General features: G+C 34.1%; 21 protein-coding genes across 21 annotated transcripts; 10 read left to right on the forward strand and 11 right to left on the reverse strand.

Annotated features, from left to right (window-relative positions):
* Positions 1 to 1,040: 1,040 nt before the first annotated feature.
* On the forward strand, positions 1,041 to 2,395 carry PHYBLDRAFT_120073 (hypothetical protein; the record flags this gene model as incomplete). The annotated part of the gene is made up of 4 exons (XM_018428723.1): positions 1,041 to 1,317; positions 1,399 to 1,890; positions 2,001 to 2,122; positions 2,234 to 2,395. 4 exons carry the CDS (start codon positions 1,041 to 1,043, stop codon positions 2,393 to 2,395), a joined length of 1,053 nt encoding a protein of 350 aa, XP_018283575.1.
* A 358-nt stretch (positions 2,396 to 2,753) lies between these two features.
* PHYBLDRAFT_64606 (hypothetical protein) lies at positions 2,754 to 3,966 on the reverse strand (the record flags this gene model as incomplete). Its single annotated transcript, XM_018441322.1, has 4 exons — positions 2,754 to 2,854; positions 2,910 to 2,998; positions 3,429 to 3,579; positions 3,951 to 3,966. 4 exons carry the CDS (start codon positions 3,964 to 3,966, stop codon positions 2,754 to 2,756), a joined length of 357 nt encoding a protein of 118 aa, XP_018283576.1.
* Positions 3,967 to 4,793: 827 nt separating this feature from the next.
* Positions 4,794 to 5,851, reverse strand: PHYBLDRAFT_153440 (hypothetical protein; the record flags this gene model as incomplete). Its single annotated transcript, XM_018433149.1, has 2 exons — positions 4,794 to 5,056; positions 5,830 to 5,851. 2 exons carry the CDS (start codon positions 5,849 to 5,851, stop codon positions 4,794 to 4,796), a joined length of 285 nt encoding a protein of 94 aa, XP_018283577.1.
* Positions 5,852 to 6,283: 432 nt separating this feature from the next.
* PHYBLDRAFT_160827 (hypothetical protein) lies at positions 6,284 to 8,508 on the reverse strand. The gene is made up of 7 exons (XM_018434266.1): positions 8,341 to 8,508; positions 7,765 to 7,957; positions 7,502 to 7,675; positions 7,262 to 7,373; positions 6,933 to 7,169; positions 6,727 to 6,873; positions 6,284 to 6,668 (listed from the first exon to the last, which is right to left on the reverse strand). The coding sequence occupies exons 1-7, from the start codon at positions 8,459 to 8,461 to the stop codon at positions 6,309 to 6,311; spliced, it is 1,344 nt and encodes a 447-aa protein (XP_018283578.1). The 5' UTR covers positions 8,462 to 8,508; the 3' UTR covers positions 6,284 to 6,308.
* Positions 8,509 to 14,033: 5,525 nt separating this feature from the next.
* On the forward strand, positions 14,034 to 16,930 carry PHYBLDRAFT_153442 (hypothetical protein; the record flags this gene model as incomplete). The annotated part of the gene is made up of 11 exons (XM_018433150.1): positions 14,034 to 14,182; positions 14,251 to 14,353; positions 14,457 to 14,524; positions 14,674 to 14,774; positions 14,881 to 14,961; positions 15,027 to 15,120; positions 15,276 to 15,305; positions 15,415 to 16,086; positions 16,141 to 16,176; positions 16,425 to 16,627; positions 16,785 to 16,930. 11 exons carry the CDS (start codon positions 14,034 to 14,036, stop codon positions 16,928 to 16,930), a joined length of 1,683 nt encoding a protein of 560 aa, XP_018283579.1.
* A 1,394-nt stretch (positions 16,931 to 18,324) lies between these two features.
* PHYBLDRAFT_153443 (hypothetical protein) lies at positions 18,325 to 19,573 on the reverse strand (the record flags this gene model as incomplete). The annotated part of the gene is made up of 3 exons (XM_018433151.1): positions 18,325 to 18,844; positions 18,960 to 18,970; positions 19,112 to 19,573. The coding sequence occupies 3 exons, from the start codon at positions 19,571 to 19,573 to the stop codon at positions 18,325 to 18,327; spliced, it is 993 nt and encodes a 330-aa protein (XP_018283580.1).
* Positions 19,574 to 22,104: 2,531 nt separating this feature from the next.
* Positions 22,105 to 22,876, forward strand: PHYBLDRAFT_120088 (transcription factor CBF; the record flags this gene model as incomplete). The annotated part of the gene is made up of 4 exons (XM_018428726.1): positions 22,105 to 22,194; positions 22,393 to 22,407; positions 22,582 to 22,643; positions 22,708 to 22,876. 4 exons carry the CDS (start codon positions 22,105 to 22,107, stop codon positions 22,874 to 22,876), a joined length of 336 nt encoding a protein of 111 aa, XP_018283581.1.
* Positions 22,877 to 23,860: 984 nt separating this feature from the next.
* Positions 23,861 to 25,583, reverse strand: PHYBLDRAFT_184149 (hypothetical protein; the record flags this gene model as incomplete). Its single annotated transcript, XM_018438893.1, has 4 exons — positions 23,861 to 25,138; positions 25,265 to 25,344; positions 25,439 to 25,475; positions 25,579 to 25,583. 4 exons carry the CDS (start codon positions 25,581 to 25,583, stop codon positions 24,070 to 24,072), a joined length of 1,191 nt encoding a protein of 396 aa, XP_018283582.1. The 3' UTR covers positions 23,861 to 24,069.
* Positions 25,584 to 27,399: 1,816 nt separating this feature from the next.
* Positions 27,400 to 27,818, forward strand: PHYBLDRAFT_153446 (hypothetical protein; the record flags this gene model as incomplete). Its single annotated transcript, XM_018433152.1, has 2 exons — positions 27,400 to 27,594; positions 27,723 to 27,818. 2 exons carry the CDS (start codon positions 27,400 to 27,402, stop codon positions 27,816 to 27,818), a joined length of 291 nt encoding a protein of 96 aa, XP_018283583.1.
* Positions 27,819 to 29,908: 2,090 nt separating this feature from the next.
* Positions 29,909 to 30,734, forward strand: PHYBLDRAFT_176132 (hypothetical protein; the record flags this gene model as incomplete). Its single annotated transcript, XM_018437667.1, has 3 exons — positions 29,909 to 29,928; positions 30,204 to 30,445; positions 30,664 to 30,734. 3 exons carry the CDS (start codon positions 29,909 to 29,911, stop codon positions 30,732 to 30,734), a joined length of 333 nt encoding a protein of 110 aa, XP_018283584.1.
* Positions 30,735 to 31,432: 698 nt separating this feature from the next.
* On the reverse strand, positions 31,433 to 31,870 carry PHYBLDRAFT_153447 (hypothetical protein; the record flags this gene model as incomplete). The annotated part of the gene is made up of 1 exon (XM_018433153.1): positions 31,433 to 31,870. One exon carries the CDS (start codon positions 31,868 to 31,870, stop codon positions 31,433 to 31,435), a length of 438 nt encoding a protein of 145 aa, XP_018283585.1.
* A 506-nt stretch (positions 31,871 to 32,376) lies between these two features.
* On the reverse strand, positions 32,377 to 32,763 carry PHYBLDRAFT_103546 (hypothetical protein; the record flags this gene model as incomplete). Its single annotated transcript, XM_018427772.1, has 1 exon — positions 32,377 to 32,763. A coding segment is annotated over one exon (387 nt), but the record flags the coding sequence as incomplete, so codon positions are not given.
* An 897-nt stretch (positions 32,764 to 33,660) lies between these two features.
* On the forward strand, positions 33,661 to 34,638 carry PHYBLDRAFT_176134 (hypothetical protein; the record flags this gene model as incomplete). The annotated part of the gene is made up of 5 exons (XM_018437668.1): positions 33,661 to 33,677; positions 33,803 to 33,930; positions 33,989 to 34,156; positions 34,297 to 34,539; positions 34,565 to 34,638. 5 exons carry the CDS (start codon positions 33,661 to 33,663, stop codon positions 34,636 to 34,638), a joined length of 630 nt encoding a protein of 209 aa, XP_018283587.1.
* A 3,335-nt stretch (positions 34,639 to 37,973) lies between these two features.
* Positions 37,974 to 38,147, forward strand: PHYBLDRAFT_120085 (hypothetical protein; the record flags this gene model as incomplete). Its single annotated transcript, XM_018428725.1, has 1 exon — positions 37,974 to 38,147. A coding segment is annotated over one exon (174 nt), but the record flags the coding sequence as incomplete, so codon positions are not given.
* A 336-nt stretch (positions 38,148 to 38,483) lies between these two features.
* On the forward strand, positions 38,484 to 39,375 carry PHYBLDRAFT_64617 (hypothetical protein; the record flags this gene model as incomplete). Its single annotated transcript, XM_018441323.1, has 2 exons — positions 38,484 to 38,650; positions 38,784 to 39,375. The coding sequence occupies 2 exons, from the start codon at positions 38,484 to 38,486 to the stop codon at positions 39,373 to 39,375; spliced, it is 759 nt and encodes a 252-aa protein (XP_018283589.1).
* A 244-nt stretch (positions 39,376 to 39,619) lies between these two features.
* On the reverse strand, positions 39,620 to 40,072 carry PHYBLDRAFT_64618 (hypothetical protein; the record flags this gene model as incomplete). Its single annotated transcript, XM_018441324.1, has 2 exons — positions 39,620 to 39,790; positions 39,863 to 40,072. 2 exons carry the CDS (start codon positions 40,070 to 40,072, stop codon positions 39,620 to 39,622), a joined length of 381 nt encoding a protein of 126 aa, XP_018283590.1.
* A 204-nt stretch (positions 40,073 to 40,276) lies between these two features.
* PHYBLDRAFT_153453 (hypothetical protein) lies at positions 40,277 to 40,929 on the reverse strand (the record flags this gene model as incomplete). Its single annotated transcript, XM_018433154.1, has 2 exons — positions 40,277 to 40,447; positions 40,504 to 40,929. The coding sequence occupies 2 exons, from the start codon at positions 40,927 to 40,929 to the stop codon at positions 40,277 to 40,279; spliced, it is 597 nt and encodes a 198-aa protein (XP_018283591.1).
* Positions 40,930 to 43,073: 2,144 nt separating this feature from the next.
* Positions 43,074 to 43,999, reverse strand: PHYBLDRAFT_153454 (hypothetical protein; the record flags this gene model as incomplete). The annotated part of the gene is made up of 6 exons (XM_018433155.1): positions 43,074 to 43,146; positions 43,213 to 43,244; positions 43,311 to 43,403; positions 43,491 to 43,601; positions 43,719 to 43,780; positions 43,843 to 43,999. 6 exons carry the CDS (start codon positions 43,997 to 43,999, stop codon positions 43,074 to 43,076), a joined length of 528 nt encoding a protein of 175 aa, XP_018283592.1.
* A 276-nt stretch (positions 44,000 to 44,275) lies between these two features.
* On the forward strand, positions 44,276 to 46,266 carry PHYBLDRAFT_176138 (C2H2-type zinc finger transcription factor; the record flags this gene model as incomplete). The annotated part of the gene is made up of 8 exons (XM_018437669.1): positions 44,276 to 44,492; positions 44,555 to 44,794; positions 44,862 to 45,119; positions 45,286 to 45,349; positions 45,426 to 45,588; positions 45,673 to 45,828; positions 45,913 to 46,038; positions 46,207 to 46,266. 8 exons carry the CDS (start codon positions 44,276 to 44,278, stop codon positions 46,264 to 46,266), a joined length of 1,284 nt encoding a protein of 427 aa, XP_018283593.1.
* Positions 46,267 to 46,608: 342 nt separating this feature from the next.
* PHYBLDRAFT_176139 (hypothetical protein) lies at positions 46,609 to 48,775 on the forward strand (the record flags this gene model as incomplete). The annotated part of the gene is given in 2 exon segments (XM_018437670.1): positions 46,609 to 48,699; positions 48,719 to 48,775. 2 exon segments carry the CDS (start codon positions 46,609 to 46,611, stop codon positions 48,773 to 48,775), a joined length of 2,148 nt encoding a protein of 715 aa, XP_018283594.1.
* A 3,649-nt stretch (positions 48,776 to 52,424) lies between these two features.
* PHYBLDRAFT_64623 (hypothetical protein) lies at positions 52,425 to 54,733 on the reverse strand (the record flags this gene model as incomplete). Its single annotated transcript, XM_018441325.1, has 7 exons — positions 52,425 to 52,730; positions 52,794 to 53,081; positions 53,191 to 53,358; positions 53,421 to 53,708; positions 53,887 to 54,093; positions 54,167 to 54,247; positions 54,344 to 54,733. The coding sequence occupies 7 exons, from the start codon at positions 54,731 to 54,733 to the stop codon at positions 52,425 to 52,427; spliced, it is 1,728 nt and encodes a 575-aa protein (XP_018283595.1).
* Between the last annotated feature and the right edge of the window lie 2,856 nt (positions 54,734 to 57,589).

Genomic DNA, 57,589 nt, shown 5'->3' on the forward strand with positions numbered 1-57,589 from the left:
TCTGACTACTCTTGGCAAGGTTTGTTCTTTTTTTTCGTCCGTTTTTCTATTGATGACCTGAGGCTTTTATTAATGTGGCTTTGGAGTAAAAAGTAAAATAAAGTAAGAAGCAATGGAAAAAAAAATCCAATTTTGGACGTTTTGTGCCGACTTTTTTTTATACGAGTGTATATTCTGTGAGCACCTTAAAATGTGCGTGTGTGTGTGTATAAAAAAATTAAAGTAAAAATTAAAATAAAAAAAAATTAAAAAAATTAAAAGTAAAAAAAAAAAAAAAAGAGAGAAAAAGACAGCTTTGATCGTCTATTACTAAAATGGGTGCATTGAGTAAGTCAATTCGAATCTATTAGTGAGTCATTCCTACCAGTATTTATTGATTTACAACGAGCATTCAAATAAATTAAACAAATTAAATAATAATTGAAATTCATATACATGTATGCAGGTGCATGTATAGGAGAACCGAAAAAGTCTAACACATGCTCATGATTATTTAGAAGGAAAGAAAAAGGCCACCAATCCCAAGCTCAATGGAGTCAGTAAGTTAGTTTTCTCGGCCCTTTTATTTCATTATCATTCTTTTATTCTATTGGATTTACAAAAGCAAAGAAGAAGTAGAAGTAGAAGAAACAGAAGCATGGAATGACTAGATCTTGATCATATTAATCTAAATTCATTAATCTTTTTTTTTCTTGTCTTCTTATTTCTTCCTTAATAATGAAACAGAAATGAGAAAGGATCTTGGAGTACCTAATCTTCAGCAGTTCAAAGACAAGAAGTTACTTAAAGAACAAAACAAGAAAAAAGCTGTAAGTGAATAACAGCTATACAAATACGTTAATATTATCATAACTCTAATAAATGAATTATAATGTTGAATTCTGTATATATATATATATATATCTACACTAAACAAACAACAAATAAAGGCTCTTGAGAGAGAAAAGGCTAGATCTAAAGGCAAGCCATCTTCTGCACCTGCGAAAATGGACACAGATGCGGATATGGAAATGACGGTCGATCCACCTTCGTTGATGGATATGGTTCGCAATGCAGAGTCACGCAGCACTGCATTTGATGAACAGGAACCAATCCTGGAAGTAGACAAGACACAGCAGGATGCAGCAGCAACTGGACACAAAGACAATTCCAGAAAGGCCTATTACCGTGAATTCAGAAAGGTACTTGAGAATGCAGATGTGGTGCTGGAGATCCTTGATGCACGCGATCCCATCGGTACCCGTACACTTCAGGTTGAGCGTATGATTATGGATAGTGGAGTATCAAAGCGAGTGATTCTTGTATTGAACAAGATTGGTAAGTAAATATAAATATATATATATATATATATAAAAGACAGAAAAGAGGCTAACCAAGGTTTGTTATGATTGTGCAAAGATCTTGTACCAAAGGAGAATGTTGACAAGTGGCTAAAGTACCTTCGAAATGAATACCCAACAATTGCCTTCAAGGCATCTACACAGAACCAGCGTCGCAACCTGGGCCACTCGAGTGTCGCTACGGATGCGGCTACCGAGGATCTCTTAAAGTCTTCCGAGTGCTTGGGCGCAGATATGTTGGTCAGTCTGTTGAAGAACTACTGCCGAAGTGTGAATATGAAAACCTCGATTACGGTTGGAATCATTGGTTACCCCAATGTTGGTAAATCTTCTGTGATTAACTCGCTCAAGCGATCCAAGGTGTGTGGTGTTGGATCCACACCTGGCTTTACAAAAGTCGCACAGCAGATCACACTAGACAAGAATATCAAGCTGCTCGATTGTCCAGGTATTGTGTTTGCGCAGCAGGGACAGGATGGTAGAACAGATGCAGAGATTGCATTGCGTAACTGTATCAAGGTCGAATTGCTCGAAGATCCAATAACACCGGGTAAATATAAATATAAATATAAGCATAACTATAACTATAACTATAACTATAACTATAACTATATTATTCTTTTACTTATTATATACATATTTGTGTGTGTATTATCTTAGTTGAGGTTATTGTGGCAAGATGTCCTACTGAGCAACTGATGACCATGTACGATGTACCTTACTTTGAAAGTGCAAATGAATTCTTGATTTCACTAGCACAAAAATGGGGAAAACTTAGAAAGGTAATTAATTAACAAATGGTTTAATAATCATAGCTATAGCTATAGCTATAGCTATAGATATATATATATATATTGTGTGTGTCTGTACTAATATTTATTGTTATTTTGTAGGGTGGTATTCCAGATACTCACTTGGTTGCAAGAACTGTATTGAATGATTGGAATGGTGGTAAAATCAAATTCTGGACAGAACCACCAGCTGCCGACAAGAGTCACATTGGTGCTTCTGTTGTTACCTCTTGGGGTGAAGCGCTTGATATGAACTTTGCATAAGAAAGAAAGAGAAAAGTTGCACACATAAAACATGTATATGTATATTGAAAATTAAATCAAATTGAAATTAATAAATAGAAATAAAATAATAAGATACACCCACATACATACAATAAATAAATAAATAAATAGATTAAATCAATTCATTATACACTGCACGATTTTGAGAACATTTTTGTGCAACATTGACCGTGCACATCCAAGCATAGACTTATATACATATAATAGTGAAGGCAGCGTTATATTTCTGACCTTTAAATATCAAACTGCCGAAAGTACATATTTAAACTACGTTTTAACAGACATTTTACGCTTTTTTTTTCTTTTCTCTCAAAAATCAAAATTGCAGTTTCTTAACTTAATTTGCGCAATTTTTTCTCATGTTGAAGATCTCAACGTGTGAATTGCAAAAAAGTGCAATATCGGTCTTGATCATCACTTGAAAGGCTCTGTACAATACTCTTTGTAATCAGTTTAATAAATAAATAAATAAATAAAAAGCCGATTTTATTACAATATTTTATGCTACCATAATTCAAAGAATATATAGACATAGGACTGTTACCCAATACTTCAGAATCTAGTCGCATATTAATTATCAAGCTATCAATAATACATGTATATTCACAGTCAAAAGTCTCAAATAAGACAAAGAATCGAGATTATAATCATGGTAATGAGTACAATTACATATAGCTGTAACTTTAGCCCAAAGCCACAGGAATTATTATTAGTAATACAAATCATTGCAAGTTAATTTATAGAAATATAAGAATAAAAACAATATTGGGTCTTTCTTTTACTGTATATGCAATTGGCTTTAAGAAAGAAGAATGGTTAGGTAAAATAAGTTCGCAATACATCTCCTCTTGACTAAGCAATTGATCTTTCATAAATGTTTCAGTTTCTTTAACTGTGAGTTAAAAGCTATTATGTATTATGTTTGATGTGCCAATAATTGTAAGATCATTTACAGTCGTGCATTTATTTCTAAAGGATTAGTGGCTTCAAATCCTGAGAATTATTTACATACCAACTTTTCTTTCTTGGGGCACAAATCCGGACTGTAAGATGGTCAACAGCCAAAGCATTTGATTTCCCAATGTGTAGGAGCCCAGTATGACAGCTAACACCATATTCTTGGAGTCTAAAACATGGTGCTATGTCTATCACTTCTTTGGATCCTTTTATTTTCCAAGAACATGAGCGATTACCTTGTAAGAGAACGTTCTTCAAAGACAAAAAAAATAATAGACAACAAAAGAAAGAAAGAAAGAAAGATGTATTTTTAAAGAGAGAATTGACGCTATTTTATTTTGTCGGCATTTTTGATTTTTGAGAGAAAAGAAAAAAAAAAGCGTAAAATTAGTCTATTAAAACGTAGTTTAAATATGTACTTTCGGCAGTTTGATGTTTAAATGTCAGAAATATAACGCTGCCTTCATAGTAAATATAGATAAGCAGAGGTAGGATGGTCAAGATGATTATTATCACACACACACATGTTTATCTGTTGTACAGACCAAATAACACACCATTCTATACTTGCCTTTACCCCTCTCTTCTTCCATTCCTTGTAACTTTATATCTATATTGGTCTATATACAAGGTTATGCCTTGATACCCAGCACATTTTTATGTGTGTGTATATATGTCGATGTGTGCTTGTGTCTTTACACCACCACTGCTACCAACAATAATAGTAATGAATGAAATATATATTCCCATCGTAATTTAATAATAAAAAAAAACATTTTATTCGTTTTCTTCTCCTATTCAAATGTTACAATATGGTGTGCTTGTACACAGAAATTCAACTCAATTATGCTTCATTTTACATTCTATTGTTCAATCTGCTTTTGGGGGTTTCCCTTTTTTTTTTCTCTTCTTCTCTTTTTGTTGTTGTTGTTGGATCCATGAAGAATGATTTATAGATATAGTTTGTATTTTGTGTTTATTATATATAATGTACAATGTGAAATGAAATAGAATAATGAAAAGCAAAGTAAAAGTAAAGAAGAAGCAGAAGAAGGAGAAAGGAAATATATATAAAAATAAATGATACTTGTTTTAGGTGAAAATGTATACAATTTTTGTTTTTGAAAAAAAAGAGGTAAAAATATAATAAAAGATGGGAGAATGAGAGAAGATATAAAGCAAAAACGAAAACAGATTTACTACTATGGATGAACTGTGAACTATGAACAAGAAATAAGAATATGTATGTGTCCTGTCTGTCTGTCTGTTTGTCTCTTCTTATTCCTTTCTTTCTTATGGGTTGGTTGGTTTGGTTGATATTGAATATGAAAGAAAGAGGTCTGACTTTCTTTATCTATTATCTATCTATTGATATATAATATATAATATATAGTAGATAATATATAAAGCAATAGAGGGTTTATGCGGCAATGGGGGCATCAGGTAGGTCAGCTACAACGGCGTTCCTGCGTCGAAGTGCATAGACTGGCAAATCGATTCGATCGCCATCCAGCATAAGGGTGGCCTTGGCACTTGGGTTTCGCTGGAGCCACTCGGTAACGCATGCGGCAGAAAAGTATTGGGCTGCCTCGAGTACGGTGTCTCCGTCCTGAATGGAACACTGATAGGAGCAGGCAGTATTGGCAAAGGTGTAGTCAAAATCAGACATATTTGAATAGGAATCTTTATGTATAAAAAGCAAAGCAACAAATGAAAGAAGGAAAGAAGGAAAGAAGGAAAGAAGGAAAAAACAAAACAAAATGAAATAAAATAAAAATTGAATTAGTGGCTTTCGTATCACCAGTGTCAAACCAACCCATCTTTCTCTCTCTCTCTCTCTCTCTCTCTCTGTGCGCGTGTGCGTCTTTGTACAGTTCTTAATATATATTATATATTATATAGTTTGTAAAAAATAAAATAAAATAAAATAAAAATCCAGTCTCCCCTATTTTCTTATGTACATGTGTATTTTATTTGATGACCACGTTATCGTCAGCCATTAGAGTTTGATCCTATAGTAAGAAGGACAGAGCTTATATTATATTTATATGTACATTCATTCTATATGTAAAGGACTAGATAGGAACATACAGAAAGAAAATATATATTCATATGTTTAATTGGCTATTTGTCCCAGTCTATTGAATACCCCCTTCAAGTAACATATTTTCAAAATAAGATAAGAAAATGTAGTTTATAAAGTATTGACAAGAAAATCTTCAAAGAACGAATGGAGGGGGAGTCAATAATCTTTAATGATTATAAAAGAAGTCCTTTAAATTCATAGATAACAAGCCATGGGTTTTGTAGTATTTAGAGCTTCTTTTCTTTTTCTTTTTTTTTAAGAAAAAAAAAATTCAAAAAAAAGGGGGAGTCTCGACCAAGCTGTTTGACATGTCCCACCCTGTACAACCAAACCATCTGTCTGTCTTTATTTTATTATTACAACGTTTCACAGCCTGAGTTGGTCAACGACATTAAAGTTTTTCTTTTTTTTTTTAAAAAAAAAAAGAGAATCAGATATCTTCAAGCCCGCTCTTTTATATTTATTTTAGTCTTCATTTCCCTGTTAAATCTTGGGATTCATTATTAATATTTTAATATTAATTTTCTCTTGATTTTATACTATTTTATAATTTACATATTTATATATGTACAGATACTTTCTTTTTGTTTCAAAAATCACACATACACACACACTATTTAATATAAAATGTAGTAATATTATATATATGTTTCAAACGTTTCAATATCTTTATACAAAACATACAAAACACACGCATGTATATATATATATATATAGTAAGATAGGTACATATGTAGTGTGCAAGTATATTGTGTATAATAATGTAGTGTAGTGTAGTGTAGTGTAGTATAGTGTAATGTAGTTTAATGTAATGCTTTTGTGGTGTGGTGTGGTGTGGTGTGGTGTGGTTTATTTTTTGTTATAGTTTTCGAATTTGAAAGTTTTGGCAGCCTCTTCATTCTTCCACCGTCCTAATCTGTACACCGATTGAAGGAACCGTCTCTGCTGAGCAGTTGTGTCGAGTACAAAGAAGGTCGGCGCAAGAATCGATGATTCACACACACGCTCTTTAAACGACGGATGAGTTCTGTCCAGATGGTCGAGCAGCTCTTGTTTTTTGTAGATATTGCTGGTCAGGGTCAGGTACGCAGCTCGGAAACATCGAACGATTGTCATCGCATTGTACGACTTGGATCCAATATCATTACCTCTGTCTCGAGGATCCATAATGTTGAATACAGGATTACCAGTTCTACTAACACTTATATTCTACAGGCATAAAATATAAATAAATCAAAAACCGTCTTCTGGACTATGAATGTCTTGCCTTGTAATGATATGATCCTTGTCCTTCAACACAAACTCCAGTCAACCGCATATTGAATCCAAATCCATAGAGTTGGAAAAAGTCTAACAGGAGAGTTGCTAAATTGCGTTCTGGTACAATTGAACCAGATTGAATTTTTGGATGATTCTATATAAACACACACATTAAAACATAGATCATTTTATTTTTATATACCATGCCCTTACCTGTAGAAAACTCATAACCAAACAAACAATGGCATATCCTCCAAGTCCTCCAGTAAACACCTCATTCAGTGAGCGTGAGGCCAGGAATAGTTTGATCAACATCGTCAATGGGCGCAGAGCTGGTGCGGCTCTCATCATATCTCCAATGACCTCTGCACTGTGGATGCCTGTAGTGGAGTCCAATATGATATCTACTTTGAGTCCAGTCAAAGAATCTTCAAATTTAATAACTGGGACCTAGAATTTGAAATTAAATAAAATACAAAAGAATAATAATAGAAAGCACCGTAAAATAAAGATTGATTTATTGATCCAGTTGTTCTACTTACTGTTGCCTTTGAAATGATCTTAAGATCTTTACATAGACCTGCTACATCTAATGCCATTCCTAGTTTTCTGAGCATTATGTGCTTGGATGATATGACTACAAGATCAATATCACTTTATGGTAACATTGGTATCAAACAATTAATATAATGTAATTGAACCAAAAGGGTTTAGTAATCCAACCTGCTTTTATTCCTTCTCTTTTCTACATTTTATCAATCTGTACATTTAACTTCATTTACCTGTCAGGCAAAAAGAGGTTGGTAGCAAAGCTTCCAAACACTTCAACTTTTGCATCCTTTGATACCGTTTTCTCTATTACTTTTTGAATTCTATGAACCAAGAACCGGCGCATCTGGACCTCTACATCAGTAGGTTCAAGGTACTGCAAAAGGCAGTTCAATTCACGTTCATATCTAGATCAACAATCAGAAAGCCCAGGTCAATATACACAAAATAATAGTAATAATAAAAGGCCATTTGTGTAAGAAAACTCAAGACATACAATTGATGTGCAGTGATATTGGGCTGTAAGCAGGTATTTCGCATAGATTCCATCCATGGGTAGAGCGAGTCATCAATCTCCGGGTCATCTTGGCTCTGTTCCATATCTTCTCTCTTGCGTTTACTTCTTTCCAGAAAACGCTTTTCTTGTCTACTACGTGGATCACCAAGCTCTAATGAAATAAAATCCTCTTCTATATAATACCAAACACCAAAAAACCAAATATATATGTATATACATATATAATATTAATAAACGCGTGCCTATATATATGTAAATTTTTCTTTCTTTCTAAGAAAGAACCAATACATAAAAAAAAACTGTATTTCTTTCTGTTAAAGAATGATTGCTTGTTCTTCTTCTCGTTCTTTTCTTCGTTTAATTATCGTTATTATCATCATTACTCTAAAAAGAACTAGAAGAAGTACAAGTACAAGGAGAACGAGAAGAAGGATAAAAAAAAGAAGAATCTTCTCAAGACGGGGTTTTCATATATTTTGATTTTGTTTTATATATATATATGTGTGTGTGTGTAGATTATTAAAAATCACCAAGTGGATTTCTTTGTCGACTTGCCATTTGTTATTTCTGGACCATGTTCTGGTGATGTAAGGTCAATGGGATTGTCGGCAGACGATTGATTGGCTTCCGAGTCTGTTTTGTCTGATCGTGGTTTTTTGTTTCTTATTCTGGCCATTGTAGATTTGCAGTAGACAGATTATTATTACTATTATTACTATTATTATAGTCGTCGTCAAAGCTGTACTCGTAGTTGTATTCGTGGCTGTTGTTTGTTATATGATTATTATGGATATTATTATAATTATAATTATTATTATTTATATAATATATATATTATATATATGTGAGCAAATGAATGATTGAATGTGTGTGTGTGTCTGTGTGCTGATAAGTTAGTAAGTGTGGAAATAAAAGTTAAAACAAGCCACACAGACAAGCAAAAATTCGGTCTGATCAATCATTTCATCAGTTCAGTTCAAGCCACGTGAATAGCACTGACTCTAGAGATCATAGTACAGTATAGTATATCACCGATTTACTATTCATACTAATGGCTTCATGATAATTTATTTGTGCTTGTATGCGTATAATAAATAGATGCACATAAAAATAAACAAACTGCTTGAATATTCTTACTTTTATGTAGCTGTATAATTTATTATTTATTGATTTAAATGAATTGACAGTTTATACCTTTCTACTGATAATGATACTGATACTGATACTAAGACGATTGGATATGTATGTAGGCTTTCTAGTTTTAGTCCTAATAGTTACAAGGACATACATACATATAATACTTTATTCTATTTAAGCTGGCCAAAGCGTAAATCAGGCCAACGTTCTGATATTCGTATTTGTAGTTCCAGACATGTGAAATACGTACAGATCCCTTGGTTTCTGATGGGTTTATATTCTTTCTTTCTATCTATAAGAAATATAATGCTGTTTATCATGTTAAATATAATATATATAGCAATTCATTTTCTCCCTCTCCCTCTCCCTATCTTTCGGTGTCTCTTTTTTTTTGTGTTATTATAATCAACAAAGACAAGATAAATTGAAACATGCTAATGCCTAGTCTGCCTGTGAGAATATTATAATAGAAATGTTACTATAGTCACACGCATATATATATATATGTATATGTATGTGTGTGTGTGCTGGTAAAGGGATCCAATTATTATTTTTTAATTTATATGAAATGAAATGAAATGAAATGATATGTAGCAAATAACGTCAATAATACTTCTTTTCTCCACTATTAACCCTTTTATTTATTTATTGGAATTCACGATCATTTTATTAAATTCACACAGAATTCTCAAGCAAAGAATATAGTAACAATTAGAACTCTTCTTGTAGGTACGCACACACACCCACATGCATGCACACATATATACATGTATAATAATAGCAGAGTGAATACTAGTGCAAGTACAAGTACAAGTGCAAGTAAATAGGTAAAAGAGTGAATTAACTTTATTACAAGAAGAAACAAACTCCTTGAACTAAAGGTAAAAGAGAGTAAAGCATAGAGTATTAGACATAATCACAACAAACCTCCCTTTTGGATCTACTCACAAAAGATTTTTGTTGGCTATAGATTTACATTCAAAGAAATAGTGTGTATATACAACTTTCTTCTGCTATTCTGTGTTTAGTAAATCAAACAAAGATGATCATGTCAAATCGATCAAAAGAAAGGAGTTTATCTTTATTCTTATTCTTATTCTTCTTATGGTCTATATGTCATTAAGCGGGAAGCTTCCTATATATATATATAATTTCTTACTTACTTACTCACTCACTCACTCACGCGCATGTCTATAAATATAGATAGAAATACAAAAGGCAAGATCTGTTTTTTTTAAAAGAAAGAAAGACCAAGGAGGTTGTACTGATAGACGTCACTGCACATTGAAAAAAAAAAGGTATTTGAATATTTTTGAATACTTTGAGAAATATAATTTTTTTTCTTTCTTAATTGTATATTGTAGTTGACCCAAAAAAGCTACCATTTTTTTTGGTCAAATTTACAAAGAAATAAAGATACAATAAGAATAATAGTGTATATACATATATTGGCTGCTGTTATTTTCCAAAAAGACAATGAACAATAATAAGAAGAATAATTTGAAGAGGTATACTACTTTTATATACTTTTTGTCAAATACAGTGTCAGCAAATTGATTGTCAACAGACATACAACGAGTAAGAAAGACCTATACATACATGACATATGATATACAAAGAGAGATCAAAAAAGATGAGTAAAAGAGGAACAAGCCAAAAGTCTGTCCTCCTCCTCTTCCTCCTGTTCCCCTTCCCCTTTCTCTCCATCTTCACCTTAATCTTTACCTTTAATTCTTTGCTCTTTTATATTACTTTGTATTATAAATAAATAAATCAAAAGAAAAAAAAAATACCTCCTTCAACTCCTTCTCTCCTCCTCCTCCTCCTTTGACCTTTTTTCTTCTTCTTTCTTTTCTATTCTTTCTTTACCTCCTCCTACTTCCCCTTCACTTTTGAATAAACAAGCTTCCCTATCAACGCATGGCTTTCACACAAAATACTAATCTCCTTGAATACCTTTAAATTATATATATATATATATATTTGGTGGTGCATTCTTTCCATGACTCGAAAGAATACTTGGCAGACATAGTAACGCACAGGAGAATTGAAATACAATAAACCCACCCACCCACACACCAACCAACCAAGGCACACTAAACACACTCTTTCTGTCTTGTACAACAATTTAGCCAGAAGAATCCCTTTCTTGGCTTATAATAAATCTATCCAATTCCTCATCACATTCTTTAGTACAACAAATCAATATTTTATAATTATATAACTATTATGTGTATATATTTGAATTTTGTAAAAAAGACTAGCTATTATGATAGTAGACCAGGCTAATCCTTATATATATATATAATTCCTTTCAATTGCAAGTAAAAGATAGATAACATTAGTCTAGGCAAATCCTTTTATTTTTATCTTGATGTTTAAATATAAGTGTATAAAGGACGTTTAGTATGCCATACATATTAAGCTATCTATCGACAGTTATTCAACCAATAGATCAATACAAATGCAGCTAAAAACCAGTAGACAGACAGACAGACAGAATATATAATTAAATAAATAAAAAGGTTATCAAAGACTCCTTATGTAAGCCGTACTCCTGATTATTGTGATTACTATTATTCTCTGCCTTTTGGGTTTGTAAAGCTAAAATAGGTCAAAAAAAACAAAGAGCCAGTCAATCGTTTGGTCAATTTCATATGCTTGAATGTATGTAAATCTCTTTATCTCTCTGAGGATCCATGTATATATATAAGAATAAGAGTGCATGTAATATGCTATATAACCTTTAGAAAACAGCACCCAAAAATAAAATAAAGTACATGTCTATCTATCTATATATAACCATAGATACATACATATATATATATATATATGTATGTATGTATGTATGTATGTATGTATGTAGATAACTAGTATGAGAGGCCATATGTTTGTTGAAAATGCAAAATGCGAAATGCGAAATGCAAAATGTAAAATGCAAAATAGACAATCCACATCGTTTATTGTTTCCTATCCGTTGCTATCCTTTTCTGTCTTTTTTTTTTCCTGCCCGATCCTTCTAATCCTCAGAAATGATGCTAGACTTGAATTTTGTGTTGGATCGACGACGATGTCGACAATGCATATACAGACACACACATAAGAATATAGACTTATGGACCAGTCCTTTCCAAAAGGTTTACTTGTCTAATTTTTGGCTTGTCTGCCTGTCTACTTATCTAATGTACGCTTAATCTGGTATAGTCTCTATATTGTTTGTAATCATAATCTAGATAGTAATACTACCTACTAACGGCAATATGTAAATCCAGGGATATGAAATACTTGCAACATCAATAATAAGGCTTAATATTGAGTCTATATTTTTATATAGTTTTATATAAAGAGAAATGATTTTTCTAAATAAACGATGATAAACCTTGGTTTAAAGATATCGAAATAGAGAAATAGAGTAGTGAAATGGAATCAAATATCTGCAAAAAAAATTTCTTTCTTTCTTGTAGCATTCCAATGATAAGCTCGGCTCTGGACCTTGACCTTGCCTCCTTTATTTTCACTTTTATTTGTGTATGTGTATGTAATGTATATAGAGTGTTAGATTTTGTAAGAATAGTTGCAATGAATTGTGATTTGTAAAATAAAAAAAATAAAAGCAAGATTCAAACCATTAATGTATTGCGTGCTTGTGTGTTTTTATTTTTGTACTTAAAGATGATATTTGGCTGCACAGTCTAGAATGATACCCAAAATATAAACATAAAATCCCAAAAATCGTTACAATTGCCTTTTTGAATAACAAAACGTCTTGAAATGCTGTGGTGCAATGTGAAATATTGTTTGTATGTGTGCTGGATATCATTGACACATGGAAATGTTATTATTTTTCATATAAATATAAATACAAATCTGTGTGTATATATTTTATAATCTCTCCTGAGATCATAAAAGTATTAAGATCGATAGCTACCTTGGGAAACCAAAGCGCCACTCTATAATCCTTACCTGGTCATCAATCTCACAAGGCGGAGAGCTGGATCCTTGATATATATATGAAATACTAGCACCAACAATAATGCTAATGCTAATGCTAATGTTAATACTAATGCTACAAATAATGCTTCTTATATATATATATATATTTCAAATCCCAAAATAAAATAATAAAATAAAAAGACCCTACAAGAAGGATAAAATGGGCCCAGCACGAACATTAGAAATACATTAAATATACCTATGCTATACATAGTATAGTATAGTACAATACACTACACTACACTACACTACACACACAAAAGAAAGAAAGAAAGAAAGAAAAAAGGCTTATCTTGATCCCTCACCCCTATAAGAATCCCTTTTCTCCTTCTTATTTTATATATATATATATTGTTTTGTACATAGACAAATCAATCAATCAAGCAAGCAAGCAAGCAAAGAATAGAGAGAGAGAAAATGATGGCTATGAATGATCATTTAATAGCTCCTTTAGACTATCAGAATGATATTGTACACATAGATATATTTGCCACAGAAGCACATGAGTATTTGCCTATTATCAAGTCATTCGAGTACATAAACTATCCAAAATATATTGACCCGTTTTACTTTTATTTTGAGACGCTTTGGTTTGGTTCCTTGCTTGCTTACTTGCGTACTTGCTTACATGTATATATATATATGTATATATATAGATGATGTAAAAGGTGTATTGGTTTGTAGATTAGTGCGTAATAAACCACCATACCCCTGCTTTTCCTCTTTCTCTCTCTTTTGGCTTTTCTTTTCTTTTTTTTATATATAATTTTCCTTTTTTACTTTATATTTTTTTTTGGTACCTTAACCTTTTTCCTTCTTCTTCTTTTATCCTTGATCCCTCTTCTTCAAGTCAATCTCGATAGATACAGTACAGTACAGTACAATACTATATTATAATACAATACATAAAAAAAATATACATAAAAGGGATTAAAATCCATTGCATTCCCGGATTTTTTCCAATTGCACTTTCCTTCCTCTTGCTTTATTTTTTTTTTAACTCTAGAAAAGATATTAATATTAATAATAATAATAATAATTCTAGCAATATCTGTAATTATCATTACATATTATTGATATCATAAATAAATATACAAAATACACATATTCTTGTAACCATGGTAGAAGAAAGTAAAACGCACCAGAACCACTATCCATACTCTGTCGACTCAAGTGAGATCGATGACATTTCTGCCCACGCAGCTGGATCTACAGGCCAACCACCCATTGTATTGAGTGGAACTCGCTTTGTCATTGTCTTTGTCAGGTAACACACAACATATTTATAATGAATCATTAAATAACATCTGTCTATCTCTATGTGCCTCTCTTTAGTCTTTTACTTGGTCTTTTTATGGCAACCCTCGATCAGACAATTCTTACAACAGCCCTGCCACTCATTTCGTCTGAATTCAATGCCTCTGACCAACTCGGATGGGTAAGTTTTGTTTATTATCATTTTCAGTGGAATTGGATTTGGTTTCATCTCCCTCTTTTTTATTTTTATTTATTTATTTATTAATCAAATCTCAAATAATTAGGTTGGATCTGCCTATTTGTTGACCTCGAGTGGGTTCCAACCAATTTATGGAATTTTTGCTGACATTATGTAAATAATCCTTCTATATTTTATTTTATTTTATTTTTTTAAAAAAAAAGACAAAATTGAATTACATACTCGACCGTACTTTATTTCATTTCTCACCAGACTAACGATGCCCATTGTTTTTTTTTTTAAAATTATAATAATAATTATAGTGGTCACAAAACTGTCTATCTGATATCGCTATCAATCTTCTTGTTTGGAAGTATTCTCTGTGGTGCGTCCAAGACAATGTTCATGTTAATCATGTCAAGAGGTAATAATGATATTAAAAGCATTATATTCTTGTCGACACATTCATTACTCACCTGTTTTATTTTATGTTAATATCAAAAATAATCATAATAATCCTAATAATCTAGCTGTTCAAGGTGTTGGTGCAGCTGGTCTTATTACAATTCTCCTTATTATTATCTGCGACTTGGTTTCACCCCGAGAGAGACGTAAGTTTTCTCACAAACACAAACACAATTATCAAATTTATTTATTTATTTATTTATATATGTAGCAAAGTACATGGGTGGTCTTGGTGTAGCAATTGGTGTAGCAACATTGGCAGGTCCACTTTTGGGTGGTTACTTTGCCGATCGACGTATCTGGAGGTATGTGCACTATTATTAAAATCCTGTTGTCTAGCCTTAAAACAAATAACCATAGAGATAGATTGACAAATGGTATTAATTACAAATGAAAATAATAATCCTAACATTCAAATTTTGCTTTAACAAAATAAACAAATAAACAAACAAACAAACAGATGGGCATTTTACATGAATGGTTTTGTTGGGTAAGCACCTTTCTATCTATCTATCTATCTATCTATCTATCTATCTTTACACTAAATTTTGGAATTGAAACATAATGATTATTTATTAATATTAATATAAATCATTTAGTATTGTCGTTGTCGCTGCAATTGTTGTGTTCTTCAAGCTTCCAACCCATAGAGTAAGCGATGAACCAATGCGGGTCCAGATGAAGCGTGCAGACTATGCTCCTGTTTTCCTCATGATGCCAGGCACAATTTGTATCCTGGCTGCACTCCAGGTCGGAGGTGCAAACACATCCTGGTCGTCGACAAACTGTATTGTTCTTTTTACGGTCGGCTTTGCGCTGTTTGCGATCTTCATTGCTTGCGAGATCTGGGTCGTCCCTTATCCTTTTATCCCCCGTCGGTTTGTCATGTCCCGCACAAACATGGCAATCTGTCTGGCAAACTTTATGGGTGGTGCAACCGACTATGCGATCATGTTCTTTGTACCACTTTATTTCCAGCTGGTGCACGGTGATTCTGCAACCTCGTCTGCGCTTGAACTCTTGCCGTTCTTCATTTCAGCTGTCATTGCCAGTTTCATCACTGGAATCATCATCTCCATGACCGGCCGCTACAGACTCATCCTCTGGCTAGGCTGTGCCATGACAGTGGTTGGAACTGCCCTGTTGCAGACTACCACGGTTGACATGCCCCGTTCTCTACAGTACTTTTATCTCGGTATCCTTGGATTTGGAACTGGTCTCTGTAAACAGACCTTTATTGTTGCTGGTCAAGTAGCAGCGGATCCCAAAGAGTAAGTCTGTTGCTTTATTTTCTTGCCATGGTCTAATGATTGCTTCTTTCTTAGTCTTTCACTTGCAACATCTATCAGTCAATTCTTCCGGTAAGTTATTCAATATTCTCTACAATGGTCCATATACACTTTTTTTTTATCCCTTAAACACATACTTTATTATTGCCTTTCCAAAAGAAGAAGAAGATATTACTCCTTTATCTTTTACATATGAAAAGGGGTGGGGGTGATACATCTATATACAGATACATAGAAAGCTAAAAGACAAAAGGAGATTATAAAAGACATGTTTGTTTTATTTACTAAATCTCTCTATACATATCTTATCCATATATCAGTATCTTTGGTGGTGCTTGTGGTATCAGTGTTGCCGAAACAATCTTCAGTTTCCGTACAAAGGCAGGACTTGCCGATCTGTCCAAGAAGATGCACCAGAACTTCTCTATCCAGAACATTGCCCTTATCAAGTTTTTGCCTGCTGCAGCCAGACGACAAGTGCAGATTGTTTCAGTGGACGCAATTGACATGATCTATAGATTCAGTAAGTTATTCTTTTTTCTTTATAGTATTATATCTCTATAAAAAGGTCCTACATATCCCCCCCCCCCCACACACACACACACACAAATACATATCTTCTTTATATTATTCTCCTTTTACTCCTGTTCTTTTTTTTTACTTATTTATTTCTCGTGTAGCAATCGGTTGCTGTGCGGCTGGTCTGTTGGCCTCCTTCCTTGTCAAGCACTATGACATCTGGACTGATGAAAGCAAGGTTCAACCTACCGCAGCGAACGGAAATGGTACAACCCACAACAAAGCGTCGGATGGATCCAACGCATAGATAGACCTTGGTTTTCAGCATCGCATTTTTATTTTTATTTTTATTTTTATTTATTTCTTACTTATCTATCTATCTATTTATTTATTCTCACAATCTCTCAGTCTCCCTTTACCTACCTACCTACCTACCTATTTATATTTATATTTATATTTATATTTTTATATATCTTTCCTTAACCTCTTCCTACTCCTTCCTACCTCTTCACTTTTAACTTCTTTCCCTACTCCTTCCTTTCTCCCCTACTTCCTTAACCACTTAAAAAAAAAAGTACAAAAACAAAACAAACAACCCGAAAAAACAAAACAAACAAGTACAAAAAAAAAGAAGAACAAGATGATAATGATAGTAAAGAAAAGAAAAGAAAAGAAAAAAAAAAGAGTTTGTTCTACTATTATTCTCTATAACTGTATGTAATTTATTTTTTTGTATGTGTAAAGAAGTTCAACCTCTTTACATAAAAAGAAAATTATTATACTATTCAACCTAAAAAAAAACCCCTTTTTTTTGTTTCCTTTTCCTTTAGTCCATTTATCTATCATCATTTTCTTTCTTCCTTTTTGGTAAAAAAAATTCAACCCAAACCCTCAACTCAACTCAACGCTTTCCTTTTTCTTCTTCTTTATTAACATTCTCAAATAAATATATATAAGTGACCTCTTTTGTGTACTTCTTTACAAAAACCAAGAAAAAAAAAAGACCCGTCAAATATTAATAGTAACATATACGAATAAACTCATCTATTATGTATGTATAAATGTATCAAAACCAGTTTAATATGCCCTTTTTTTTCCTTTTTCCTTATTTTTATTAATATTAATATTAATATTAATTATTACTTGTTGAATTGAATTGAATTGAATTGAATTGAATTTTGAGATAAAGAAAGAAAATGTAGATGAATGAACATGGGTGGGGAGGAATTTTTTATATGTGTGTGTGTGTGTGTGTGTGTAGAATTATATATAATTAATATATATATATATATAAAAGTAAATGGAAATATAAGAATAAGAGTAGAATAAGAATAGAAGATGATAGGATAAAGTATAGTATAGTATAGTAGAGCAGAGTAGAGTAGAATGGATAAAATGGAAAGAAAAAAGAACGTTGAAGAAAGTGAGAGAGGGTGAAGGAGGTAAAGGAGGAAGAGAAGGAGGAAAGATGGGATCGAGTGTTGAATGAAGGTTCTTCTTTAAAAAAAATAAAATAAGAAAAAAAAAAGTTAATAAATCACAAATAACAATATTTGTGATTTATGTATGTATGTATAGCCAATAAGAATCCAAAGAAAAAAGAAACTACCTCTTTGTTTCTTCGTTTTTATGCATTTTATGCCTACACATTTTTTCCAATTGTTTTTTCTTCTTCTTCTTTTCTTTTCTTCTCTTTATACTTTAGTGACGAAGGGCATCAAGGATCTTGTCAGCTCCCATCTCAACCAACTTGGCTGCCACACGAGTTCCCAGACTTTCTGCCAAGGCAAACTTCTTTGCGTCGTCTGCGCCCTGCAGAGAGATGGTATCTTCGTACTCGACAACCTGCTGGCCATCCAGACTGGCTACCAATCCACGGAGACTCAGCGACATCTTGCTTTCATCCCCAAGCACGAGTGTTGTATTGACACCAATAGGCACACTGCAGCCACCTTCCAGAGCGCGCATCAGCGAACGCTCACTCAAGCACCGGATACGGGTCGGGGTGTGGTTGAGAACCTCGAGCAGTTGACGTGCCTCGGAGTCATTCTCACGGCACTCGATACCCAATGCTCCCTGAGATACGGCATGGAGTGAATCTGAAGGCTCGATGATTTGTGAAATACGGTCCTCTTTTCCAAGGCGCACCAGTCCAGCCACGGCCAGAATAATTGCACTATAATGGTGGTCATCTGCATCTAATTTAGCAAGACGTGTGTTCCTATAACAGCAAAACACAACAAGTAATTAATATTATGATGGGTATGATGAATATCCAATAAATAAAAGCCAATCTTTTTCTTCTTTTTTCTTCTTCTTTGCTTTCTTTTACTTACAAATTTCCTCGCTAATAAACATAAACATCAGGGACAAGGACAGGAAAAGAAGTCATGTCAAATTTACATGTGAGTATTAGATTCCCAACTGTTTTTTTTAAAAGAAAGTACTCTCCACTACCTTGTCCGCACACACACACACACACACTTACCACATCGTCAAATATAAGGTGAGGGTATCGACGTTTTAATTGGGCAACTCTACGGAGACTACTTGTGCCGACCACGGATCCCTTGGGCAGGGTGGCGAGTGTGAGTCCCTTGAAACGGGGTGCGAGTACAACAGCATCGTGGGGGTTTTCTCTCTCGAGAACGGCACCGAGATACATACCCTCCGGAAGCACGGTCGGTAAGTCTTTTAGACTGTGGACAACCAAATCAACCCGGCCGTCTTCCAAGGCAATCTCAAGTTCCTTTGTGAACAGAGCCTTTTCGCCAATCTTGCTCAGTGCTTTGTCGAGAATGCGGTCACCAGATGTAGACATGCTTTCGATCGCAAATGTATGTTGTGGGTAGGCACGCTGCAAAAGGTCACGGACCAGGTAGGTTTGTACCATGGCTAATTGAGACTTGCGGGTGCCGATAGTGTAGTTTTTGCCTTGTAGAGTTGTCATTTGAACCTTGTTTTAATTTTTTATTTATTTCTTTCTTTTTTTTTAAATAATAATAAAAAAGTAGAAGAAATTATGTAGAGTAGGGGGGGGGGTAAGGGGGAGAGAGGGTGGTTGAGTCGGGGTAAGAGGGCAGAGGTAAGGGTGAAGAGTGGAGGGGTGGTGGAGAAGGAAATAACAGGAAAAAGAAAAATAAAAAGACAGTCAAGTTTTGTACCTCCCCTTCATTCTCTTTCTATTTCTCCCCTTTTTCTTTTTTTCTCTCTCTCTGTTAATTGAAGTAGATTAACCCCGACTGTCACACTTGATGGTAAACCACGCCATTACCGAGAGAACCATAAATTACGCTTTTTTTTTCTTTTTCATATTTTGATTTCGATTTTGATTCTTTTTTTTTGATTTATGATTTTTATTCATATTATTTACGTTGTTGCTATCATCAAAGTCATCATAAAATAATATCAATATCAAGAGTGAGAGAGACGTTGAATTTTTTTTTATAGGAATCTTTATTTTATTTTTTATTTTTTCATCTAAAATTTTATATCATATTTCTTTCTTTTATTATTATTAATATTTTTTATTAAAATTTGAAACTAAATAAAAAAAATGTACATTTCTTGAGGACCTTTCTTGTACAAATATCTTTTTATCTTTATCTCTGTATGTATAGTGTATGGTGTACAGCGTATAGTATATGCTTTAGATGTGGGAACTGGTATCAATGTGATGATTCACAGTGTGTATATTTTCAAGGTAGGTTACATTAATTTTTTTTTTTAAAATAAAATAAAAAATAAATTGAAAAATAGTTTACCCATGTGTAAATTTTTTATTTATTTATTTATTTATCTTTCACTCTTCTTTTTGTTCTGATAATTTGAACACATTTCGGTTATAATCTTTTACATGGTCAGTCGAAGAAAAAATAAAGAAATTGATCAAATATTTAAGCAATTCTATTGGATTAGATTTTTTCCCTTTTTCTTTAAACAACTGGCAAACTAACCAACCAACCGATTGACCGACAATTCAAGCTTTTGATATTTTACGCCTTTATACTATTTGGTCATTATAAAAATAAAAAAAAAGTACGGGCTTTTTTTGTTGTAGATAATGTGGGAATGTATAACAACATCTGTCAATGTTCCATCACAACCATATCATAATATCTTTAAATAATTCTTGGTTGAATAAGCAAAACAAGCCAAACCAAGCTTATTCCTAGTACATATTCTACAAGTAGTATACAACCTAGTGAAAAAATACAAACGTTCAAGTATCCTCCCATTAAAGCACATCAAAAAATATATGTAAAAAGGATACTCATCATGGCACATACAAATGAATTCTCTTCTTGACCGCCAATCCAATTTAATTGCGCTTCAAACAAACAATCGGTATGGACAAAAACAAAAATAATAATAGCAGAGATATATTATAAGTTGGTTATCTTTATACTGGATGACATCGTTTTGATCCTCTATCGCGCGAACCAACACATGAAACTCCAACATAGAAGTCTGATCCACAAACTCGTTTGAGTAAAGAAGAAAAGAAAAAAGAACAAGGATAAAGACTTTGGTTTTATAATATATATATATATATATATAAGTGGGTGCTTATGTAGCTGCACTAACTCTTAAAGTAAATCTACAAAAACTATGATTGAAATCATCACAAAGGCATTAACTAGCAAACACAAAATCAAACATTGTCTAAAGAAGAAGACGCGTTGGATCTTTGGTCAAAGCAAAGCATTGTTTCATCTAGGTTTTTCTTGTAGAGTGAAATTAGTGAAGTCACATCTTGTTTGTTAGTGACAAAGCATCAGAGTCTAATTCATGGATATTGTCTCTGTTAGCCAATATTGCTGAATACGAGAAACTGGTTATCGGAAAGTGACAGAACACTACAATCATTCATATCAATCAACGAACCAATCAAAATCAATCAATCGATTAACAGAAAATAAAAAAATAAAAATGACTGTAATAATCTTCAAAATATCCCATCGAGCACTTTTATATCTTCAATTGCAAATGTAAACCATTGTGTTGTGTAAAGATTTACTCACTAATAGAAAAACAGACGTGAGTGCTGTCTATTTCCACCACTGTGACGTAGTAGTGAAATATTGTATAATGATTTCAAGTCATTTTTTTCTCTTTTTTTTTCTTGTCACTTTCTCTCTTTCTCTTACTCTTCTTCTTTGTTTAACTACTTGTTCTTTATCCGTCACTCGTGTTTTTACAACTTCAAAGAAGAAGAAACCAAATATATATATATATATATATATATAAAATAAATATAATACGTTTTTTTTTTGTTAAAATTTTCTTTACAAAACAATGACATCAAAGCATCCACAAGAAGACATTTCACAGAACCAACAGACTTCTGGATCGTCTATTATGCATCCCATGCCAACCCAGCAGTTCCAACCACAAACAACCACTACCGCACCAGTCGCGACCGCACCTGGAGGACAGCCTGTCTTTAACCTCAATGAATTCTGGCAAGAGCAGATGTTAATGGCAGAGAATTTCGATTCCGACTTTAAGAATCATCCACTTCCACTCGCACGTATTAAGAAAGTAATGAAGACTGACCAGGATGTAAAGGTATAAAGTCGATTCTATATATTTATATATATTATCTTTTGCGTGTATGGGTGTAGGAAATAATAATTTTGATAATATTATTATTAAACTGTATTTTAAACACACACTTTACACACACACATATATATATATATAACATTCAACGTATATGATTCATCTCTATATCTGTTGCTGTCGCTGTCGCTGTTGCTGTTTTAGATGATCAGTGCTGAAGTAAGCTTTATATTTTAATTTACACAGATTATGAACAATAATTAAATATTAGAACCACATTAAAAATAACGATAGACAATTATGCAAAAATTAATGTATACATTATGAACCTGATACATTCAAATAAACGTAAATTACAATTTCTTATATACATTTTTCTTTTTGTTCTGTTAGGCACCAATCCTATTTGCCAAAGGTTGCGAAATATTCATTGCTGAATTAACACGACGCGCATGGTAAGTAACCAAAATAAAACACTTGGATAAGAACAAATATGAACTATAAATATAATAATGATAGGGTTCATGCTGAGGAGAACAAGAGACGTACATTGCAACGTTCAGATATCGCAACTGCCATTTCAAAGACAGACATGTGTGATTTTTTGATTGATATCGTTCCTCGCGAAGAAGCAGCTAAGACAACAGACGCAGTAAGGGATTTTATAATCATTAATATTATTTATTAAATTATATTTGTGTTTGTACGTGCGTTTGTTTGCTTGTTTAAATAGCAACAGACTGCACCAGTTTACGATCAGGCTCAGTATGCTAATTATTATCAACCCGGGATGGCCCAATATGCCCAGACACAGGTAAAGCCTTAACAAATCAATGAATTGAATTGAATCGCTTAATTTTCGCTATATATGTATTCACATTTAATGTTGTTTTTCAAACTACAAGCAGCACTTGGATCCTAATGCTTACTACCCTCAATTATCTCAAGTGAGTGCAACATAGTCTATTTGTATATGGATCAGAATATTACAAGAAGCATTAAACTACAAGTCGAATCAATTTATTGCCATTTAACTAATCAACAACAAATATATATATATACATCTATCCATTTCCTCATAATCGCAACTGTACTAAATTAAATGATAATCGCAGTTGACACCTGAACAAGTCCACAAATATCAGATCCAATTACAGCAACTTGCCACCCACCATCCTTATGCCGCTGCTCCAGGAGGTGACCAATCCCAGATCCCACCACAAACTCAGCCTGGTGGTGGCCCAGGACCCTCTGCAGGCAGAAGAAGTTAGAAAAAAAATTTCCAAAAAAAAAAGAAATTCAAAATAAAATTTATATATACATAAGAAAAATATATATATACATTTAGTTATCCTTATTACTTATACTCCACCACACAATTACTTACTTACTCACATATACAAGACTTCGGTTTCTCTCTTTTTCTCTATCTTTTATCTATATATATATTATACATATTATATGTTTTCAATATAAACAATACTTGAAAGAATAAAGATACATTCTATTATCATTATTATCATTAAAGTATATACATCTTTACTAGAGTACTTCTTTAACCTCTACAAAGAATAGCAATTAAAAAATACACAAAGGTAATATCTCATGCTCTCCCTTCCTTCCCTATCCATTTTACTTCTTTTTTTTTCAGAGGTAATACAAAGTAAAGAAGTATATATGGATTTAAACCAAAATAATATTAATAATAAATGTGGTTGTTTTTTTTTTATATATAGAAAAAAAGAAAATAATTTTTACTGCTGCTATATTATCCTTATTCTTATCCTTATTATTACTGCTATTTCTTTTTGTTAAATTGTTGAATTGGTATTGATTTTTGTGCGTTTTCTTTTTCTTTTCTTTTTCTTTTTTCTTTCTTTTTTAGATGAGATCAGCAACATTCATGGGCATCTCTTCGATCTGTGTGTTGTAAAACTGTTCGATATCTCTCATCATACGGACGTCGTCATTTGAAACAAAGTTGATTGCGACACCCTTGCGACCGAAACGACCACCACGACCGATTCTGTGGATGTAGTTTTCGCGGTTTGAGGGCAGATCATAGTTGATGACCAGCGAAACCTGCTGGACATCAATACCACGGGCCAACAGATCGGTGGTGATCAGGACTCGCGAAGAACCGGACCGGAACTCCTTCATGATAAGATCGCGCTGGGATTGGTCCATTTCACCGTGCATGGCCGACACAGTGAATTCTCGGGCATGGAGCTTGTCGGTCAGCCAGTCGACCTTGCGGCGGGTATTGCAGAAGATTACAGCCTGGGTGATTGTAACGGTCTCGTAGAGATCGCAGAGGGTGTCGAGCTTCCATTCCTCCTTGTCGACCGCAACATAAAACTGCTTGATACCTTCCAGGGTCAGTTCGTCACGCTTGACAAGAATCCGGATAGGATCCCGCATGAACTTGGTCGTAACCTCCATGACATCCGAGGGCATGGTGGCCGACAGCAGAACGACCTGAGTGGTCTCGGGCAAGAGCTGGAAGACATCATAGATTTGGTCCTTGAAACCACGCGAGAGCATCTCGTCGGCCTCATCGAGAACAAACATCTTGATGTGCTCGGTCTTGAGTGCTCCACGGGTGTTAATCATGTCATAGACACGGCCGGGAGTGCCGACAACAATGTGGACACCGGACTGGAGCTTGGTGATATCGTCACGGACGTTGGTGCCACCAATACAGGCGTGGCACTCGATACCCATAAAGTCACCCAGCGCAAGCACAACCTTTTGGATCTGGAGAGCCAGTTCACGGGTCGGGGCAAGGATCAGAGCCTGGGTGTGCTTCAAGGACACATCGATTGACTGCAGAATGGAAATAGAAAAAGTGGCCGTCTTACCCGTGCCAGACTGGGCCTGGGCAATAACATCATGGCCCTTGATAACAGGCATAATTGCACGCTGCTGAATGGTCGAAGGCCGCTCAAAACTAATAATATGGGTAGAGGACAAGACCCAACGTTTTATGCATGCAATAAAACAAAAGAGTAATTATTAATAAAGGAAGTCATAAGATGTCTATATACTAAATCGTTTCAGTTGTCCTAAAGCTCACCCATAAGCATAGACACCACGGAGAAGCTCGGTTTTGAGGTTCATATTGTCAAAGTTGTCGACAATTTCATCCCAGTTGGACTAATATTAATATATGTATGTAAATATGCTTGATTGTTTGGCTTGTTTGTTGCATGTGGTGAGAGTAGACAATGACAGACTGATGCTTGCTTACCTCAATCTCGATGTCCTGTACTTCTTGTAATGGTTCACTAATGGTAATAAAGTGAATGTCATTTGGTTTTTTTTTCCTTTTTTTCTTTCTATATAGCAAATACTACTTATTTGTGTTTCTATGCTTGAATGAAGTATTACCTCATGATGGACTAAAGTCTTGGTGTTTTTATTTTATTTTAGAAAAAGAAAAAATAAAGGGTTTTTTTTTATATTTTTTATTATATTTTTATTTTAACTCGGTTGCCAGTTCTCTTCATTACCTAATAACCAAAATACGAAAGAAAAAAAAGGATTAAAAAGAGCTGATGTATATACTTCTATTATAAAACGAAACCTTACTTATTAATAATTATACCATCTTACCGCAGTAAAAGTCACGCAAGAACTTGTTATTAAGCAGTGGGTATCTAATCTACACATACACATACCAGTAGCAAAAAAAGTTATAGAACTTTCATATATCTTTGTCTGATTGATAGATATAATAGAACAAGAGGTTTATTATTTTCTGTGTTGCTGGGCTTGTAGATAGAGATCATAGCCAACAAAACTATAAAAACATATTAGCCACAGTTCATTCTATGTAGGTTATATACAAGTATTATTAATATCAAGATTAAAAAGAAGAAGAAAAAAGGGAGGTTAAAACTAAAACCAAGATATGTGGTGCATACAGTTGGTGTGGACATATTAAAAGTTCCAAAAAAAAAGGCTAAAACAAGTTGATCCTGAATTCAGTCAATCAAACTAATTTACGACTGTCCACACCCTTTTTTTTAAAGAAAAAATGATCAAAATTAGTGCAAAGTACATATTAGGTAAAGTCATGCTTATAATGCCGTCTCTGTCTTTAAGTGAGAATCTATTATAACAAGTTATTCTAGACCTTGCACCCTATAGAACATAGCTCTCATCAAAGATATACTCTTCTTCTCAACCCAAGTGACAATGGAAGAATACTAGCCAATTAGAGTCTATTAAGATCTTTGCCCCCTTTTCTTGCCTTTTTTTTTATAAAAAAAACCTTTAGTCTGTCCATACCAAGTGTAAGGGGAGGGGGGTTCAACCAAATTTTGTATAGACATCAAAATTTGGACATTGGCCAATGAGATTGCTATGTAATTAAGGACACCAACATGTAAAATATATTTTAAAATCCTGTTGAGTACCCTCTGAGAATCTGGTTTTACTCTTAATGGGATACTAGCCCTAAAATAAATCCTACATACTTTGTGTACTTTCAATATTTTCTTAGGCAAAGATATCTCATGTATAGAAATTAAGATATAGATATGTAAATATATAGACTTACGTGCGTATGCGTATATAATAAACTAGTCATTTAACATGCTACTTCAAAACGTTATACCCTAACAGAAAATACTGTAATTAATCAGAATGCGAAATGGTGTCCGTTAAGATCTGTTTTCATAATTGGGTGTATACGTAGACGTAGGGACTATGGAATTTGGAGGCCAGGGGTACTATACGTTCCATCCTTGGTCTTCATGATCACGGCAAACGGCAACTGGTTGCGTGATTCTCTGCTCTAACCAACCTTCCTATCCAACCTCAAAATTCCGTCACTGATTCTTTCTTCTCAACCATTCCCTGCCACTTCAATGTCTTCCTTTCACATGGAATAGAAAATTCCCTTTATATTCACCAACTCATCCCAAAGCTTATTCGCTCTGCTACCCACACACCCATAGCCGATATCCCAACCTACCTATCCTCACGCTTCAGAAAACTATTGACGCAAGTTTTGGAATTCAAATCCCACATAAAACATTCACAATATGGCAGAGACTGATACATCAAAATATTATAAGCTGCCAAAGACGTTTTGATAGAGAAGTTAAGGATATTGATAGTCCAAACTGCTTAATTTGGCTCAACTTAGATGATCAACATCTCTTTTGGGCTTGTATTACCAAACTTTCAGAATGTCATATCATCATGAACAGGTTCATAGCAAAAACATCCGCACTGCAACCTACACAGCTCATACTACATGGCCCTCTTACCTCAATGCGAATAAGAATCACATCTGCCAAAATACAAACTGCTCTCGACTGCACTATGAACGCAATTTGGTCAGCCTATTTCAGACTTGTGCTTCATGATACTCCCTTGAACGCCAACCGAACTGCCGTAATGGCTACTTAAGCTATTCAATGAGTTGAAGCGGAAGTGTCCCTCGCTCGTATATCTTAATTGCATCTATGTCAGACAATGCTGTCTTTACTTTCCACTAAATAATACAAAAAAAACTGTTTTAGCGATGGCTTGAATCCTCTTTCTACATTCCCCCAACCCTCCATCCCGTCATCCCTTTCAAGGACCCTCATTCCTTTTCGGGATCGCCATTCATATAATATTACAACTTAAAGTAGATAGAAATCGACGTAATACAAAAACAGAGCATACTCGTTTTAAAGAAATCGAAATACTCTTTATTTTATCTTTTTGATAGCCGTCCACTGTATACACGGGTCTAACAAAAAATAAGCTTTCGGTCAAACATTCGTGTCCATATAAACTTCTTAATGCTTTAAAAATTGAAACCGATAACCACAGTATCGTTTTCTTTTTTGAAACCTGTACAAGCACTAGCTTTGCCACACTATCCAAATTGGAACTGATAACCACACCAACAGCTTCTTCTTTGAGACCTGTACAAGCACTAGATTCGCCACACTATCAAAATTGAAACCGATAATCACGGTACCATTTTTTTTGAAACCTGTACCAGCACTAGCTTAGCCGCACTATCAAAATTGAAACCGATAACCACAGTAATGTTTTCTTTTTTGAAACCTGTACCAGCACTAGCATAGCCGCACTATCAAAATTGACACCAAAAACCATACTATTTCTTTACTCTATTACAACAGTAAAATAAATATTGAAATAGAAGTTATATAACAAAACTTCAACACTCAAAAGCAATACATTATTTTCTTTTACACTTAGAGTGTTATGCACTGCCATTCTCAGAATTGGCTTTCAACTTTCGCACATATACACTATTCATATCATCGCACTTCTGAAACCTTCTCATTCCATTCCATCGCATATAACTTTCAAAGCTTTTGACTTTTAGTATATTTTTGTGTGACTAATTCTAAATCAGGTGGACACCACCGAGCACAATGGCCCACTATAGAAATCTATTTTTTTTATCAGTGTACACCATGAATGTCAAAGCTCTGTCACACGGACCACATACACGGGCCACCTACAAATACTGCCTACAAATAATATCTTTCTTTAACCCACTACATACTCTTCACTATATGAAAAGAATATACGACTATTAAAGCTTTATACTTTTAAATAAAAATAAAATAAAATAAAAGCACAGTCTTGTTCTTATATATTAGATTTAGATTATAGTATTTCACTCGATATACTTTTAATAATAAATGGGGAAGTTGACGAAATGATGACAGAAGATGCGATTATATGCTCTTCAAGCCACGTTTTTTTTTTATAATATTTATAAATGATTAATTATAGTGGATACCCCTTTTTCTCACATCTTTCAAAGTTAGCCACACTATAAACTGCTTGGTCTGTTTTATTGGGAGAGGTATGTCATATTTAACTAGAAGGGAACAAGTAACAAATTATCCAAGGGCAGATGTTCACCATATCTTCTGTCATCATTTCGTCAACTTCGTCATTGTGTTTCATATCTAACACAATTGTCATTGACTTCACACCAACAGCAGATATGGTTATGTTTTTCAAAAGAGACAAAGATTGCTTCAGTCATTCTTGCTTCTTTGACGTGCTGCTTGTCTGGCGTAAAGTAGTACTTCTCAAATATGCTTTCTTATAAGCTTCAGTTTTCATGTCATTTTATCTAATGCATTGATTGTCAATTTAAAATAGCTCAAGTACTTGCAGCTGATCAAGTGAAGTGGGCCAAGCACTTCATTATGTCTATCTCTGCTTCTTTTATAATCATCTTCATCCAGTTAAACATTGCTATAGATTGGACTGATATTGACATATGAGTGTTGATGTGTCCAAGAAAGAGAGTATAGTCAAAAGGGATATACTCATGGATGTCTTGCATTTTGGATATGAAATGACAAAGAGTTAATACTAGACATACTTCTGTATTACCAATCATGTCCAACTTGTAAGTCTTTGTTTGTGCTTTCTTTGAGTTCTTCAATATCATTGGAACTCCAGTTAACTGCGATTCTTGGATCTAGAAAAACGTAATATCTTGATGCTACAGTCTAATTATATCACATTGCAGTAGCCACATTGTCTACATACATAGAAGCATAATAGTCTTGTATTATAGATCAACTAGATCAAATGTAATTCTGCTCCCCTACTATAATTATATAAGTTGAAGCATTGATATAATATACAAAGTTTTGTGATCAATATTAGAAAGCTTGACACCTTTATTTATTTTTGTCTTAAAGAAGTCTTGAACCAAATAATGCTTTGCAATTTAGAGCTGTAAGTAGTAAACAACTTTATATATAGAATCATTGGCTAAATGTATGCTATTGAGAGTTTGTGTGGATTGACGCTGTACTGACATCTAGTAGGTTACTAATCGAGCTGTATTATACTTGCAGAGATCTATGATAGACTGTTATTTCTGACAATATTCAGTCCAATCACGCTAGTTGCAACTATATGTACCCAGGGTAATGTTCTTATATTATTATATGTGAAGTTAATTAATTGTGTTGTAATACTCTCTTTATCTTGTTTCTTCCATATAATAGCCAGGCAGTTAAGGACTATGTCTTGAATATTTACATTGGAATAAATTTGGTAACCTGGCTTTGCAAAACTATTGGCTATCAGAATTATGTTGGCCATAGCAAGGTGTCTAATACTGCACTCTTTACCTTGTCTTTCTTGAGTTTCTTTAAAGCTTGTAATATCTGTTTTTACAGAGATGCAGAAACAGTTCAGTTGCTGGTCATCATTCACTACAAAAATAAATCAATTTTGCATATGGAAAGTATACCTAAGTTCTGAGAGACAGAATAGATAAAATTGTAGTTCAGCTTACTTTTGTAAGTAAAATATTTGAATAGTATTTTAAGCTACTCTATTGGCTACTGACAGCTGTGTAGCATTAGAATGCAATATCAAACTCAATAAAAATTAAAGTGTGCTTTCTTTGAAGTCTCTTTCTTTACTATTAAATAATATTGTAAACCTTTATTTTCATTTTAGAATGGCTCCTATTTGCAAACCAACTGTTAGAAAAGAGTGTCAATGCTCTATCTGTAAAAGCAAGACACTAGGACTCAGTTGTGTATCTGTTAAAGCATTTAAACGTTATCAAAAAAAAGATACAGTGGTCCCTCGATAATTTCACGCCCCTTTAATTTCACGCTTCGATAATTTCAAGGCTCTGAAGACCCAACTCGAAAAATAGGGCTTAACTTTCACGATTCTTGTTAATTTCACTTTCATGAAATTTTTTGGCCTTGAATCCTTAAAAAAAAAAATTAGCCAATCAGACGAGAGCAATATAGTTACAGCTTGGTTTAAATTTTTTTAATTTTAGCTTTTTACGATTTTGTAATTGACATCAATGTCAAGTCGATAAGTTTTCATGCCAAACACTGGGTTATCAAGTTGTCATCTAGCTTACTTTTTTTAGAATTTTTTTTTCATTTTTTTTTCAGAAATAAAATAAAACTATATGTGCTATATTTTGATTAAGTTTCATTTATTAATTGTTTAGTAAAAATTATTTACTTGAAAAATATAAATATAATTCTAATTTGTTTTGTTATAAAAGTTTTTATTATAGATTTTATTATTTCTATCTGTCATTACTATTTATTGTTATTTGCAATTGTTACTATTTACAAACATATTACGAAATCAAGCTTTGACTGTACTTGGCTGCTAACTTTTTTTTTCTATTTTTAAATGAAGAAAAATATATTTCTTATAGAAAATTGTTTTTATTTTATTTGAAAAAGAATAAATTTTAAAAAGACTTGAAGAAGCTGGTGACTTTAGTTTGCTTTGAGTTCGCAGTTTTCCGGAACTTGTTTCGAAGGCCTTCAACCTTACTGACCAAGTCTCTGTCAATATCTTTGTCTTCCAAGATATCCAAAAGCGTGCAAACACACTCAAACTTTTCCGAAGCAGAATAAGTTCTCTTAAAAGAAACTGCTGATTCCACTTCAGCAGTTTCTTCATTGCTGTTGTTGGCTGCATTTTCGTCGGCGTCATATTCTTCCATCACAAGATCTGCGATCTCATTTTCATTGACCACTCTATGAGTGCATTGTCTCTCATAGAGTGAATCAGACTCATTTGTTGGGCAATCTTCCAGCGACAGAAGACCTGATTCAGCAATCTTGTCCAGGGTTTCTTTTAAACCCTCAACGAGAACCTTTTCAGCCAGACTTTGCTGAATCATAGCCTGGTTTACATCTATAAATTATATTTAGAATATTAAGAAAGTGGAATTGAAAGATTATACTACTATTATAACCAATAAATTGTTTTACTACTACCTTCACTATCTTTGTCTTCAATAAAGCGAAAGATTGTTGCATTCCAGCAGTTCTCAATAGTCTTTGCCGAGACAGATTCTCAAGCCTCTCTTATCCATTTCATGGCCCACAATTGATCAATTTCAAAGATTTTATCAATTGGCCCAATTTTATCTTGTTGGCCATTTTGAATCATGCCAATATACTGATATGTCTTGGCATACTGTTTATGCTTGAAATAAGTCTTAAAAGCCCAAATGATACTACCATCCAATGGCTGAAGGTGGGAAGTGGTGTTTGGTGGCAAAAAAAGAAGCTTAACGTTTGTAGGTGTATAATCAACTATATGACCAGAGAAATTGTTGAGAATCAAAAGAACTTTGCGCTTTTGAGCTTTCATGGCATAATCAAAGCGACGGAGGAAAACATGAAATATCGATCTTGTCATCAAAGCATTGCTATTGTAATGATACATGGAGAATCCATGATCACTTGCTTCTTGCTTCTTGTTGTTCTTGTTGAAGCAGTTTGGTCTTCTTGCATGCCCAATCATCAGTACATCGGACCACTTGTCCATTCTGTCCGCATTACATAAGAGACTTACAGTCAGGCGCTTCTTGTTATCTTTCCAACCAGAAAATTTCTGGTGAGAAATTGTTGTTCTTGGTGGGACAGCATAAAAGAGTGCTGTTTCATCAAAGTTATATATGTCATGAGCACTATATCCCTCTATCTTCTCTTTGATGGCAGCCTTGTCAATCTGAAGCAATTCTATATCAGTAGAACCAGCCTCACCATGAATTCGATTCATTTTAATGCAATGACGCTTTCCAAACTTCTCTATCCAGCCTTGAGAAGCACTAAAGTCTTTAACGCCTATTCTTTCAGCGAAAATAGTAGCTTTAGTTTTAATCAATTCCCAAGTGATGGGAATCTGATTATTTTCAGTAATGTTGATCCAAAGAAGCACTGCTTCTTCAATTTGCTATAGTTGTGTGACAATATAATAAGGTTAATTTTATTTTTTATATGGAGCAAAAATGCATAATGTTGAGATATATTACATACAGGCCATTTTCCCTTTCTAACACGCTTTCTGTTTTTTACGTCGGCTTGCATTATCAAGCCCTGGTCTCCTCTCTTCAAAATCTTCGAGATTGTAGAAGCATCAGGAGCTTTTTGAAGGCCAAAGGTTTCCTTTGCCCATTCAGCCAATTGGGGGTTACTCATAGATGGCTTTTTCTTTTTAATATCACAAATCTCAAGATGATTTGCAATATTAAGTGAAACGTTTTTTTTGCTCATTTTTATTGTTTAGTTCTGGATTTGATAGATTTCATTAAAGTATCAAAAAAAACTGAAAATGATATTAGATGAGCATTATATAATAAGTTAAAAGCATACCAAAAAGCTGTTATTATTTGATTGAATAAGAATTTGAAACAATAATTGGTTACAAGACAGGGGGGGTAGAAAACAGTAATGCAGCCAGGGGTTATATTTAACTAGAATGAATTTAAACAGAGGATTGAAGCATATCGAATCATTACTTGATATATTTTTTTTCTATTAAAGAATAATGTAAACTCCGCCCATAGTTGGCGGAAAATATATACTCCGAACTCGTTAATTTCACTCTTCGATAATTTCAAGGCACTTGGCCTTCCCTAGGCCTTGAAATTATCGAGGAACTACTGTAATCCTGATATTACACATGTTTAAATGCGTATGGTTAACACATTTGCTTTACTTTATTTTATTTTACTTTTATTTTATATCATTCCCTTTTTTATTATTTTATATAATAATAATAATAATAATAATAATTATATTAATAATAATAATAACAATAATAGTAATAAATGTGTAACTCATGAAGACATATGCGATACAATTAGTAGTGCTGTTTCTGAGCCTGTAAATCAAGAGGAAGATAGTTTCAAATTTGAACAGCAAGATGTTGAAATGAATTCTGAGCTTAGAAGTAAGAAAACTTACTTTATTACATTGGTTTATTTGGGTCTAGCATTCTGCTTTTGTAGACCTGAGTGACACAAATGACATTTTGGATATATGGACAAGAAACCAACCTTTCTCTGAAACCAATTGCGTGTTTGGCCCTGAAGATAATGCTCAGTATACAAGTGGCACTTACAAAGAAGAAGGAGAATATAAAGATGAATCCAATGTTGAGGTGGAAAATGATGAAGGTGGGTACATAGCTTTAGATAATATTATATCCTAAAAAATAGAGAGTTAATTAATGTTCTTTAAGAAAATCAACTTAAAGATTCTTCATTGGAATCAATCTCGGAATTGAATTTGATTCACTGATTCATTGTTATTTCAGTTGCTCTTTTTGTCTCGCTATACGTCGTGGATGAAGGAGCTGTAATCCTGATTGCCATAATCAACAAGATTCTCCAGTTTTTATTTAACACATTCCACCTTCCCGTGAGTGTTGCTGGCCTCAAACGTTTGGCCAGATTTGAAGCATTGACAAGTGGTGTCAGGAAGTATGTTGCATATAGCAAATGTCATTCCATATATGATAATGAAGCCGCCCATTTGTGTTGTCCATCCTCCAATTTTGGTAAAACCTCCTTGTGTGACATCAGCTTGTTTAAGTCTGGCCCTGAATCAAAAGCACACAAAACGACATATGTATTACACTCTGTCAAGAAAGCCCTAAAAACAATTTTTCAATGCCCAGATTTTGAAAACAAAATCAACTCATGAAACAGTAGCCCGAAAATAGATAACACTTTGTTTGGCATATACACTGACCTTGAATAAGTTTACGTATATTACCAAAAAGGAAATTTTGAGAAAAAGCACCCATTGTTGTTTTTATTTATTTTTTCATTCTTTTTCTCAATCAAATCTTCTCATATCTCCTAAAATCATTAAACAATCTTGTAAAAAGAGTTCCGAACTTTCAGATTACATGAAAGGCAAGATTGTAGGTGCTTATGACTTTGGAATTCCCATGGTTAAGATTGCACACAAGTATGAGCTACCCTACATGACAGTGACAACAACCATTGAGAGAGTGAAGAAAACGGGTACTGCCCTTACCAAAAAACGTGAAGGGATACCTGTTCTCTTGAATGATTGTGATTTGAGAGCTCTGGGAAATATTGCGCGCAATGACCCAACTGCAACATTAGACATGATTACAGCTGAAATTCAGGAATCTTCAGGTGTACCCATCAAGAGGGATGCTGTTTGTAATTCCTTAAAAAAGATTGGTTTACGCTCTTGTGTTGCTGCAAAGAAGCCTTTGCTAAAGGAAAGGCACATAAAAAACAGGTTAAAGTTTGCAAGAGATACTTGTCGTCGCAATCAACAGTGGAATTGGGTAATCTGGAGTGATGAGTCCAGATTCATGGTTTATCCAAGGGCAGAAAATGTGCGTTTTTGGTGCACTCCAGCACAGAAATATAGAAGAGGCTATGTACGTCCAAGAGTACAAGGCGGAGGAGGCTCAGTGATGGTCTGGGGGTGCATTTGGGCTGGTGGAGTGAGAAAACTTGTAATTGTCGATGGCGCGCTAAATCAGACGAAATACATAAGACTCTTACGACTTCATTTTATGCCCTGGTTTTGATACCTTAAGCAAAAGAAAGATAGTGAGTTCATTTTCCAAGAAGATAATGCGCTCTGCCATAAAGGTATTTTGGCAAAAGAATACAAAGAAGAGGTGAATCTGCCAGTGATGACATGGCCAGCAAACAGCCCTGATCTGAGCCCAATAGAAAACATTTGGGCATACTTGGAACGCCAGCTGAGAGCTAGAAGGGCAAAGCCAACGAATTCATACTCGTTGACCAGAGCTCTTCAAGAAGAATGGAAAAAAATACCGAAGAAAGTAGTGAAAGCACATTGCATGTCAATGCCAAATCGAATCAAAGAACTTAGAAAAAATAATAGATTCCATACCTACTATTAAACTTTCTAATAAATTACATATACCTATTCACATAGCTAATATATATTATTCATAATTATTTCAGAGCTCTAGCTATACGTCAAGATAATAAAAAGATGTACAGAAGTTGTATATTTTCATTGAAAAAAATCGGGATTTTAAAAAATACTTAAATTAAATATGGGTCAGTGTACAATGATGCGATGTGAAATGTGATAGTAGACATATATAGTATAGCTTTTGTTGATACCAAGCAATCACTCATGCTCATGCTGAAAATTGACTGGTTTCAGCCGTTCGATGTTGTTATCTACTCCTGTGGGGCCATATACACCTGGCTTAGGGTGAAATTGACTTACTTTCAACTGCACTAAAATCAAAGAAGTACATCTCTGTTTTTCAAGGTTAAATAAGTTCTCAAAGACACAATCCTTAAAAACAAAAAATAAATGGAGAATTTTGTAATATATGTTGCTCATTTATATTAAAAGTTGATGGAGGTTTAATAGTTAATAGCTCCTCCATGCTTCTTCCTAACTAATATCATACAATATTTAATGCTTAGGCAAAACTTCACACAAGTACTTGCTGTGATTTCTGCCCACTCCTCCAACAAAGCAACCTCCAGTTATTTTAGCGTAGTAGGGTGGGGTCTTCTATCTCTAACTTTGTTAACAAGGTAGCTCTACATATTCTCAATTAGATTGAGATCTGGACTTTTTGCAGGCCATGATAAGATAGCCACAACTTTTCTTTTTTTCTACTGTTCTGCCAACTTGCTCTTATGTGGCTTGGTATTATCTTCTTGGAGAAGGTAGGTAGTAGTGTCCTTGTCTGAAAGGGCAGCAAGAAATGGAAGATAGTTGTCCCTCAGTGTCTGGACATATATTTATTTTGTCGTGTAGTCATCTAATGTAACTAGTGCGCTAACACCTCCTGCCCAAATACATTCCCAAACTGATACTGAACCACCCAACCCTTGCACTGCTGGTACCAGACAGTCATTGTCGTACTTCTCATGTGGTTGGCGCCAAACATATTGCTGTCCACCTTTCTGAAAAAGTGTGAATCTGAACTCATCACTCCAGATTACTGATGTCTATTCATCATACCAATTTTTTTGCTCCCTAACCCATTGCAAGCGTGCCTTCTTATGTGCTTCATATAGGTAAGGCTTGGCTACAGCAACACAAGAGCAAAGGTTCATATTGTGCAAATATTTGCGTACTGTTGCTTGACTGATTGAGATGTCATGCATCTCTTTAACACTGCGCGTGATAGTAGCTAATGTGTTGTGTCTATTTTTTTTTGTGGTAAACTTCAAATAACGAATTGCCCGTGATGATAGCTTCTTAGAGGCTCCCAGATGCTCCTTCTTAGCACATGTATTCTTTGTCTTGTATTTTTTAATTATACAATAAACAGTTGATTGGGGTATGCCTTCTGCATCTGAAATTTCATAGGGGCTACGTTCTTTTTTATATCTTCTAATAATCATTTCTTTTTTGAAATCTGTTGTCTTATAATATGAGTTAGTAGTTTTCGCTTTATTGTTCTTTGGCATTGTGATTTGTTTTATTAGAGATTACAGAATTATAATAAAATGAAAATAGAGGATAATCTTTTTGCATAGAAAGAAGCCATGACGGAGTTGGAAGTAAGTCAATTTCACCCTAAGCCGGGTGTATCTTGCAATCAACAATCTTCCACACCGTGAGCAGTTCAAGAAGAAGAACTTGCTTCTTGGTGGGTTAATGCCAGGGTCTAAAGAAGCGAGCATGTCTGATATAAACAACTATCTGAAACTACTTGTGAATGAGTTGATAGAGCTATACAAAGATATTAAGATTAAAACTCACTAATGTCCAAATGGTACTTCTATCTGAGCAGCCCTTCTCATAGTTGCATGTGATATACCTGGCGCAAGGAGAGAATGTGAGTTCACATCCTATACAAGTACAAATGCATGCCACAAGTGTATGTGTCCATTTTTGAGGTTGGCTGGAACTAGTTCCATTGATTATTCTGGATTCAATTTCTCAAAGTGTCTCCTTCGCACTAAGAATGTCAATTGTAAGAATGCAGAGATCTAGAGAAATGCAACCAAGCCAACTGAAAGACAGCATCTTGAAGTTGCACATGACGTTCACTGGTCTGAACTTTATAATCTTTGGTACTTTGACATTATCCACTGCGCGATCATCAATCCCATACATAATCTTTTCTTAGGTACTTCCAAAAGAATGCTGGAGAGAATGGTTGCAGATTGATTAATTGACAATAAAAAACTCGTTGCCATGCAAAAGGCTGTTGAGAAGGTAGTGCTGTCACCCAATTACATGTCACTTGGGACAAAAATTGCCAAGAGATTTCCCTATATAAAGACTGATGAGTAGAAGTTTTGTTGCCTTGCATACTCTTCTGTGATTCTGAGGGATGTATTGCTATTGCCAGAGTTTAAAAACTAAATAGAGTTTGTTAACGCATGCAGATACTTCACCAAGCCTAGTATTTCTGAAGAAGATATTGAGAAAGACCAAAAATACTTAAAAGAATTCTATAAAGGGTGTGAGACATTACATGATCTGGACCTTCTCTCTCCCAACATGCATCTGCATCTGCATCTGCACTTACGTCAGACAATGATTGCCTTTGGGCCCGTCTATAGCTATTGGCTTTTTAGCTTTAAAAGATATAATAGTGCTCTGAAAAATATCAAGACCAATCGAAGAAACGGGTTTGAAACAACATTTATGAGACAGTTCATTGAAGAGTCATGAAAAGGAGATTTTGTTTGTCAACTTCTGAAACCTATGCATACACTTGCGTGTTTTGAAATTTTTCATAAGTTCATCAATAACAACAACAACAATAACACCAACACCAACACCAACACCAATACCTAGCACTAGCATCAACACTAACACCAATAACAACAACAATAATAACACTACCTATCTCTCTCACTCTTTCTCAATTTCCAAATGTCTTGAAACTTCACAGAATCTTTCAATGACAATTTGTGGAAATAAGCCTCTGCCATCATCCGTCTTGCCATTTAAAACAAGACCATTATCATTTATGTTAAAACATGAATATGATTGTCTTCTAGAATACTATCAAGTTGCATACAAGAATCCTCAGATCTCAGGTTACAAAGATGTAATTGATGACTCACCTTTCGTCAATGACTGGATCGAAATGGTGAGGTCTATTGATCTTCTTGGGCAAAACTACAAAGGGTGTATTAGCACAAATGACCGTGGATCATACATACAAGCATACTTCACTGAACGAGCTGGATCAGAACATGCATATGTTGGAGAGATTCAGTACTTTTTTGTTCACAAATTTAGGCCAACTGTTTCTTTTCTAACACACAGAGATCCACATAGTAGTCAGAATGTATTTGCATTTGTTAAATGGTTCAAACCCACTTCTGAGAAAACAAGAGAATCAGAAGGAGTTGAGTTGTTACACAATGAACTCTACAAGTAAGATTTTCAAAGCATCCTGCCTGTACATCGGATTCTCATGACAGTTGCAATAGTAGATTACAAAACTACAAAAAACGTCAACAAAAAACTCGCGATTCCTTTACCAAAAAAAATTTACTATTAATTCTCATACACACACTTACTTATATATTTATCCTCTATTATTATTATTATTTCCTTTAATCAATTCAATTTCAATTATTACTATTTGGCCCTACAACAGAACATAGTAAAAAAGAAAATGTTTATTCATTGCTGATTGCCCAACGAGGCAATGACTGGGACAGGGTGGCAGAAACAGAGCAAGGCAACAATGTTGCTGGATATCTGTTCATTCTTGGCTTTGTTCCCACGTCCGCATTTGACACGTGATAGATACGATCAATGTCATCAACCATTGTCAACAATCTGTTGAACTGTATTTATTTTTATTAGTTCTTTATTTTTCTTGTTATAAAACTTATTTATTTATTCTAAATATTATTTACCTCTTCACTTCTCCAAGTGGAGCGAGCCACATGCAAACACCATCGTGAAAGATTGTCCACAATCTCAATATCCGACTCACCATCAGACATGGCATCCTTCTGAAAGAGTTTGAGATAGACCTTCTCAACAGGGTTTCCAGTCTTATATCCTATTGCAGCATCAATAGCTACCCAGTTGTCCATGTATGTTGACTTGTGTCGGATAGACATCTGGTTATATAGCTTGTAGCTTGAGAAAATAGTAATATACGAATTAAATTTTTATATTGTATATACAAACCTAAGGAGTACAACTGTTTGCTCTCCCCTTGTTGTTTTTCTTGGCCTTCTTCTCAGGAGACTCATAAAAAGAACGATGACTGTGTTTGTATCTGCTTTTGATTTTATCACTTATCACCCATAAGTGAGTATCAGCTAGGCAAGTCTTGCGCTAATGTAGCTCTTCAAGTAGTTGATAACAGCTATGTTATTGTGGTAGTTAATCTTCTCATTCAAGTTCCACTTCTTCTTACTCTCGTTCTCAGCAACAAGAGCAGGGTCGTCAGACTCAAACTTCCAGTCCCACAACCTTTCCACAAAGATTTTCTAAATGCAGGTTGTTTAATAAATTGTTGATACTAACATATATTAATATTAATTACCAAGATAATGACAGAAACCTCGGCATCACTGAGGGAGATCTGAGGGACATAGGATGACATCGGAGATAGTGCTAGACTAGCCATATGAGTTTGATCATTGGCATAGACAGTTGCAAAGTCTGCAAATGCCGTATATGTCTTTCCAGACGTGTCAACAACAACGCCCATCCTGTTTTTAAAGGCTGTCATATTGCTATTGACAGCAGCAATGTCATCCTTGACACCGTTGATACTGTTGTTTACTTTGTTAAACATTTCAACAATTTCCACGTATTGCTGATCTTGAATAGTTGAGGATGAGAAACTGGGGGCAATTTCTCGAGGTGCCACATGGCCAGCCAAAACATGGTTTGCAGAGGTAGATATACTTGCAGATGCTTTTCCTTTTCCTTTACGGTCTGTTTTTCTGCTGCTATTGGAAGGCATTTTTTCTTTATTGTATTTTTATTAAAGTTTTATATATTAATAAATTATTAAAATAAAATAAATGTATGGGTTGAAAAATATTTATTTCTGTTTAATCAAAGATATACATACAAAATAAGTTGATATAAAGTAGATTTATGAAATAGCTGAGAAAAGAAAGAGTTTATATATTATTTTCCATAAAATTCTTTATAACCTTGAACAACTTCTTTAATATTTAACATAGAACTTAGTGTTATAATATAATTTTGGACTATTCACTTTATTACTATTGTATTTTACTAGAGTCAATTCTCATCTAAACTGCCTTCTGTTTGAAAGCCCACTTTTTTTCTTCTTTTTCTTTATTTTTTTCTTATTTCTTTTTTTCCTGTTTCTTTTCCGCTTTATTTACTTTTATTCTGGTTGATGTATTTGAGTTCACACCCTGGTAAGCAATTTGTTTTTATTATTCTATTGTTATATTTATTCTTAATGTTTTTTCTTTTATTATTATTGTGATTGCTGATAGTATTACAAGTCTTTGCCGTGTTGATTAATGGACAAGAACAAAAAGCACTATGAATGAAATTGGTGTGGCAATACTACTAATTTGCATGAAATTTGGTGGCTGGCCACACTACGCTAAAGCAGGAAAAATTGGTGGTAAATGAGCTATGCTTGCTACTAATTATAGTGGTATTGTCACACCGTTTTTGTGTGTGGTTCTGCCACTAATTTTTAGAAATTTTGGTGGCTGGCCACACTACGCTTAATTGAAAAAATTAGTGGTAAATGAGCTATGCTTGTCACTAATTATAGTGGTATTGCCACACTATCTTTGTGTGTAGTTCTGCCACTAATTTGTAGAAATTTTGGTGGCTGGCCACACTACGCTTAATTGAAAAAATTGGTGGTAAATGAGCTATGTTTGCCACTAATTATAGTGGTATTGCCACTAATTAACTGAATAGTAAGGCAACATGCTTGATTGGCTTAGTTTCAGACAGATTGGTAGTAAAAGTATGGTAGTAAATCCATATATAAAAAAATTGGTAGTAAAAGCTTGGTAGTAAATTCATATATGGAAAAATTGGTGATAAAAGTATGGTAGTAAATCCATATATCGAAAAATTGGTGGTAAATTTGGTGGATTTTATTTTTATTCATATGCTTGCTGCGCAGTAGGATATACAATAGAAATATACAATAGAAATATACAATAGGCTATACAATATACTATATAATATACTATACAATGTACTATACAATGTACTATACAATGGACTATACAATATAATATATGGTATACTATGTCTTTTACATGGCATATAATGATACATATTTATATACAAGCTTAATAATAATACTAGCAATATACTTTGCACATATACTAGCTCATATATTAGTTATATGAGTAATACATACCTTTAGTTATACCAGCTATGAATGACTGAACTCTTCTTTATGATTTATAATTGTTGATGCTTTTCTATTGAGCGAACGTTCAAACAATCCCATTCCTGAGTTGTGTAAAGCTAAAGTAAAGAATATTATAAATATACATACTTAAAAGTTTTTTTTTGTAATTACCTCATGTATACTCATTAACAGCTTTAAGTAATTGTGATTAAAGACGAAGTCTAAAAAATAAGTTAATATACAAAGTAAATGCACATAGCCCAGTAAGCTTACCTTTATAATTTGTTTGCATTCAAAGATTGTCTGGTAGCTACCATGCTGCAGCACAAGCCCGAAGTAATTGAAAGCACCTACTCATTAATAGCTAGCCAGATGGTTTAGTATGCCCTATAAAATATCAGTTTAACAAGACAGTAACTTACACTGATTGTCTTTTGAAAAAGGAAGTCAAGAGCGTATTATATAGTATCTGCTTGAATAAAACTATAAAAAAATATGTTTTTTTAGTTGCATTAGTCTTTTTTTTTTTTAAAAAAATCAATGCACAATTGTAGTACTTTTATATCAAAAGTGTCTTGAAGTTTGAGTGGTGCATGTTGTTTGAATGTGATTACATGAAAAGCAAAGGAAGAAAGTAGACAAAATGAGTCGATTTGTCATTGATTAAAAAAAAGGAGATTGTAAAGAGAATTATTTTTTATTGTTGTGGAAGATGGTGATAATAGGGAGTCAAAAAATGTTTTTTAAATACGACGGCTCCGCATGTTTCTTCTTGGTGGTAAGGATGCCACACTACTTTCTGCCCCACCAAGGCTACTTTTAAAAATATAGTTTAGTCAGTGTATTAAGTCTTATGTTTGAGCAATCTATATATAACTCAACTCTTCTTCTTGAACTTCTCCACTCAACTTCGCCTGCATATTTTTTTAATAAAAAAGTATTAATGAAATATCTTGCATGACACTAAACTTAATACGTACAATTTGGCGCTTGTCTGTTTGGGGTCCAGCATTCATCACTTCTTGAAGGAAAAGAGCAGCAGCCCATTGACCTCTGTATTCGTGTAGAGCGAACTAGTAGTTTGAGAAGATTAACTCCTCGAGTCTCAAAGAGTAGTACAATTTTTGCTGACTACTCAATTTTCCCCAGTTCATCCTTACAATGCCATCTTCACACATGATACGTTGGCATTGCCTTGTATACATGTGGAACTGGAGTCTAATGAGCTTCTGCTCTTCTGCAGATACATTAACATCCGTTCCCTGTTGCTTCTTTCACAGAAAATTTATCAGTGCATTGATCCTAGAAGTTGCACTTGGTGTCTTGTTGGTTCTTGTTAGTATAAAACCAAGACGGGCGTCAGTCATTGTAGCAGGAATATGTCTTACTTCTCTATCATCTGGATGATTTACTAAGTAAGACATTCTGGCTTGTGTGGCACTTTGTTTACCTTTTAATAAAGTGATTTTATAAGTAAATATTATACAAAATAAAATATTATGCTTGCATTACCTGCATGAAAGCTGTGTGATATGTCTTCTCTTACAAGCTGTTGCTGGCTGGTAACAGTTGCAACAATTTTGGCAACAGAAGCCTGAATATCAGAGAGTTCTTCACAAACTACAGATCTCACTGTGCTCAGATTGATGTTTTCAGAGATGTTGTTCATGTTGTAAATGTTTGCAAGAATAAAATAAAGTAAAAAAATAGGGGAAAGAAAGGCAATTACTTATAGAAATAAGAACAAAAGAGCAAAATATTGTGCACCTAAAAAAACTCATGTAATCATAAGATCAATAACATTGTTTCTGACTAGCAATAGCTTTTCTTCTCAAATTGGAAAAAAAAGTATAAAAAGAGCAGTATATGATTTATTTAAAGTTTTAGATAATAATATTTATTATATACAAACCTCTCACATCACAAACACATACTTTTTATCAAAATGAACCTATCAAACAAAAGAGCAAGAAGTTCTAATAACATTTCTTCATACATTTGTGACGTGTGTAACTTGGATTGCTATACAAGTAAACAGCTCTGGAACCACAAACGAATCCATAAAAAAAATACTAGTTCTGCCTTTTCTGCTGGTTCTTCTACTTATATTTCCTTGGATGATGAGGACTTGTTATCTCTCATAGATGACAATATAACAGAAGGTACAAATTTAGATTACTCCACCAGTAAAATCAACCCTTTAAATACTAATTGTGTTTGACAGACATACCCTTTGACCCATTCCAACCAAGAACGTATAAAGCATCACGTAATTTTGAAGCTGGTGATGAAGGACATGTATACGGTGATAATATCTTTACCGAGAATATCTTCACTACTTCACAATTATTAAGTATTGAGCTGTATGATATTGTAACTTCATTCAATGTATCTACTGAGTACAATTATCAGCTTTTCAATCTGATGAACATGGTATTCCAAGACTATGATAAACTCTCAAAAGGTACAGTATATTCAACCAAATTATCTTGAAGTATATCAAAAAGCTAATCATTGTATTAAACTCATAGAATATTCCTCAGAAATTATCCAGGCTGAACCTGTCAATACCCTGCTCAAGAAAAAAACAGCAATAAAGGCTCACATATATGACATATGCAAGAATGTCTGTAAGCTGTATAACAATACTCAATGCAAAGAAGAATGCCCCCACTGTGGCAGTAAAAGCTTTCTTGAGCCCACAGGTGATGCCCCCGCACCTTTGGTCTCAGTGAAGACAATGAAGATGATGTCACTTGGCGATCAACTGGCTCGACTCCTTGGCAATAGTAATACAAAGAAGAAACTCCATTACAGAGCAAACAGGCAGCTTATATCCAATGAGTTGTCTGATTACTTTGACAGAAAGATTATAAGGCCCTAAAGGCCCAGCACTTTTTCCAGTCCTCTGACAATATTGCTCTTGCCTTGTTCTTGGATGGTTTTGTAAACCAGAAAAATCAAAGCAGCAATTGACCATTGTACATGTGATGATTTTGAATTCTGATCCATTAATAAGGTAATAGAACTAGCTTCTATCATTTAATTTTATTATTATTATTATTATTTTCATAAAAGAAGCTCATTTTTTTTAGATATATCAACAAATATCTTATCCAACTTGCCATTATACTCGGAAAGCCTGTAGATCTTGATTCTTTCTTGTTACCCATAATAGATGAAGTCATTAGCTTAGGCAAATATGGGCTGATTATAAAAAAGTTTGACGGTGAAAGGATTGTGGAAAAAGTTCACATGGTGATGACCTCTGGAGACATTCCTCAAATAAGTGAAAAAAGAAAAAGAAAATAAAAAATAAAACTTACAAAATTAGCAAAATAGGTTACAAAGTATTGCCATCATAAAGGCCACAATTCCAGATATGGTTGTCATGTATGTGAAGTATTAGGTCAAGTCTCCTTAAGAGGTAGAGGCATGTACTTTAAAAACTACAGTGCTCCTCTAAGGCCAAAGATCGACTTTGTTAATGTCAACACTGTAAGTACATCACTACCCAAAAAAGAGAGAAATATTAATAAAAATAAAAATAATATACTAATAAATACTTTTTTATATATACAGAATACTAACATTCAAGAACCCAACATCTTTGCACGGCTATCTACCTTTACTGGGTCTTCCTTCTATGGTCTGCATGAGATGCACTTAATTGGACATGATATAGGAAAGCTTGTCCACAAGCTAATAGTACTTGTGGTGATCCAGACACTCGGATGTTGGATTTATCACATATAAGAACATATTCATATTGGGATAGCGTAGTAGCTATCATCTTGTCAGTATAAAATATATATAATCAATTAAGTAATCAGCCTTATAATTATTACAGTTAGTACTGTAGATAATATATTAAAGATTGTTAAGATAATTATATCATACTGCCGGGTAAACTGTGTCAGATCGATATGGAGCTAATTTAGTAGGAAGTCCTAAAGCTCTAGTATAAAAGAGAAAAGAATAGCTAAGAGCTAAAGAAGTATGATTTATGACTTGATGTCATAATTGTAACACCGACACTAGTTAAGCAGTAAATACACTCTAATAACCAAATATAGTAAAGGAAGAAAGCCTTAAGAAACTAAGACGTAATGACAAGAGCAGATTGTGTTTTCTTATAAAAAGGGACACTTTTCATTTATGAATAAAGATAACTGATATACAGTCTGAAAGTATTTCTATACGTCTCTATTATCAAATATTTTATTTTTCTATCGTTTCGTACCTAAAATACCACATTTTTTACTTTGAATTCTCGAAATGTCTCAACAATCTGCTGTCAACTCTACTATTGTTTCTGGTGAAGAAACCGCCCGTGTCAACTCTGGTGTCATTCCTTCTCCTTCTGCTACTGGTACTGCCAACCACGATGGTGATACCGTGATGACTCCCTTGGGTTCTGAGGATGGCGCCTTTGATTCTGAAGAAGGTTCTTCTGGTTCCGATGCTGGCCGTTCTGGTTATGAGGGTGCCAATTCTCCTCGCATCTATTTGGGTAACTCTGGAGTCAGAGTTAACAACAACCTTGTGGCCACCGTGGAGATGTTGCTGGCTTCTGCTGAGGAGGATCTCAATGCTAAGAAGGGCAACTACTACGCTGCTCTAGGCCACTACTTGGGTGTTTCCAAGAGGGATCCCACCTCTACTGCTGCCAAGTCTGCTTCCAAGGGTTCCAAGGAAGCACAAGAACTGTTTGCTGAGGCTGAGCAAATCCTCAAGGATCTCAAGGCTTCCACTGCTCCTGCGTCTAAGCCTCATGACAAGAGATGCACTCTGGTTCCCAGTAACCTACCTTTTCTCCAGCTTTGTTCTGAGGGTCCTCTGGTGAAGGCCAACCATGATGTGTTCGATTCGGTGTATGACTTCTGCCAGGAGTTTACCACAGTCCTGGAAGCACACTCTCTGTTCTTGGATTCCTGCTGGGAACGTCTGTTGCCCACTTGTTTGAACAAAAAAGAACGTTCTTGGTTTGAGGACAAGCTCAAAGGCAAGGCCTACAACTGGAAGAAGGCCGAAAGTATTCTTCTGGATCACTATGACACGCCGTTCCATAAGTTCCTGAACATGGATCGTGTCTGGTGCATGAAACAAGGCAAACGAGAATCCACTCGTTCTTTTGGTGCCAAGTTCCAAAAGTTCCGCCACCAGGCCTCGTTGGACGATGGTGTTCAATTGGTTCTCTGCTTCTGGTGGAATCTGCGCCCGGAAGTCCGGGAAGCTTGTCTCATTTCTTTGTCAGCCAACTATGGCACCAAGATGCCCTCAAAGATTGAGGACATCATCTCGTTGGTGAGTGTGTCAACAAGTGACTCCACTGCTTTGTTACATAATCCTGCCAATGGTACTGCCGCGTCCTCCTGGAGTTCGTTTGCTGCTCACAATGGTGCGTCCTCTCTCTCTGCTGGTTCCCACAAGGGAAAGAAAAGGTCTTTCTCTCGCGAGCGTGGTTCTCAGTCTCCCAAGAAGTCATGGGACTTCAAGAAGGTGATGAAGGATAGCATCTGTTTCTCGTGCAAGGCTCCCTGGGTTAAAGGACACTCCTGTCCGGAACGGGAGAAGTACTTGACAAAGGTGTCAAGGATGGCAGTCTGCTCCTCTGCTGGTAGACCAGCAAGAGCTTCCACTGTGGTTGAGGGGAGTCCCTCGTTGTCTTCGTCAGAGTACCAAGACAACACTAGTGCTCTGGCCAAGATGGCATTAGATTGTAAGTACAATCTTAAAGACATGGTTATTAAAAGAGATTTTAAGAATATGAGCACTAATATTACCTTTCCTATTTTGGCAAATAATTCTATTAGAACCATCTCCTTGTTGGACTGTGAGGCCATGTTCAGTTCGGTGGACAAGAATTTTTGCTTGAAGAATGGAATAGCCATTAGTTATATCAATCACATTAATAAAGATTTGTTGAACAAAAACAATGTTCATAAGTATTTTATTTGTTTGGCTGATAGCAATACCCAGATTAAAAGGATCAGTACTTGTGTGATCAGTGTAACTTGCAATAGTAAGACTATTCAACGCGAGTTTGAAGTGATGAATTTAACTAATAGTCATGAGTATGATTTCAGTATTGGTGCTGATTATATGTCTTCTCTTGGTATTGGTATTTATGGTTTACCTTTATCATATGATGATGCTGATTCAAGTGAGGAACGTAGAGAAGCCGATAGACGCTTCAATAATAAGAGTGATCTTCTTGAATCCATTGAGAGAGAAAATGAACAAAAGGAAAATAATCCGGCTGTAGGTCCCAAACAGTTTGAGGATGCTATGGATTATATTCGACCGTTCATTAAAGACAATCAAGATATTCCTAAGGGTTCGTTTTGTACTATACCTGAAAGTGTTGTATGTTTGGACACTCCAGAAAATACTACAGCGTTCAGAAGCCCTTATCCCATTCCTTACAAAATGCAAGGTGTAGTGAATGAACAGGTGAAAGAATGGCTGGACAATGGTATAATTGAAAGAGCATCTGCAAACACACAATGGAATACGCCTTTGACTGTTGTCAAGAAGACGAATGGTAAAGGAGAAATTACTGGATATTGCGTTTGTCATGATCCCAGATTAATTAATTGCCTGTTGAAGTCAATTGATCGTATGCCTTTGCCATTGATCAGTGAATTGTTTGAAGATTTAAAGGGTGCGAATATTTATTCCACTCTGGATTTGAAATCTGCGTTTAATTCTTTGAGGTTGAACCCAAAGAACACACACAAACTTAGTTTCACATGGCATGGCGTACAGTACAAACCTATTCGTACAGTGTTTAGTATAAAGCATGTCAGTTCACAATTTCAAAGAACTATGAGTATAGCTTTGGAAGGACTATCTTTTGTACGGTTTTTTTATGGATGACATTGTTTGTGCAAACAAAACGTTCAAGGAACACAAGGAACACTTGAAGCAAGTGATTGAGAGATTAACAAGGGTCAATTTGAAGTTGAATCCGAAAAAATGTCATTTCTTTCAGAAAGAAATTTATTTGCTTGGTTTTCATATTTCACCTGAAGGAATTACAATGGACCACAGAAAACTTGTTAATATTCTTGAATTTTCTCAACCAAAGACGGGTAAAGATATCCAAAGTTATTGTGGGTTGATCAACTATTTTAGAATATTGATTCCGAATGTATCTTCTATTATGTCGCCACTAGATTCATTGAGAAATGAAAAGTCGATTACCCATTTATGGACAGATAAGCATCAAACTGCATTTAATAACTTAAAAAAAGCACTTTTGAGTGATCTGGTGTTGTCATACCCAGATATGAACTCTCCTTTTAGTATCAGCTGTGATGCATCTCTTACTGGTATTGGTGCAGTGTTGTATCAAGTCAAGGATGGCAAGAAAAAAAATATTTCTTTCGTGGCTAAGAGCTTATCCCAAAGTAAAAGAAAGTATTCTGCGACCAAAAGAGAATTAATAGCATTAGTATTTGCACTCAAGCGTTTTCACAAGTATGTCTATGGTTCTCACTTTACCTTGTACACGGATCACAAGGCATTGACATATCTTCACACCCAACGTGTTGCGAATCTGATGATGATCGCATGGATGGACACGATTTTACAGTATGACTTTAAGATCGTTCATTTGCCTGGTGTTTCGATTGTGCTTCCTGATGCATTTTCACGTTTGTCTGAAGAGACTGAAACATTATCAAATGAACTGGGTGGGGATAGTGTGGTTAGAGCCATCATGAGAAATAGTGCTGTCACTATGAAACCACTACCAGACATCTTGAGTGGTGAGTACTTTACTCCTCCCACATAAAATGAAAGGAATAAGTTATTAGTTGAAGAACATTTGAAAGGTCATTTTGGTGTAGAAGCTATACTACATGCCTTAAAGAGAAAACGTACCTATTGGACCAGCTTGAAGAGTCAAGCAAATGATCTTATACAATCGTGTATACAGTGTCAATGTCATAATATCACAAGAAAAGATTATAATCCTTTAAGACCTGTGACTGCAACACTTCCTGGTGACAGTTGGGGAATAGATCTGGCTGGGCCATTTACAACGTCGACTAGAAGAAATGAGTACTTGTTAGTGATGATATACATCGCAAGCAAGTTTTATGTATTGCGTGCCATACCTGATAAAAGGGCAGCTACGATTGCGTTACAAGTACTGGACGTCATTAGTACATGGGGTCTGATGAGAAAGTTGCAGAGTGATTGTGGACGGGAGTTTGTGAACTCGCTGATGACATGTATAAAAGAGAATGTTGGTTTTGAACATGCGTTGATTTCGCAGTACTATTCTAGAGCTAATGGTACAAGTGAAAGAGCTGTCCAGTCAGCAGTGAGTACCATTAAAAAACAAATAGTTGGTAATGTCGCTGATTGGGATCAGAAGGTGCCATCTGCACAGTTGTTTTTGAATAGCAAGTATAATGCTAGGACTAAGAGTACGCCATTCTCGTTAATGTTTGGAAGGAATCCAAATGGTTTTGTTGATTTTAGTAAAGAAAAGGATAGTGCAACTGCTGAACAGATTCAGAAAGAGTTGCAAGAAAAAATTAAAAGAATGAATGAGATAGTCTACCCTGCCATATTTGAACACGTAAAGCATGTCACAGAAAAGCAAAAGGAACGCTTTGATGGAAGTCACAAAATGATAGATCTGGTTCCAGGAACCACAGTAATGATTTTGGTGACAGAAAAACAGAATAAATTAGATCCGAAGTATAAGAGATTCTACACTGTTATTAGAAAGACTGCTGCCAATACTTATGTATTGAAAAATGAAAAGGGATTTTTAGAACCAAGGAATTATCCTCCTTCTTTATTGAAAAAAGTATCTGACAAGGTATTAGAGCAAAAGAATGACTTTTTTGAAGTCAAAGCAATTATTGGGCACATGAAAGATGACAAGAACAATTATTTGTATAGATGCAAATGGTTGAATTATGATGAGTCTCACGATACCTGGGAGCCAGAGGATCATTTTACCGATCCTAAGTTCATAAAGGAATACTGGCAAAGAATTGGTGAAGCACCAGAAGGTATCAAAGTCATCAATAAGGCCAAAAAGAAATTATTAAAGGATATGAAAGTTGCATATTCCGCACCTAAAGAAAATTCAGGTACTAAAAGAAAGAATTGTGCAAAGACAGCTTATCAAAAGAAGAAACGCAGTAAGATCTAAATAAAGAATTATTTGAGCACCACAGTACTCGTTTTAAAAAAAAAAGAACAAGCTGATCAGAAGAATTGTATAGAGTACTTGAACGGTATTTAGTTAATACCTGGGTGGAGATAATGTGGTGATCCAGACACTCGGATGTTGGATTTATCACATATAAGAACATATTCATATTGGGATAGCGTAGTAGCTATCATCTTGTCAGTATAAAATATATATAAACAATTAAGTAATCAGCCCAATAATTATTACAGTTAGTACTAGAGATAATATCTTAAAGATTGTTACAATAATTATATCATACTGCCAGGTAAACTGTGTCAGATCGATATGGAGCTAATTTAGTAGGAAGTCCTAAAGCTCTAGTATAAAAGAGAAAAGAATAGCTAAGAGCTAAAGAAGTACGATTTATGACTTGATGTCATAATTGTAACACCGACACTAGTTAAGTTGGAATAACGCTAATTGTAAATACTTTTCTGCAAATCACGCAGATTCAGCCAATAGTATCTTTTATTTCTTCAAAAAAAAGAGCACAATATTTGAGAAAAAAAGGAAAAACATGGGGGGGATATTTTGTGCTGAAAATGCCAAAAGTACCTTACTTTTTTAATTATTTTTAAGTACAAACTAAATTTTAATTTTTTATGTCTAGTGAATAATTTTCACAAGGCAATTTTTATACATTTGATTTTATAGTTTATATAAGTCTTTTATATTAAAGAAGAGAGTAGAAATTTGATGTTTATTGAGAAAAAAATAAATTGAAAGAGAAGTCTTGTAATCTATGACTTTAGGTCTGCTTTCGCAACCCATTCGTTGGGTTAACAACAGAGTTTACCTTCTTCATAAGGTCCAACAAGACTTCTTTTTGCTCAAAGGTTTTGGAAGAGGTATACACCTGCTTCCAAATTCTCTACAAACTTTCATTCATAAGCAGAAGATTTGCTTTCTGCTCATCTTTGCTCATTTGGTTTTCCAACAAGGCAATATTATCTTCTGAAATAATATTGCTATCGTTTTCACCAAGGCCAAACAACGCAGCTGAATCCAGTACGACATTTCGTCTTACTGTCACTGGCAGGTCAAAAACTCGAGAGTCCAAGAAGATATGTTTGCACAATCTAGCAGAGTCTGGGCAAGAGCAATCATGTAAGTGGGTTGTGAACTTGATAAAGTATACCAGTTCACAACCCTCTCCAAAATATTTGCAAGAATACATCTAAAATAACAATATTAATTATAAGTTATAAATTATATAAGCAAATGTTTTATATAATATTACCTTGTATGCTTGCAATTCTTGCAGTTCAACTTCTTCAACCAGGCCATTTGCTCTTTCGATAGCAATAACACTGGCCTTTCTCTTTTGTTCTGTGTCAGCCACACTAAGCCTGATGCTCTTAATAACAAAATAGGTCTCAAGAGTATCCTGACGGTAATCTCTCTCAGCTAACTGAGAAAGTATATATACAATCTTGTCAATTCTACAGTCACAAGACTGGCCTAAATAAAAGGACTTTAGTTGGTTATAATAAGACTCTATCAAATTGTTTGTATGGCATACAGCATCCTACAAAAATAATTATAAATTAGTTTTTATAACCAGACAAAAAAAAACAATATAGAATATACCTGTCTCCATGCCTTAACACAACTTTTTTTCTTTGGTTCCATGTAACCTCCATATAAGACATTAAGACAGGAAACTGCATGCCATAGTCTAATCTGAACTTTTGCCAATGAGCATTGCAGTCGGCTTCATTATTGCTATGCATTATCAAGTTCAATGCAGCACGAATGTTGGCCCGGACATTCTTGGTCTCAAGGTGAGCATTGGGGATTGTCACCTAATAATATTACTAGTTAATATAGGTTCAATGTTTTCAGTAAAATACATTAATAAAATTACCTTCTTGACATGACTTTCCAAAACACGTTTGATATGCCAATGACACAAAAGAATTTGAACTGAAGGTCCAAATGTATCCCAGATAGCCTTCTGCTCTATTGGGCTACAGTCAATCATGATCCGTTTGACCTTCAAGCTATTGGTGTCTTTCAACCAGTTCAACCATCTTGCAATGGTATAACTACATTCGATGCTGATAACAAAGAAAGCAACTGGAACTCCCTTGTTAGTTACAGGGTTGTATACGACCACAGACATCAAATAACAGTCCTTGTTGTTAAGGAAAGACTTGCAGGTTTTGTGGGTTGAGTCAAGATATCACTCCTCTGAATTTTCTAAAAACTAATGATAAAATAAATTAAAGTGATAAATAATATATTCTTTTTGATATATATTTAAATATTTGACTATATATATATGTAATACTTGTAGTTACCTTCTTCTGCTAAGGGGAGACCCAGCTTACAAGAAGAGGCCCAACAGAATTATATGTGTCAAACATAGTTTGGTAGCCCTTTTCTTGAAGGAAAGCAATCCATCTTTCAGTACTTATCTCATCTTTGTAGTGCTTTCTAGCACTGTTGTTGATTCTAGCTACAATCGCATTATGAACATCTTTATACTGTATCATCATTGCAGAAGGAATAGATGTCATTGACGTAGAGTTCTCCATCTAATTAAAGACATTATAATTAAAAATATATAATAAAATCTTATTTTAACGTCACTATATATTAATAAAATACCTCTTCTAGTTTTACATCTTCTAGTCTTAGAAGTCCCTTAATGGCATTCCAGTCAAGGTTTTTCTCAACATGTTCATTGATCTAGATACAGGCTTCTTCGGAGAGCCGAGAGCGAGAGATATCAGAAAGCTCAAGAGGATTGTGGTTATTATGCCTCCAGTTATAAACTACTGTTACTTTACTGCCATTAAAGAACTTAACAACTAAAGCAGCCAAGCATCCCACCTTGATGCTGTTACCCGTGGTATTTCTACGCTTAACAACAGGGAGCTCATCATTTTCAACTGCTTGCTTCTTCAAACTCTCTGCCTTTGTGCCAGAATGATTGCATTTAATATACTGAGTTACTTTGATCAGATTGGGATCGATTAAAGCAACAACAGGAACCTTTCTCTTCGACTTGTTGCTGTTTTTAACGACCCAGTTGGCATGGCAAGCTGGGTTGTTTGTGACCCACAGCTGGTACTCTTCTTCAGCTTCAAAGACAAATTCTTCTGTCTTATTTTCATACGTAGGCATGAAACGGTAGATGGTCGAGGTGCGAGGGTCAAAAGTAATATCATTCATTAGTATAGTATTGATAAACAAATCAGTAACAAAAACGCGTAAAGAATTCTACACAATAAAACAAATTCCAATTTTTTTTTTGGAAGGATTTGTGACTTGCAGAAAAGTATTTGCGATTAGTGTAGCCGAGTTAAGCAGTAAATACACTCTAATAACCAAATATGGTAAAGGAAGAAAGCCTTAAGAAACTAAGACGTAATGACAAGAGCAGATTGTACTTTCTTATAAAAAGGGACACTTTTTATTTATGAATAAAGACAACTGATATACAGTCTGAAAGTATTTCTATACGTCTCTATTATCAAATATTTCATTTTTCTATTGTTTCGTGCCTGAAATACCACAGGCCCAAAACCAACGTCACAACGCTTTCAAAATCGACACAAATACTAATAGCATTCTTTTATTTTATTACCTCTGTAAAATCGAAATCAAAATAATAAAAATTCAGCACCCAAAAATCACACATTATATTTTACTATACTTGTAGTGTCATATACCACCATTTTCATAAGTACACTTCGTATTTCTATATATTTTGAAATATCTTGTTCTGGACCAACATTTCATTACCTAACACAAAGTCCCATCGTTTCAATCTCTCTTAATCAGTACGCACCATAATTCTCAGCACTACAATATACATATAAATTATCTGTTACACACCATACAATATAAAAAAATTAAACTATTTCTCATACACCACCCCCCTCTACTCCACTGCCCCCCGACTTTTAACATAATACAAATATTCTACCACTAAAACATTCTTATTCTTTTTTATAATAAAATTACTATCACACCAAACTCTTCTTATTCTTGTGCCTTTCACTTTAGTCAAATAAACTCGGTCTCTTTTCTACCCACATACATTAATTATTTTAGTGTATTTATTTATTCTTTCTTTTTTTACTTTTTTTTTCTTTTTTTCTTTTTTTTCTTTTCTTTATATAGGTTTATATGTATACTACTTAAGATTTCTGATTGTAGGTGACAGCAGAATTATAGAAAAAAGATAGAATAAGAGCTGATTCTATATATATAGTCTAAAACTCAAGCTCAATCAGTCATATTTTTCCTAGTTTTTGTCCTATTATTAAGGTTTATTCTTTATATCCACACACTAGTATGTTTAGTAAAACTGGAAAAAAGGACGTTCAGTTTAAATTGTGTAACGTTACATTTTTTCAGACGTATAAGTGTGTTGTATGTTTTAATTCCAGACACCTCGAATTTTACATGGTTTCTTATGAAAATGAAAAATATACTTTTTTCTGCCGTTTTTTAGGCTAATACAGTGCAGCAGCTATCAGAACTACAAGTTTCCTTTTTTATTTTGAAGAACCTTATTTTGCAACATATAAACCATTAGTAGAAATCGTACTTTCTACTTATAAAAAATAATTTAAATACTCTACAACTCAAACTGAATGTTATATTTAGTAATATAGTATATACTTAGTAATAACATACAAGATATTATCTCTAAAACGTTTTCATTCATTATAGTTCAGAATTTATTTTATTTATTTTATTTATTAATTTATTTTATTTTAATATTATTCAAAAAAAATAGACGTAACATATATAAATATATCTATAGTCTATATATATAGACTCTAGCATATATGTTTGAGAAACAAACCCGTATATATTTGATTTAGAAATAATTGGTGCGAAGACAAAAGTCGATGTGATAAATCAATAAAAGTAAATTTCGATTCAAGAGTAAAACCAAGTCGGTAGCATATATAAAATTATATAACTGCCAATAATAAAATCCAACTGAAACAAGATATAAATATATTTTGGGTGCAAAACTAAAATCTGGTTGGGATTATATATAAAATTATATTGAGTACAAGAATAAAATCAAATTAGGATCAGGTATGCGGTTATTTCAAGTGTAAAAGTAAAACCAAATCTGGATTAAAATAAAAAAAACCCCAAATCGGGATTATATATAAAATTATATTTCTGGCAATAAAATAATCCAATTGGCACACGATGTAAAGTTATTTCTAGTGCAATAGTAAAGCCAAATCGGGATCATATATAAAATCATATCGAATGCAAGAATAAAATTGAATAGAATCAGAAATGCAGTCATTCTAGATGCAATAATAAAGCCAAATTGGGATTATATATAAAATCATATCGTGCGCAAGAGCAAAAGCAAATAGAATCAAAAATAAAATCATTCTGGGTGCAATAATAAAACCAAATTGGTATCATATATAAAATCTCACAAATCCAAACTATGGACTACCAAACAATATATAACTTCATATGTGTTTATGAATATATGGATCTATATTGTAATAATCACTAGATTTATTTTATTTGGATCTTTAAAAGATATAAAACTGTTTAGATCCATAATCACTATTCTATAATCGCATATAACAATTTCTTATTACAAAATACCAAACACTCTGTACTCAAAAACTAAGAATCCTATAGAACAATAATAGCAAGCTACTTGAAAATAGACTGTGAACACAAACCCAAAGCTGCTCTAGAACTATATATATTGCCATTGTGTTTTGGGTGCACTACTATATATATACTCTTATTCAACACCCACGGATCCACCCACATATTATAAGTTACTATAGGTTTTTATATATATTATTGTTAATTTATAATAGGCATGCTGTCATATATATATATATATACTCCTATTCAACATACACACAAACACCCATACACCCATACACATCAAAACTTACTATAGAACTAAGCATGACCGATTGAAAATGAGACTGTCAAGCATACAGTGGTGTCAAAACCGTCTGGTCCGCACCCAATAGTCTCCAAAACCGTCTGGTCCGCACCCAATAGTCTCCAAAACGG

This window comes from Phycomyces blakesleeanus (genome assembly GCF_001638985.1).
Source record: "Phycomyces blakesleeanus NRRL 1555(-) unplaced genomic scaffold PHYBLscaffold_44, whole genome shotgun sequence".
NCBI classification, from domain to species: domain Eukaryota; kingdom Fungi; phylum Mucoromycota; class Mucoromycetes; order Mucorales; family Phycomycetaceae; genus Phycomyces; species Phycomyces blakesleeanus.

Excerpts from the sequence above, each read along its gene's own strand:
- PHYBLDRAFT_160827 (XM_018434266.1), bottom strand. The coding sequence starts at position 8,461 with ATGGCCAGAATAAGAAACAAAAAACCACGATCAGACAAAACAGACTCG. Across the intron at positions 7,374-7,501 it reads AACCTCTTTTTGCCTGACAG|TGATATTGATCTTGTAGTCA; the intron begins GTAAATGAAGTT and ends GTTACCATAAAG. Across the intron at positions 6,874-6,932 it reads TGGTTATGAGTTTTCTACAG|AATCATCCAAAAATTCAATC; the intron begins GTAAGGGCATGG and ends GTGTTTATATAG.